This window comes from Lissotriton vulgaris, chromosome 11 (assembly GCF_964263255.1).
Source record: "Lissotriton vulgaris chromosome 11, aLisVul1.2, whole genome shotgun sequence".
NCBI lineage: Eukaryota > Metazoa > Chordata > Amphibia > Caudata > Salamandridae > Lissotriton > Lissotriton vulgaris.
This window is the reverse complement of record NC_141699.1, coordinates 460,067,711-460,139,799: the sequence shown is the minus strand read 5'-3', so window position 1 is coordinate 460,139,799 and position 72,089 is coordinate 460,067,711.

Sequence of the window (72,089 nt, the reverse complement as noted above, 5' to 3'; positions counted from 1 at the left end):
GTCGAGCTGGGTGTCTATTGTGGCATTAAAGTCCCCCCCAAGTATAACATCTCCCTCCTGAAGGGTCAGGAGAAATTCACCCAAGGTTGGAAGCTTCACCGAGTGAAGCGCCAGGGGGATGTACAACGAGACCACGTTGATGAGTCGTCCCTCCCATTGTCCCTGTAGAGCCACAAAACATCCCTGCTCATCAGTCTTAGTGCCTAATGATATGAATTGTGAGGACTTCTTGATTAAAATGCCAGTACCTCGAGAGCCAGAAGTGAACTCCGAATGTACTATCATTCTGTATCTTCTCCAGTCAAGAGCCTTGGATGCCCCTCCCGTTAAATGTGTCTCTTGTAGGAGTGCTAGGATGGCCTCTGTCTCTTCAGTGCGGAAAGTACCAGGCCGCGCTTTACCTTATCCCCCAGACCTCTCACATTCTATGTCAGCATTTGGAGAGGGGCGCCCTGTGATTCCGACTCGTCCCCTTCCGCACTACGTATCAGACAGTCTGCCATAGATAGTCATGTATTCGAGTGTGCGCCTGTCGTGCCTTGCGGCCCAGGCTCTTCGTTTCTTCCTGACATCTATGCAGTGTAAATGTATAACATTATATCTTGACCCTACATGTGGATTTCTAACAACTACTAAACAATCCCCCTTCTCCCCCCTCCCTGCCTCCCTGCTTAACGGACCTTCTACTGCCCGCCTCCCCAACTGAGCAGAGCGCTTAACCCATCCCAAAACCAGAGTACTTGCGTGTTGGGGGAGAGTATCTCCCCAGGCAGGCGGCATCCCTGCACTCTTCCGGGTGACAGAGACCAGCGTCCAATCGCGACCATTGAGCAATTAGTTCAAGTAGAAAAAGTCAGCGTCCATTGTTGCACCGGGTGCTCCGAGTTATTCTCCTCCGTCGGCCTCAGTTAGTTCTTGTGTCGGTGAACTGCCCACGCCTCCTCTGCCTGATGTCTGTGACTCGGTCCGGCTGTCGTCGCGGTGTCCGTGGTTTGTTCTGTGCATTCTGCGTGGAGGTCCCGCGGTGCGCAATCCCTCGAGCCAGTCCCTGGCTGCATCTGGGTTGTCGAAGAACCAGACCTTTTTGTCAGCGACCACCCGAAGTCGGGCTGGAAACAGCATTGAGTAGGGCAGCTCTTTTTCTCGCAGCGTCTTTTTAACTTCAAGAAATGTCCTCCTTCTCTGCGACACTTCCGCCGTGTAGTCCGGGAAAAAGGATATCCCGGAGTTCTGAATTTGGATGGCCGGTGCCACTCTGGCTGCCTGCAAGATGGCGTCCCGGTCGCGAAAGTTAAAGAGTCGCGCTAGTATTGGCCTCGGTGGGGCCCCCGGCTGCGGCTTCCCTCCTGGCACCCTATGGACCCTTTCCACAGAGAAGAAGTGTGAGAGTCCCTTGGGATTGAGCTGGTTTTTAATCAAATCCTCCACATAGAGGTCCATAGCTCCTGTAGCTTCCGACTCCGGAACTCCTAATATTGGTTGTCCAGCTTCTCCCTGAGTAATTTGTTATCATCTTGCATTTTCTCCATTTCCACTTGCAGCTCCGACACATCTTCTACTAAGGATTTAGGGCCAGATGTAGGTGAAATAGATTTACCGATTTTTTTTTTTTTTTTATTGATATTTGAGTTGCAAGTTTATACAGATTATAACATAATTCCTTCTTGAAATGATATTAAAAATGCGTGTTATACAGCATATACAAAAGAAGATAAAGCAAAACAATACAGAATATCAGAAAATAGAAAATACATGAATAACCAATATAGAAAGTTCATTATATCATTACTTCATCAGTCCATTTCTGAATTGGTGACCAAGTTTTTAACCCAAGTTGTTTCCTTTTTTCCCCTTGGTAGCATATATTGCTGATTCAAATTTATATCTAGCTAGGAGACGTCCCCTCCATATAGAGAAAGATGGTGATTCTGGACTAATCCAATCCTGAGATATGCATGCACGAAATTCAGCCATCATGATAAATAAAAAGTTGGTTTGTTCAATGTCTTTTGAATCTTTAGAAACACCAAATAATATAAGTTCAGGTGACAAAACAATATTTTTACAAAGAATGTATTCAATAAATTTCTGAACATCACAAATTAATCCATCAAGTTTTGCACATGAGTAAAACATATGTAAAGTGTCGGCCCCTCTTAAATTACACCGATTGCATTTGATTCCAGTAATACTCCCCCATTTCAGAACTTTTGCAGATTTACCGATTTTTAATTACAGAATTTTACCGATTCGGTAATTAAAAATCGGTAAATCTATGGGGTGGACATGTAGGTATTCCAGATGTGCTGGAATACCGAATCGGATGATTTTGGCATTTACCGATTCGGTAAATACCGAATCGGTAATGCCCATTCATTCATAAGGGCTTTGAAGCCCATAGGAATGAATAGGCATTACCGATTCGGTATTTACCGAATCGGTAAATACCGATTTTCACAAGGGTGCAGGGGGTGTCACTTTGAGGTCCGCACGTATAAGGGAAACTTCTGTCGCCGTTGCCCCCACCGTCGCCTGCACCTGTGCTAGGTCGCTCAGCACGTCGTCCAGCGTGGCTTTCTTTGCCACTTCGCTCTCTGCCGTTTTCCCCATGGACTTGCGTTGTTCCATCAGAGAGGGATTCTGCTTGTCATAGGCGAATTTATCAAGCTTGGCTTGTGTGGAGTTATGTTTAGATCCCCTGCCCGCCATGATTATGACCTAGGATTCTTCTCGCCACCGAGGGGTGTGTCGCTCGATTTGGAGGGGGGTTATTCACACACTCCTCTTGTTTGGGTTCTGTGCTGCTGTCCGATCCTTGTGTACCCACCCTTAAGTGTTGAGCGGCAGGTGCCAGACTGAGTACGCTCGCGTTTACCAGGTTGGTGCAGCCATTACTAATTTCTGTCCCATTTAGAGCCCTTCGAGTGGCTTCTCTCACCAGGTCAGATTCTTCCCTGTATTGTGTAGGTGTCGTGATGCACCAAGCCCACTGCTCTCCTGCGCGGTCCGTGTGGCTCTAGTTCCGTTGGCCAAAGGAGGATGTGGGGTTTCTCACTACCACCTTGTCCATTGATTTCCCCACTCAGACAGATGTGTGGGCCAGTCGCTGGAGTCTGCAGGCACGCTGCGTTTCGCTACTCCTTACGCCCGTCGTAGGCATTATCGGACCTGCCTCACCTACTGCTACGCGGCCGAGTGCTGCCTCAATGACACAGAAGGGGGGTCACATGTGCTCAGTTTGCGCATCAGTTATTTCAATGGTCACTGCGCCCGTGTTATCTTGTGTGGGCGATATGTTGAGGCGCTCAACTGGGGGTGTGTGCCACGTTCTCAGCCACCGTGCCTTATGTTCTTCCGCTCTGTGACACCCGCGGAGTCTTCAACGCGGGTGTCTAGCGTCCGCCTTCCAAAGGGTATTTTGCCCGGGATGCTGCAGTCTTGTGAAATGGTGGCGCCATCACTCGCGTTGCGGAGCCCGTTTCCCTTTTGTGCCGCCCCTTCCCGCAATGCTATGCCGCAGCGCGATCACACTCACAGATCGCAGGTGGTTCGTGAGGCTCCCCAGGCTTTTCACCGATGTTTCCCGATTTGACCTTCACTTCGACCACTTCTGGTAGTCGGTCCCCGCCCAGGCCTCACTTCCGCCCGGGCGCCGCTTCTGCTACTGCCCGCTGCTCGCCGGCTGGCAGTAGGCCCCTTCAGTCGCGTTGTCTCCCTGCTAGTTCCTGGTGCTCCGCTGCTTCAAAAAATTCTCCTCCGGTTGCCGCTCTGTCACCAGACCCGGGGCACCCCTTCCGAGCAAGGTATTAGACGGATTGGCATGCGGATTGTTGCGGGATGCCGCCTTATGCCGGGAGCCTCTCTAGTTTGCTGCCGCCATTGTCGGCAGCTAGCCACACCCCCAGAGATATGCTTTTTTTTTGTTACATACTTTAACAAAATCTGACGACCCAGTACTATTTTTCTGCCTTAAATAAATCAAGAGTGAATTTTATATTGTCTGTAGTGCTTATGCGCCACTGGTATCAAGCGGTAAAATCTTTTGATCGCAGTGTACATTTGAAAAAAAAACAGAACTCACTACAGTCAGTGAAGAATGTTTTTTGTGGCATCCTTTAAGAAAATATTCTTTTCCTTACATTAATCAAGGATATCTTGAATGCTGACCGTAGTGTAGATGGAAAGCTGAATTCAAGTTGTGAACCCTGTTGTACGCAGTGTAGATTTAAGTGAGTAGTCGACACAAAGAACGAAGCATGCTATTTTGTCACAGAATCTGAGGACACATTACAATTGCCTCTGCCTTAAATAAAGCAAGGCTGGATTCAATGCTGTCCGTAGTGTTCATGCAAAGCTGAATTCAATTGGTATCAAGTTGTCAACTCTACTGACCGCAGAATAGATTGAAGGCAGTTCTCAGCACAGATACTGATGACAAATTTAGATCCAAAGTTGAATTCAAGTTGTGAACCCTGCTGTCTGCAGTGTCAATGGAAACCACTAGTCGATACAGACATAAGTGTGCGGTGCTGTGGCGCTGAGTTCGCAATTGGCCTGTATCAAGGAAGCACGTGGTCATGGCGGCAGCCATGTGGCAGGGTGGGGACCTTAGCTGCGCTGCAGTTTCTTCTCTTTGCAGAAGTGAACCATGCCCAAAGGCATATCCTAATTATTTATAGTTGTACATTGATGTTGTTTGCGTTGGATTAGCCTACTCCGCTTCTGTTTCAAAGGGGGGGTGGTGAACACAGCTACATGACTGAAATATTACCCAGTGTCTGAGATAATATGGTTGCGTCCACTATTCAGTACACTACATGTATCAATGGTATATCTACACACTGAAAAGTTTTTGATTTCTATAGTGAATTGTGTATAGTATTTTACCAGTAGTCTTAGCCATATGCACATTATTGTTGATGTTCGAGTTCTTTCCCTTATACATACTTGGTTGCCGCATCTCTGTAGGATAAGCTAGTGTGCTGTTGAGGGGATATATTATTTTGAAAAGGTTTGTTGTCCTGTTTTGCGCTGCCTCTGAGGTAGTAGGAAGGAGAGGTCCGTGGTGTGGTTGTTGTGGTAGTAGAGCTGAGTATTTTGATTTTGTTGGGTGTCAGAAGTGTATAATTACAATCCCTAACACATATTGCTTTTTAAACATGGTTTTAAGTTTGATGTAATTCATGTAGTACATGTTCGATGTTCTTACAGTAGTTAAATGTTGATATTAATTTGTTAGTGGTAAGTGAAACTATTGCCTGATTTTTTACGTAGTATTACAGATTTGGTTTCTGGTTCAAAATATGGGAAAGTCATCAAAATAATAAGTAGAAATTGTCATTTAAAAAACCCTTGAAATTCACTGAAAAAACCATAGGTTTCAGGCAGGTTAAAGTTAGGAATTAGCATTTAAAAAACCTTAGAAAATGACAATTCTTCCTAAATTGACCTTTTTATTTAACTGCATCCCCTTATCATTTTCACTGAAAGACATTAACACTCTACAGTGCAAAATTGGATCCTTTATTTGGGCCTGCAAGTCAACAAGAATTGCATGGAAGAAATTGAGGAGGGGTTTAAAAATAGGAGGGCTTGCCCTCCCTGACATTCTGTCATACTGTCATGCATTTCATTTTAAAAATTTTAGGCTTCTTGCAAACAAGCTGGATGCATCATCACAGGGCCGCCTGTTTCAAGCTTTGTTAACTGATTTATCCTATGACCATGATTACTTTATTTTCAAGTTTGGAGACCAGAAATTTTTTTTAAAAATTCGCTTTAAAATTCTACAGACTGCATTAAAAAATTGGGGGTTCATGAGGAAGACATTTAATATTTCCTATTATCACACACACTCCCCAATATGGGATTCTCCTGGTACACCTCAATGCCTCCAGGATCAACTATCACAACCCCTGAAAACAGCTGGCTTCAAAAAATGGGGAGACCTCTGGGCAGACTCGGGCCTAATGAGTTGGAACACGTTGGCACAGCTTACGGAGGGACAGTTGACTAGGTTTAAATACTACCAGCTGTCCGCTTGGTGGTCCAGTCAAAGTATGCAAAGGGAGGAAGATACAGATATTCTTGAGGCAATTGGCAGAAGGGGGAAATGGGTAAAAGAGTTATCTTTTTGGTACAATTCAATGGTCAAAGAAGAGGAGAGTGAACTGTATCCGGAGATAATAAAGTTATGGGGAAACTGTATAGCAGAGCCCCCTGAAGAAGTCTGTAAGGCATGGTTAGACTCTTTTTCCCTTTCACAGAGGCTAATTAAACCCGCTAATTTAAGCCGCAATCACTTGTTTACGGCTCACAGAGTCTATTGGACTCCGGCCAAACTACATAAGATAACACGAAACAACTATTATTGCCCCCGTTGTAATCATAACGCCGCTGATGATATCCACATTTTTCTAGAATGTCCAGCCATTCAAAACTTCTGGAAAGCGATAATGGATTTTTTGGGAGACGCACTTTCAATAACTATTACATGTTCTCGCAGATTAGTCTTCTTTGGTTTTCTGAAAGAATATAATATCAAGAACCTGGATACTCAATTCATTTTTTACACAATAATTATCGCAAGGAGACAAATCTGTATGGAGTGGAAGTCAGCGGCTCCCCCTAGATTTGCAGTATGTTTGAAGTACCTAACGGAAGTGTGTAAAATGGATCAGGCTGGCCGCAGCGAGAGCTTGGAGAATGTCTGGTCTAAACTGATGGTCTGGATAAATAGGTGAGCAGTCCTGTGATTATGCCAGAGGTTGTGTCGGTCCTGTCCTCCACCAGGCCTAGGGTGCCTAAAATAGGTCTGGAGGAGTAGGATAAGGAAAACAGCCTACCTCTGGGAACCCCTGTTCGCTATGATACTGTTTTCCATGGTGGACCCGAAAGAAAAACAACAGTATAAGAGGCAACAGCGAGACCCATCTAGAGCATATATATTCTGGTGGCATATATGAGGACAAAAAAAAAAAAAAAAGAAATTCACTGAAAAAAACAATGGTTTCAGGAATGTATAGTTAGCTGCACATTTCACTCATACAAAACCATTGAAATTCCACTGATATAGTTAGTTGTACTAACTGTAACTCTCGCACCCGCAATCCACCGGTGATGATGTCACATATTACATCATTTATGATATGGTCAGTGACATCACTGATGACATCATTGATGACATCTCAAATGACATCACTGATTACACCACTGATGACATCATCCAAAGTGACAATCAGATACATCTCATCAAACACTACTATAATGTTTCATCACTCACTGTAAAATATAGAGTACCATATTTGAATCCATTGCAGACGACTTACAGCTGCTGTTCACCATCGACAACACCGAAGACTCCATACGGCACTTCCAGTTCACCATGAGCTTCATCAAAACTTGGATGGACCAGAACCAGCTTAAATTAAACCCGGGTAAAACGGAACTAGTCCTGACAGGTGAAAGCAGCAAGTACTGGGGCCCGCATTATTGGCCTTCTGAACTAGGTCAAGCTCCAATACCTTCCCTGTCAGCTAAAACACTTGGAGTCACTGTGGACCGTGACCTATCTCTTAAAACCCAAGTTGGTCAAGTGGTCTCCAAGTGTTTCTTCCAACTGAAGAAAATCCGGAAGGTACGCCGCCTGCTTACACCCGAGGCACTCACCCAGGTGGTGATTTCTACTGTACTGCCCCATCTGGACTACGCAAATACCATCTACCTAGGCCTTCCCAACTACCTAGTTAAGCGACTCCAGATGGCACAGAACCATGCCGCAAGGCTAATTCTGAACCAACCTAGGCGTCAGGCAGCCACCCCCCTCCTTAGGAAACTACACTGGCTCCCTGTGGCCCAGCGATGTGCCTTCAAAACTGGTTGCATAATCTTCAAGTCCCTTCACTGTAAAAGCCCATTATTCATCAACAACTTGATTTCCAAATACACCCCGTCCCGCAACCTACGCTCACTCCATCAGAACCTCCTGCAGTCGCCTTCCTTCAACTTAAAGCGTGCAGGAGGTCGTAGGTTTGCTACCCTTGCTTCCTGCTTGTGGAATTCTCTCCCGATGGAGACCCGGAATTGTCAAGATCTCCTCTCCTTCCGGAAAGCCTTGAAGACCTGGCTATTCAGACAAGCATTTTTATAACCCTCTTCCCTCTATGTTCATGTTATTGCTGATCACAGCGCCAAGCAACCAATCGGTGACAGTGCGCTCTAGAAATATTTTATAACATAACATAACATAACATAACATAACATTGACACACTAATACAAGTATCTAAAACCCCACTCAGTCATTCTTAGATCTACACAAATGTGTAATCAATTATCTATAGATTCTCTCATTCATGCTTTCAATGATCATTAGAACACTATGAAATACACGGATACACCTATATTGACATTACACACCAGCACACATCCTATTTACTTATGCAGTCATCCTGCTCACTTATGCAAACAATGGATCATACTTATATTTACTGAGCTACACACTTATACAAACACCACTTCATTTAATCATATAGATAGTAGCTCATACTTAGTGTGTTATAAAATTACTATTACAAGTATACAGTTATCCATACAGTCACTCATGCAATCACTGAGTGTTATGTGTACTTATTTATATACAACAAATGTCACATACACTGCCTTTTATTATTCTAGTTTGTTGGACATGTACCATTTAGAGATATATTTGCTTATCAGCACATCCATATACATATTCACTCACCCACACGAGTATTATAACAAGTATTCTTAACAATCATATACTTACTGAAGCAACTATTGACACATTTTTGGGCAGACACAAACCCCCCACCGAACCACACACAGATTCACTCTGCCATACAAATAATCCATTAACTAACCAATAACTAATATGGACTTTCACATAGCTAGTAACTAAATGGTGCAGCAGTTTACACAACAACTGAGAAAGTAATACAGATATTCACACAGTTTAGTCACTATCCAATATATTTGTGGGACACTATAAATTAGTTAAGTAAATAGTCAATCACACTGGTACTAAATCGTCCTTCTAGACACTAATACATCCACTCATTCTTCAATGCAGATTGCTATATATATAATACATATTTAAATATGGAAGAAACCACATTCACTAGATGATGTCATCAGTGATGTCATCAGTGATGTCATTTGAGATGTCATCAGTGATGTCATCAGAGATGTCAATGACCATGTCATGAATGATGTAATATGTGACATCATCACCAATGGATTGCAGGCGCGAGAGTTACAGTTAGTACAACTAACTATAACAGAGGAATTTCAATGGTTTTGTATGAGTGAAAAGTCCAGCTAACTATAACATTCCCAAAACCTATGGTTTTGTCAGTGAATATATATATCGATATTCACTGAAAAAACCATAGGTTTCAGGCACGTTATAGTTAAAAATTAGCATTTAATAAATCTTTGAAATTCACTGAAAAAATCATAGGTTTCAGCGGCGTTATAGTTAGTTGGACATTTCACTCGTACAAAACCATAGAAATTTCCCCGTTATAGTTAGTTCAGCTAACCATAACTCATCCATCCTCAATACAGTGCTGATTACATCATATATTACATCACTCATGACATGGTCAGTGACATCACTCATGACATCTCAAATGACATCACTGATGACATTCAGTAAATGTGTGTTTTTCTGAAAATTAATATATAGATATATCTCAAGGTTGATGGAAGAATAAATAGGTATATAAGTGTCTAAATGGATGATTTATTTTTTGTAAAATTGATTATACAACTGACTGATTAAGTGTATCTTAGTGAATACATGGGTTAGTGAATAATGTTTAAATATGCAAATATCTTTATCAGTCTCTCACTCTGTGTATAAGTGGCTGCATGGGTTGGTGAGTAGCTATGTATGATTCGGTGGTGGGTTTTAGTTAGTGCAAAGATGCATTAATGAGTGACTCACTGTTTGTAGGTGTTGAAGAAAGCATGTGTGCAGGACTGTATGGGTGGATGAGTGTCTGTATGGGTGTGTTAGTCAGTGAATTACTGTGTCAATAGTGTCTTTATGAGTAACTTCATATGTTTTAAACCAGTATATGTGAGTATTGGTGTACATAAGTGAATATATGTGAGAGTGAGAGATTGGAAGAGTTCCTGTATAAATTAGTATGTGTTTCTATGAGTGATTGTTTAAGAGAGTAAGTATGTATACGTTTCTGTAGAAGTAAGTGGGGTGGTGTGTATAACTGTATATGCAAGTAAATGGATGTTTGATATTTTGTTTGCATGTGTGACTATGTGTGTGAGTAACTCTATGGATGAGTGTTGGTGTGTAACAGGATATATAGGTGTATGAGTAGAAATGATGAGTGAGTACATGTATGAGTGACTGTATAGGACTGTTGGTGAATGAGTGGATGTGTGTATAGATCTTGGAATTACTGAACAGGTATGTTGTAAGTGGTATTGGTATGTCCATTGTTTTGGAAAGGGGAGACCACTCGGTCACCCCGAACGTATGGATGGGTGCCCCGATCCCCTGGGAAACCGTTGCGGGTGGGGGGCATGTCCCGGCCGGTATGCCCATAGCGGCGTGGTCGGCGCACGTCCTCGCCGCATAAGAGGGTTGTCCTAAACACCTGCCTGGAAGTCCGTGTACCTATGGGCGGGATGAGGGCGCGGCCCCGCCTTCCCGCTGCTGGATAAAAGGCGCGGGAATCCAGGAAAGCGTCCTCTTGTTCCTGCGCTCTGAAGGCTGCACCACTCGTCGCTCGTGGGCCCTCAAGGGAACAAACTGCAGTTTTTTGAACGTATAATCGTTGTTTTTTCTGTTTCAGTCATCAAGATGTAGCTGGAATCCAAGTCACTTCTGGAGGACAGGCTGAGCTAACGTTGAACGCGGACATGCCAGGTAAGAAGACTGGAAAGAGCTCCAAGATGGAACGTATGCTGCGCACATTGGTGTACCAAGTGTCGGCGATGGACAGGAAGTTCGGTAAAGTAGACCAGCTGGGTCACGCCTTAGCGGCCCTCAGGAAACAAGTTGAGGCCCAAGCGGGGCCCTCAGGGCGACCTAAGAGGATCGTAGGGCCTGCTTTGCCAAACATTACCCCAGGGGGATAAGGGGAAAAAGAAGGGGAAAGCGGGTCCTAGCGAGGCCCCAGTCCCGATGGAGGTCCCACCGGTCCCAGTAGCACCAGCGTCCAGCCCGGTACCCACACCGGATGGGGGATTCCCAATCCCTGTGGTTATCACACCGCTGGATGACAACCAAATGCCTCCCGAATTAGCGCTTCAGTTGGCGGCTGTGTTACCCTGGTTGAAGAAGGGAGCGGGGGGATCCGCGGCTGTAGAAGACCCGGCCGGGGAAGCTAGACTGATTATTGAGCGGTTAAGGCAGACAAGGGGTGCTGGGGCGGCGAACGTGCCTTCTATTTCTCCACAGGTGGAGAAGGTGGCCTCGGGCGAAAACCAGAATAAGTCAGCGGACACGGCTGGAGGTGCGGCGGAAGCCGGTAAGAGATCACTCCCAATGATGAGTAAGGGCGCGGTTCTCTCAAGGCGGGAAAGCTTGGCGCAACATATTCCCATGGTTACTAAGGAGATGGTGTGGGCCAATAAGTATATTAACATGTTTTCATTGTTAACTGATCATCGAAAGTTAGAATATGCCAAGACTCAGAAGGATTTATGGGACCCCAGTGTATGGCGGGCAAAAATGGCGGAATTCAGGGTAGAGGAGTCGATGATGAACTAGATGAGGGCCTTTTCTATTTTTGTCGCGATTATCACTGAACGTACACCAGAAGTGTAGAGGGACCTGGCTTGTTACTTGAGCAGGATTATGAGCTTCCATGAGAAGTATGGAGGAGAAGAATGGAAAGGGTATGACATGGCGTTTAGAAAAGCAAAAGAGTTTAATGAGACACTGACTTGGGATTGTTTAGATACGGTATCTTGGCATGCGCAGCTCTTGCCGGGATCAGCGGGTGGTTCAGGGTCGAGCACAAATGGCTCTAGGGCCTTTCCACAGAAACAGTCGTAGCCCTTTCAGCCAAGCTACGGGGGGGAGTCTCAGGCTAGATTGGGCGGGAACGGAAGTAAGCGAGGAGTGTGTTGCTGCCGATCCAGAGCCAATGGTACCGGAGGTAAAGGGGGTACCAAGCAGGATTTATACGGTGCCCCGGAAGTCCACACCTTCGACAATAGATATCCTGGCTTTGACCCCATGGCTGAACAGATACCCTGATCATGCGTCCGCTGGGATACTGCGAGATGGCTTCTCACATGGCTTCAGGATCCCTGCGGGTGATTTTCGGGGGGCCCCCTCATGTAAGAACCAACTGTCCGTTCAGCACAACCCGGCGGTTGCCGCCAAAAAGATCGCCAAGGAGGTTAGCTTGGGGCGGGTTGCAGGACCTTTTTTGTGACCCACCAACAGCTGATTTTGTATGTTCCCCATTAGGGGTGGTCCCTAAAAAGGACCCGGGGGAGTACAGGCTCATCCATAATTTGTTGGCACCGAAGGGGGCTTCCGTCAATGAGGCGATCGATCCTGACATTTGCAGTGTAAAGTATGCATCTTTCGATGACGCAGTGGTAATGTTGAATCGCTTAGGCCGCGGTGCATTGTTAGCAAAGTCGGATATTGAATCTGCATTCAGGTTGCTTCCGGTGCATCCCCAAGATCAGCGCTTGCTGGGTTTTACGTTTCAGGGGAAATACTACATGGATATGTGCATGCCAATGGGTTGTTGAATTTCGTGTGCCTATTTTGAAATGTTTAGCTCGTTTCTGGAGTGGGTGTTCTCAAAGGCCACAGGGCACCAACATGTGATGCATTATCTTGATGATTTCCTCTTTCTTGGCCCAGCGGGCACTCGGGACTATGCACGGGCATTGCAGGACTTCTGCATGCTCATGCGGGGTTTCGGGGTACCATTGGCGCCAGGTAAGACAGTGGGGCCGACTACCTCCCTGGAGTTTTTGGGCATAGAACTAGACTCCATGGAGGGTTGCTTCCGCTTGCCGACGGAGAAGATCGCCAAATTCAGGGCGTCCTTGTTGCAGTGTCTCCGGAACGAGAAAGTGACATTGCACCAATTACAGCAAACAGTGGGTCAGCTTAACTTTGCATTAAGGGTGATACCGATGGCTCGCCCTTTCTCACGATCCATTGCCCAGTCCATGGTAGGCCTCAAGGAAGGGCACCATCACACGAGACTGTCGGCAGAGGTTCGCCAGGACATGCTCATCTGGCTGGCATTCCTGGCGGACTTCAACGGCCGAGTGGTCTGGAGCAAACCCCCGGCCTCGTCGGCGGAACTAGGCTTATGGACCGACTCGGCGGGCAGCGTGGGGTTTGGCGCGATCCTCGGAAACCAGTGGTCGGCCCAGAGATGGCCAGCATGGTGGGAAACAAGCGGTTTGACGAATAACATTGGCTTTCTAGAGGTCTTCCCCATCTGGGTGGCTCTGTCGGCATGGCCGGAGGAATTCAGAGACCGCTCGGTTGTATTTTGGTCCGATAACATGACTGTGGTTGAGTGCATTAATCAGCAGGCAGCACGCTGCAAATGGATGTTGCGATTGTTGAAAGAAATTGTGTTGAAATGCTTGAGATTAAACGTACAATTCAGGGCAAAACATGTGCCGGGTGTACTGAATAATGCAGCTGATGCGCTCTCTCGTTTCAAAATGCAGGCTTTCAGGGATTGTTTACCCTCAGCGGAGCTAGTGGCAGCTCCCTTTCCCGAAGCACTATGGCAAATCGGCACCCCGGACTACAAAACCTCCTGGCAGCCAGTTTAGCTCCCAGGACAAGGAAAGCTTATGAAGGGGTGTTCCGCTCGTACTGTGCCTTTTTGGGCCCGGCAGGGGAGCATAGATGGGGTCAGGAGGAGTCCTTTGTCCAATTTTAATAGCACTTCATGAGGAAGGCCGGTCGGCGGCGACCGCAAGTCGGTATAAGGCCGCCATATTATTTATGGCTCAGCTCCATAGGATCAGGGACCCGACGGACTCCTTTCCTAGTCAGGAAGGCTCTGCGCGGCTGGCGGCGCTTAGAAGGGTGCAGAAAGGATAACAGGCACCCAATAGGGTTTGACAAATTGACCTCCTTGCTGGCTAAACTAGAGGAGACATGCTCCTCACCTAGCGAGGGTATACTATTCTGGGCAGCGTTCGCATTGGCGTTCTATGGGGCCCTGCGGGTGAGCGAGCTAGTGGCTGCCAACAAAAGAGATATGGAAGGAGGTCTGCGCAGGGATCACATCCAAGTAATGGGGGATTCTTTGCTGATCTCGATAGCCAGGTCAAAGACGGACCAGGAGGCCCAGGGGAATAGCGTTGTGTTGCAGCGCGCTCCAGGTAGTCCCGGTTGTCCAGTAAGGCATGTTGAGGCCTATCTTGCCGACCGCCGACAGGTGATCTGGGCTCTGCCGTTCTCGGCCGAAATGCCTTCGCTGGAGGTGGGGGTGCCTCAAGGTTCTATCTTGAGCCCCACCATTTTCAACATATATATGGCCCCTCTAGCGGAGGTAGCGGAGGCGTTTGGGGCCCGGGTCATCTCATACGCTGATGACACCCAGCTCTTGTTCACCTGCAGGAAGGGAGAGGTCTTCAACGGCGGCAGAATTAAGGACTGTCTGAGTGCAGTCTTTGCGTGGTTTCAGCGGCACAGCCTGAAATGCAACTCAGACAAGTCTGAGCTGCTCTTTTTCGGCTGTGCCCCTGACCCGGGCTGGAAGACATGGTGGCCCCAGGACATGTTCCCCCCAGAGAAACCATCTACTCAGGTAAAAAATCTCGGAGTGGTGTTTGACGATGATCTTTCCTTTCGTCCACACATTCTGGGATTAGCAGGGAAATGTTTCAGCATCCTCAAGATGCTTAGGAAATTTCTTCCTCTGCTTTCACTGCAGTACCGTAGGAATGTAGTCCAGGCGCTTGTGGGATCCCGCCTGGACTATGCAAATGCGCTCTTTGCAGGCCTACCTAAGTATCTGTTATCCAGACTGCAGATTGTTCAGAATTCGGCGGCCAGAGCCATCTACGGCCTGCCCAGGAGAGCCAGCGCCTCAGCGCTCCTGGCTAGGCTGCACTGGCTGCCAATCTCTGGGAGAATCAGATTTAAACTCCTCACTCTGGCGTTTAAAGCTCTCCATGCGATTGGTCCTAACTATCTAAGGAAGCGTACTGCTTTCTATGTGCCACGGAGGTCATTGCGGTCGGCGGACCTGGCCAAAATGGAGGTGCCTGTGGTCAAACGTGTCCGGATGGGAGGTCGCTCCTTCCAACACGTGACAGCCTGCTTGTGGAATGAGCTCCCACTTTCCCTTCGGAAAGCGAATAACCTCCTGGCTTTCAGGAAGGAGTTGAAGACTCTGCTCTTCACCAAGTAACCCGCGCTAACTGTAGTGTGTATGCCTTTGGTTTTCCTGTTTCTCTGGGCCTCTTTGCTAAAGCGCCGGGACACCCTTTCGGGGTAGCCGTGCGCTCAAAAAGTTCGGCTTACATTACATTACATTACCTAAAACAAAGGTTGACAACGTGTGGGGGGGCCTTGCTGCGACATACGGACGGCACCCCGTTGACAAGGTTTCAGTTTCAGAGGGTGCTGGCAATCACGATTGCAGCTGCGGGCTTGAACCCAAGGGATTTTGGGACCCATTCATTCAGGATAGGGGCCGCTACAGAAGCTACGGCTCAAGGTCTGCAGGCAGACAAGGTTAAGCAGTTAGGCCGCTGGTCTTCGAACTGTTTCAAGAGGTACGTGCGACTGCACATGTTGTAAGTTACTGATGAAGTGCACTCACGCTTGTTGTCTTTTGTTTGGATTACAGTTTCACGAGCCTGTGACACAGGGCGGAAATTGGGACTGGCCCAGCATCAGCTAACCACCACTTCAGGAATAAGGAATGGAAGACCTGTGGTCTGGGTCGTGGGCCACTCATACGTGAGGCGTGCCGGGGACATATTCAAGACAGGTGATGCGATCCACACATCTGAGGAATGTGGGTTCAGGGTGTCCTTCCACGGGAAGGGCGGCCTGTGTATTGACCGACTGCAAAGTTTTGTGGAAGAATTACTAGGGTGGCACAGGTCACCGCCATCTGTAGTCATAGTGCACATTGGGGGCAATGACTTGGTAAGACTGAGCAGACGAGCTTTAGTTGAGCAAATACTTTTTGCAGTTAGCTGGTTAGCAAAAAGGCTTCCGGGATGTACAATAGCCTGGTCTCACATGATTCCGAGGAGGGTATGGCGGGGTGGTTTGTCCACTACAGCGTTGAACCATTCGGTAAAGAGGGTCAACAATAAAATGGAGAAATTGTTTTGCTCTGCTCATCTTCAAAGCATATCTCATGGGTGCATCCGGGGTGATCAGTGTTATTCGGATGATGGAGTACACCTGTCCAGGGTGGGGAATGACTTGTTGATAGGAGACATGATAGCTTGGCTAGTGGGGTTGAGGAGACATGACCTATAGGAGGTGTGGGGGGACCAGATAGTCGGTCAACTATCTGGTCTGTGGGGGTAAGTTCATGATCGGTGAGTTCAAGTTCAAGTTCAAGTTCGGGCATTTGTATAGCGCACTACTCACCCAGAGGGTCTCAAAACGCTAGGGGAAGGGTTTCGTTATTTGTCGAATAGCCAGGTTTTAAGTTCTTTTCTGAAGGAGATGTGGTTCTGAGTAAGGCGGAGGTGGGTGGGGAGTGAGTTCCAGGTCTTGGCAGCCAGGAAGGAGAAGGATCTGCCACCCATGGTGGATTTCCGGGTGCGCGGGACTGCGGCGAGGGCTTGATTGGACGATCTTAGTTGGCGGGTGGGTTTGTAGAAGGACAGTCGAGTGTTGAGGCATTCGGGTCCTAGATTGTAGAGGGCCTTGTGTGCGTGGGTGAGAAGGCGGAAAGTAATTCTTTTGTTGACGGGAAGCCAGTGGAGGTCTTTTAGATGTCCGGTGATGTGATCTTGGCGCGGGATGTCTAATATGAGTCTCGCTGACGCGTTTTGGATGCGCTGGAGTTTTTCTGTAATTTTGCTGTGATTCCGGCGTATAGTGTGTTACCATAATCCAGTCGACTCGTGACCAGTGCGTGGGTGACAGTCTTTCTTGTCTCGAGGGGGATCCAGCGGAAGATCTTTTTGAGAATGCGAAGTACGTTGAAGCAGGAGGACGAGACGGCGTTGACTTGTCTGGACATCGAGAGAGAGGAGTCTAGGATGAAGCCAAGGTTACGTGCATGGTCTGTGGGTGTGGGTGCTGTGCCCAGAGCGGAAGGCCACCAAGAGTCGTCCCAAGCTGAGGGGGAAGATCCTAGGATGAGCACCTCCGTTTTGTCTGAGTTGAGTTTAAGGCGGCTATGTTTCATTCATTCGGCTACTTCTTTCATGCCTTCGTGAAGATTGGTTTTGGCGGTGTTGGGGTCCTTGGTGAGGGAAAGGATTAACTGGGTGTCGTCGGTGTAAGAGATGATGTTAAGGTTGTGTTGACGCGCGATGGGAACGAGTGGACTCATGTAGATGTTGAAGAGGGTGGGACTGAGTGAGGATCCTAGAGGTACGCCGCAGATGACTTCGGTGGTTTCTGAGTGGAATGGGGGAAGTCGGACTCTTTGAGTTCTCCCAGCGAGGAATGAGATGATCCAGTTCAAGGCTTTTCCTTGTATGCCGATGTTGCTGAGGCGATGTATAAGGGTGCTGTGGCAGACTGTGTCGAAAGCGGCGGATAGGTCGAGTAGGATGCGGGCCACTGTTTCTCCGTTGTCCAGGATTGCTCGGATGTCGTCGGTCGCTGCAATGAGGGCGGTTTCGGTGCTGTGTTTGGCTCGAAACCCGGATTGAGATGGATCAAGGGAGTTGTTGGATTCAAAGAAGGCGGCGAGTTGGCTGTTGACGGCTTTCTCGATGACTTTGGCCGGGAATGGGAGGAGGGATATGGGTCGGTAGTTTTTAAGTTCAGAGGGGTCTGCTGTGGGTTTCTTCAGAAGGGCGCTGAGTTCGGCGTGTTTCCAGCTTTCTGGAAAGGTGGCAGAGTTGAACGAGCAGTTGATGACATCACAGAGATGGGGTGCGATGATGGAGTCAGCTTTGTTGAAGATGTGGTGGGGGCAGGGGTCGGTAGGCAAGCCAGAGTGGATTGAGTTCATTAGGCGAATGGTGTCTTCAGTGGTGATTGGGTTCCAGGCGCTGTGGTTGTTAGTTGGCGGAGTAGGATCTGAGTGGGGTGGGGAGGGTTGATCGCTGGGAGTATTCTCGAAGCTGTAGTGGATGTCAGCAATTTTGTTGTAGAAGAAGGAGGATAACGCATCGCAGAGGTCTTGGGAGGGAGTGATGCCATAGGCCCCTCCCAGGGGGAGACAGCTATATGCCCCTCCCCAGAATTTCCCGGGGGCCGGATATCCGCTCCGGCGGAAGAGAGGGCGAGGAAAGGGGGGAGTCCACGCTGTCCTTCTTACGGATACCCCGCACGGGAACTCGGACGACCTTAAGATGGCGTCGAGTGAAAGGGGGCCCCCACGACAAGGGAAGATACAGTTGGCTACGAGGGTAAAGTCCTCTGCACATGCGCCACACACACGTGAGGGCGGGAATTTGGTGATAGGGATCTGACACCGGTTAAGACCTTGCCGTTGGCCCCTAACGTTAGGATGTACAAATTCGTATATAATGCATTTGTCATGATGTTAGACTCGGTTAGGAAATCTTTGTATTAGAGATTTGTTAAGGTTAGCCTGAATACCTGTCTTCATCAAATGTAATGGAAGTTGAATTTGTACATGATACATGAAACGTGTTTCATTTAAAGTTTTACATTTTGTTTCATATTTTAATAAATACAAACTGTGTCTGTCTCCCCCCATTGGGATTGGTGGTGGAAGGGATGGTGGGCATTCCGGCCCATATGGAAAGGGGAGACCACTCGGTCACCCCGAACGTATGGATGGGTGCCCGATCCCCTGGGAAACCGTTGCGGGCAGGGGGAGTTTCCCGGCCGGTATGCCCATAGCGGCGTGGTCAGAGCACGCCCCCGCCGCCTAAGAGGGTTGTCCTAAACACCCGCCCGGAAGTCCGTGTACCAATGGGCGGGATGGGGGCGCGGCCCCGCCTTCCCACTGCTGGATAAAAGTCACGGGAATGCGTCCTCTTGTTCCTGCGCTCTGAAGGCTGCACCACTCGCCGCTCATGAGCCCTCAAGGGAACAAGCTGCAGTTTTTTGACCCACCCACCAGCCCCTGTTGCAAAATATTTGGAGTGAACAAAGTCCTATGTTGCTATTTTGATTGTAATAAAACATGTTTTGTTGGAATCGTTCTTTCATCTTAAATTGATGACGAGAGTATGCATGTAACTGAATACTTGCTTGTAGGCCTTTTTTCCTTTGTAGAAATGTTAAGGAATGCATGCAATAAAGATTGTTTTGTGCTATAGGACCTTTCTTCGTTTGTAGCAATGTTAAAGTCAGTGGATATATCGAGCTGTACTAAAAGAGTAAGCACAGGTTTCGTTCCCATAGTAGGTAACTAATTGTCGTATTTATTTAGTCTTCGGTCGGGCGGTAAGGTCATGATCGGTGAGCAGTGATTTCAAGGTCCCTAGGGGGGGCGCCACCCATTATGGATGGGAGCGCCCGGGGGGAGGCGGCCATTGGCCCCTCCCACGGGGGGGGCACCCATTACGGATGGGTCGCCCAGGGGGAGAAGGCCATAGGCCCCTCCCAAGGGGAGACAGCTATATGCCTCTCCCCAGAATTTCCCGGGGGCGGATATCCGCTCCGGCGGAAGAGAGTGCGGGGAAAGGGGGGAAATCCACGATGTCCTTCTTACGGATACCCCGCACGGGAACTCGGACGGCATTAAGATGGCGTTGAGTGAAAGGGGGCCCCCAAGACAAGGAAAGTTACAGTTGGCTATCAGGGTAAAGTCCTCTGCGCATGCGCCACTCACACATGAGGGCGGGAATTTGGTAATAGGGATCTGACACCGGTTAAGACCTTGCCGTAGGCCCCTAACGTTAGAATGTACAAATTTGTATATAATGCATTTGTCATGATGTTAGACTCGGTTAGGAAATCTTTGTATTAGAGATTTGTTAAGGTTAGCCAGAATACCTGTCTTCATCAAATATAATGGAGGTTGAATTTGTACATGATACATGAAACGTTTTTAATGTAAAGGTTTAAATTTTGTTTCATATTTTAATAAATACGGCCGGGGGGGTCGTGAGGCCCCCCTGCCATTCAAAAGTTCAAACTGTGTCTGTCTCCTCGCATTGGGATTGGTGGTGGAAAGGGTGGCGGGCATCCCGACCCATATGAAAATGTTAGTTTCTATTTTTGAGTGTATCAAAGGTTATATTAGCGTAAGAGGAGGTCTTCCCCTCTATCATAAGGATGATGTCTTCAGTGATGTCATTTGAGATGTCATCAGTGATGTCAGGAGTGATGTCACTGACCATGTCATGAGTGATGTAATATGGGACGTCATCAGCAGTGCATTGCATGCGTGAGAGTTATATGTAGGTGAACTAAGTATAACGGTAGAATTTCGATGGTTTTGTACAATTGAAATGTCCAATTAACTATAACGTCCCTGAAACCTATGGTGTTTCAGTGACTTTCCAAGGTTTTTTAAATGCTAATTTCTAACTATAACGTGGCTGAAACCAATGGTTTTTTCAGTTAGTTTCAAAGGGTTTTTAAATGCTAATTTCTAACTATAACATGACTGAAACCTATGGTTTTTTAAGTGAATTTCAAAGTTTTTTTAAATGCTAGTTTCTACTTTGCCTACAGAGGTAAGACATGTGAAGAAAGAAGAAAAAACGCACAGAAAGAAAAAAAGAAATGCAACAGAAGTCCTCAAGAACAAACAGAGGAGCAGAATAAGGTTTTGTTGCAAAATCATCCTGTACCCTCAACTTTTTCAGATGGGGACTAGTGGTAACTGACTCTGACAAACCAGTCCTAGAGTCAGTGCTATGCTAAAAGACACTTAGAATACAGTGACCACACCTATATACACTAGGGAACACTATGCGTTGGGGTACCCCTGTAATTACCATGACCCCCGCTGTAAGACCATAGTACATAATTGGGCATGGAGATTAAAACTACCTCTTAAAACACGCCACGGGTTGCATTTGCACAGTGGTGACGGGAGGGGGGCCTGAGGTGACATGTGTGCAAACACACTCTGTGGCCGTATTAATTTGGCGGATAAAGTCCCCTTGAATTCTGAGTGTCCCGCGGGTCCAACTAGCCCACCAGGTATCTCCAGTTAGCGCCACAGAGCTGCGTTGCAGAGAGGTGAAAAAAGGGCACGGAATGGACTACCTCTCTGCAATGCAGCACAGTGGCGATTACTAGAAGCTCCTGGTGGGCTAGGTGGCCCCCAGGGGCCCTCAGGATTGAAGGTGAAGTATTTCCCCAACTTAATACACCCCACAGGGCGTGTTTGCACATGTCACCTCAGGCCTCATCCCCTCCCTTCACCCCTATGCAAACGGCCCCAGTGGCCCGTTTTAAGTTGGGGGATTAACTCCCCTTGAATCCTGAGGGTCCCTGGGGTGCAACTAGCCCACAAGGTACCTCCAGTAAGCACCACAGAGCTGCGTTGCAGAGCGGTGTAAAAAGGGGCATGGCCTCTGAACACCTCTCTGCAACGCAGCTCCGTGGCGCATACTGGAGGTACCTGAAGGGCTAGTTGGCCCTCAGGGACCCTCAGTATTGAAGGGGAATCAATTCTTCAACTTACAACTCGCCACAATGGTGAAGCTAGGGGGCGGGGCCTGAGGTGACATGTCTGTAAACACGCCCTGTGGCGCGTTTTAAGTTGTGAAATTAATTTCTCTTCAATACTGGGTGTCCCTGGGGGCCAACTAGCCCACCAGGTACCTCCAGTATGCGCCAGACAGTGTTCAGAGGCCAAGCCTCTTTTTACAACACTCTGCAACACAGCTCCGTGGCGCTTACTGGAGGTACCCGGTGGGCTAGTTGGCCCCCAGGGACCCTCAGGATTAAAGAGAAATTAATTCCCCAACTTAAAAAGCGCCACAGGGCATGTTTGCACACATGTCACCTCTGGCCCCACCCCCTCCCTTCACCCCTGTGCAAATTCGCCCCGTGGCCCGTTTTAAGTTGGGGGATTAACTCCCCTTGAATCCTGAGGGTCCCTGGGGTGCAACTAGCCCACAAGGTACCTCCAGTAAGCGCCACAGAGCTGCGTTGCAGAGCGGTGTAAAAAGGGGCATGGCCTCTGAACACCTCTCTGCAAAGCAGCTCCCTGGCGCATACTTGAGGTACCTGAAGGGCTATTTGGCCCTCGGGGACCCTCAGTATTGAAGGGGCATTAATTCCCCAACTTACAACTCGCCACAATGGTGAAGGAAGGGGGCAGGGCCTGAGGTGACATGTCTGCAAACACGCCCTGTGGTGCGTTTTAAGTTGTGAAATTAATTTCTCTTCAATAATGGGTGTCCCTGGGGGCCAACTAGCCCACCCGGTACCTCCAGTATGCGCCAGACAGTGTTCAGAGGCCACGCCCCTTTTTACAACACTCTGCAACACAGCTCCGTGCCGCTTACTGGAGGTACCTGGTGGGCTAGTTGGCCCCCAGGGATCCTCAGGATTAAAGAGAAATTATTTCCCCAACTTAAAACGCGCCACAGGGCATGTTTGCACACATGTCACCTCAGGCCCCGCCCCTCCCTTCACCCCTGTGCAAATGCACCCCGTGCCCGTTTTAAGTTGGGGGATTAACTCCCCTTGAATCCTGAGGGTCCCTGGGGTGCAACTAGCCCACAAGGTACCTCCTGTAAGCGCCACAGAGCTGCGTTGCAGAGCGGTGTAAAAAGGGGCATGGCCTCTAAACACCTCTCTGCAACGGAGCTCCCTGGCGCATACTGGAGGTACCTGAAGGGCTAGTTGGCCCTCAGGGACCCTCAGTATTGAATGGGAATTAATTCCCCAACTTACAACTCGTCACAATGGTGAAGGAAGGGGGTAGGGCCTGAGGTGACATGTCTGCAAACACGCCCTGTGGCGCTTTTTATGTTGTGAAATTAATTTCTCTTCAATGCTGGGTGTCCCTGGGGGCCAACTAGCCCACCAGGTACCTCCAGTATGCTCCAGACCATGTTCAGAGGTCACACCCCTTTTTACAACACTCTGCAACACAGCTCTGTGGCGCTTACTGGAGGTACCTGGTGGGCTAGCTGGCCCCCAGGGACCCTCAGGATTAAAGAGAAATTAATTCCCCTACTTAAAACGCGCCACAGGGCATGTTTGCACACATGTCACCTCAGGCCCCGCCCCCTCCCTTCACCCCTGTGCAAATGCATCCCGTGGCCCGTTTTAAGTTGGGGGATTAACTCCCCTTGCATCCTGAGGGACCTTGGGGTGCAGCTAACCCACCAAGTACCTCCATTAAGAGCCACAGAGCTGCATTGCAGAGAGGTGTAAAAAGGGCCGTGGCCTCAGAACACCTCTCTGCAACGCAGCTCCCTGGCGCATACTGGAGGTACCTGAAGGGCTAGTTGGCCCTCAGGGACCCTCAGTACTGAAGGGGAATTAATTCCACAACTTACAACTCGCCACAATTGTGAAGGAAGGGGGCAGGGCCTGAGGTGACATGTCTGCAAACACGCCCTGTGGCACGTTTTAAGTTGTGAAATTAATTTCTTTTCAATACGGGGTGTCCCTGGGGGCCAACTAGCCCACCAGGTACCTCCAGTATGCGCCAGACAGTGTTCAGAGGCCACGCCCCTTTTTAACACTCTGCATCACAGCTCTGAGAGGCTTACTGGAGGTACCGGGTGGGCTAGTTGGCCCCCAGGGACCCTCAGGATTAAAGAGAAATTAATTCCCCAACTTAAAACGCGCCACAGGGCATGTTTGCACACATGTCACCTCAGGCCCCGCCCCCACTCCCTTCACCCCGTTTTAAGTTGGGGGATTAACTCCCCTTGAATCCTGAGGGTCCCTGGGGTGCAACTAGCCCACAAGGTACCTCCAGTAAGCACCACAGAGCTGCGTTGCAGAGCGGTGTAAAAAGGGGCATGGCCTCTGAACACCTCTCTGCAACGCAGCTCCGTGGCGCATACTGGAGGTACCTGAAGGGCTAGTTGGCCCTCAGGGACCCTCAGTATTGAAGGGGAATCAATTCTTCAACTTACAACTCGCCACAATGGTGAAGCAAGGGGGCGGGGCCTGAGGTGACATGTCTGTAAACATGCCCTGTGGCGCGTTTTAAGTTGTGAAATTAATTTCTCTTCAATACTGGGTGTCCCTGGGGGCCAACTAGCCCACCAGGTACCTCCAGTATGCTCCAGACCATGTTCAGAGGCCACTGAGGTTACCGGGGCTGCAGGGGGCCATGCGCCCCCGCAAATATTTTAGAAAAGCCCCGGGGGGTGGCGGTCCCGGGGCTTGGGGGGGCCTTTGAGCCCCCCCATTTAATACACAAACCCCAGGGGTGGCGGTCCCTGGGGCTGTGGAGGGGGCGTTAGCCCCCGCAAATATTTTTGAAAAGCCCCGGGGTAGCGGTCCCTGGGGCTCGGGGGCTCCTTTGGGCACCCATTACATTATAAACATTGCCCCTGGTGGCCTAATTAAAAATGAAGCGTGGAAGCCGGCGCTTCGGTTTTTTTTTGCATCCCGCAATTGAAAAAAAGGCTGCCCAAGGAATTCTCTAACAGGTGGTCCAAGTCACCGCAGATTTCTGCATTTGGGGCTTGTCCGAGCCATTGATGATTGCAGGCTGGAGACGGGAAAAAATTGACTCTTTGATTGTTTTTATTCAGTGCATCAATCCTACATTATTTCACCTAATGGTGGGTAATGATTGTTTTGCAGGGACTGCTGTGACTAGGATGCATTGCATGATTACTTAATCTTCTGCAACATATAAAGTGAAGTCACCTGTGTGATGCACAGTAACCGTTAACCGTTGATTCTGCCATGCCCTGTGAACAAGACTTATTGCTGAAACGGTTTGGAAGGCAAAGAATGTTTCTTGCTGCTGAAATTATTAAAGGAGATGTTTTCCAGTTATATATATATATATATAAAAAAAGTTTTCTAAAATCTTTTTAACTTTTTTATCATGGGTATCTATTTTTGTCTATTTAACATATGGATTTAAACCTGCTAATGAACTTTTGGAACTGTTGCCATTTCAAAACTGTTTGGAAAACAGACTAGGCTATTTTTTACTAGTAGTTTGTCCTCGCTGTCTATTATCACGAGGTGTATGTTGAAAAAAAGAGAGAAAAAAATGCACTTTTTTCACTGCTCAGCGGTTACTATTTAAAACGCATGCATTTCCAACTCTGACGGTCTGTGAGCAAGGGCGGATGCCCGAAACGCGTCAGATTGCTTGGTTCAGCTTTTGAATAAAAACCTGTGCTTTATAATTACTGGATCCGCGTGATTTCCTGGGTCGCTGTGGTCGGAGCTTGGGAGATTGCAGTTGTTCGATGTTAAATTCGGAAGGTGATTGCTTCCGAGGTGGATCCACTCTCCTGAAGTTGGCTGTCGTGTTCAATCATCACAAAAGCCTTTCCTGCCAGGAAAATTCGTCAACGACAGCCCCTGTGCCAGCAGAGATATCAGCTGTATGTTGGAAAATATCGGCGGCGTTTTTTTGAAATTTTGAAAAGACGCGTTGGCGCCAAAAACGCCTGACCAGCCCGAATCCAACGGAAAACGCTCCAACATTTCTGGCGGCACGGTGGAGAGGAATACTAAGCACTTGCACGTTACCCTGGGAGCAGGATTATCGAGCTCGGGTATTTCGGTGCATACTACATTTTGAAGCAATTTGAACCAGGCGCCATGTCAGAGGAGATCCTCCGTGGCAGGGAAGCGGCGGCGGCCGCTCTATACTCCAACTTACCCAAGGTAACAACGGGTGGGGGAGGTGACAGCAACAAAACCGATCAAACTGGCGGCTCCAATACAATAGAGACTCAAATACGTGCTGCGTTAAAAAGACTTGAGAAATGCATGTATTCGGAAATGTCCAAATGGTGGGAGCATAAATCTTTAACCATGTATTTGGAAGAAAATAGAGTTCCCAGAGGTTTGCGTATCTTATTGGCACCGAGTTACGACAGACCCAACCCTAATATGCTTAAAGAATGGGGCCAAACCAATTTGGAATCATCTGCAAAATTGTTGCAAATTTTGGTTAAATACGCAGTAATAGATCGTGAACAGCTCATGAAAGAGATCTCAGATATCAATGAGGAGCTAGGTAAATTTGAACCACATGACCTAATAACCAAATCGAGAAAAGAAATCGATGAGCGCATTGCCAAGCAAGAGGAAAAAATCAAAGCCCGCAAGATTTATAAGTTTGCGCGTGATAAGGAAGACTACGCGCAGGGAAGAATATTTACATTTGCGCGCAAATTTGATAATGTGAAGCGCTCCAAATTTGCACAACAAACACAGCAGGCTAAACAGGGGAAACCGGATGGACAAACATCTACCTCTGGACAAGCTCAGGGTCCAACAACAGCCGGAACAAGCCAAATACATAGCGACAACGAGTCACTGACAAGTGCCCCCACCTCGGATGACGATGCCAGTGGCACTTGGGAGGCAAGCTCGGTCATCCTAGATTTAGGTGAGGAAGTGGATTTTTTATCCAACGAAAGACTACAGTCACTAAGGCCCCGGAACAAACAGCAGACAAAGGGGCAGCAGCAGCAGCAAAGCGTGCCAGGAACAACAGAAGACGGGGCCAGCGCCGGAAAAAACACAAAAGTGCCCAAAAAACCAAAGCGGCAATATTGGCGCAAAAACAAGTGAGTGACAATACTGTAGTAAATCTTTACTCTGTTGACCTTACCAAGGCTGAGCAACAACTTTTAAGCCTTGGTCTCTCATATTGCCCAGCTACTGATTTTAACTATGCTAAGACCCGCATAGATGTCTACATGTATATAAGAAAATAGAAGCTCAAGAAATTCTTTGAGATCAAGGAAGGTCTGAATAACAAAACAACACAAGGAATTGGAGCAACCATTAATGTTCTTCCAAGTATGCCCATGCTTCCGGCCAGTGACACTCGAACAGCACTTACAGTATTGAATCTCTTGGGCAATGATGCTCTCACCAACGAATTTGCATCCACACAGGATGAATTGAGGGCAGCCGACATTCCACAAATTGGAGCCAACACCAGTCCTTTCAAACAAACGTCTAAATTCAATCCCACCATGCCCAGAGACTCCATTGATGTTTTTCAGGACGTGGTAGTAGAAGATCTGAACCGATTACATCACCAGATTAAGCATAAAAAGCGATATAGAAGCAAACAAGAAACTGACTATCATGCTTTGGTTAAAAAATTAAGCAGTGATCATAACATCATAGTGACCATGGCCGACAAGGGGGGCAATGTGGTTATTTGGCCCCAGGAGGAATACATCAAGGAAGCAAAGCGACAGCTTGGTGATGATACTTGCTACTCGATCACCAACATGAGACACTTTGAAACTTCCAGGGAATCACTCAAGAAATTACTTTTCAAATATAAAAGGGAAGGTATGATTTCCTCACAAGAATTCGAATTCCTCCATGTCGAGTTTCCTGTATTGCCCAAACTTTATTTGCTCCCTAAGATACACAAACTATCAAGACCAGTGCCAGGCCGACCCATCATTTCGGCTATTGCAGGAGTGGCTGAACATGTCACTGAATACATCGATTACTTCCTGCAAAACCTGGTCCAAGAACTACCTACGTATGTTAGAGACACAGGCGATTTCCTGGCCAAAATCCAAAACATCAGGTGGACTGAACAAATGCTCATGATCACTTTGGACATAGAATCGCTCTATACGAGCATAGAGCACGTGTGTGGTATCAAAGCTCTTGAGTATTTTCTTGGTAAAAGGCCCATAAATTGTTACCAGCACAACAAAGTATTGATCGAGCTTACATCATGGTGTCTCAACAACAATTTCTTTCTTTTTGGGAGTGATCTATATCTGCAGAGGCATGGGGTCGCGATGGGGGCATGTTTCTCTCCCAGCTACGCGTGCTTGCACGTGGGCTGGTGGGAGGAACATGTCCTCAGACGGCAACATGCTCAAGTCTTTTCTGATCATGTTTTACTTTGGCTTCGTTATATTGATGACGTTTTTTTGTTATGGCAGGGTGACAAACACAGTGCAGAACTGTTCATTGATTCCATCAATGTTAATAATGAAAATCTGAAATTCACTAGTTCTATCAGTGATTGTGAGGCAGAATTTTTGGATGTTAAAATCCAGATCCGCAATGGCCAATTTACCACCAAATTACATCGAAAAAGCACTGCGGGCAATAGTATTTTGCACGCTAGCAGTGCACATCCGCGCCATGTGGTTGACAACATTCCCCTAGGTGAACTTTTAAGAATCAAGAGAATCTGCAGTACAGATTCTGATTTGGTATCTTGCACTAATGAAGCTTTGACTAGGTTTCGTGCTAGGGGGTACCGTGAATCAGTCCTTAAAACAGCTATGGCCAAAGCCAAGACTAGATCCCGTGCTTCCTTACTTGAAATCAACAGAAGTGCTAATACATCTTGCACTTCAGATGAGGATACCTTGAACCCCAGGTTCCTTACGCCATATAGCAGACAGGCCAGACAAATAAAATCTATTTTGTCTAAAAGATGGCCAGTCCTTGCCACAGATCCTGTACTTAAACCTCAATTAGCAGAAGTCCCTATTGTCACCTTTAGGAAGGGTCCCTCACTCAGATCCCACGTCTGCCATGAATTTCCTGAATTAAGAAAAAAGCAGGAATGGTTGAAAACAAGATCAGGCTTCATACGCTGCACCTCCTGCAGGGCTTGTAAATTTGGCAAAAGTACTAGGCAATACAACACGCCATTCAGTCCAGATCCTATTCAAATCAAGGGCCAATACAACTGTAAGACTGAATTTGCCATTTACGTTTTAACTTGCACATGTGGACTCAGGTATGTCGGTAGTACACGACAACCAGTACACGTTAGGATCCTCCAGCATCTACGTGCCATTGTCAATAATGACCCAGCCTACCCTGTAGCCAGGCACTTCAAGGCAATACATAATAACAATCTGGAGTGCCTTTCTTACTTTGTCATCTCCGCAATAGACAAACCCAGAAGAGGCGGAGATAGGGTTAAGATGCTGAGAAGAATGGAATCTTATTTCATTCTTGAATTAGACAGTAGATCCCCAATGGTCTTAATAACACGGAAGACCTACATGTGTTTTTATAAATCAAGCCCTGTTTTGCCCACCTCGTTTTGCATTACTTTGGGTGGTGGGGTTTAGTTGGCTGCTGCCCCCCCCCACGTGTTCAATAATTGGTCTCCTTATTGGGTTGTTGCACGTATCATTTATTTATATTATTTCACAGTGATTTATTATTTAAGTACTTGCATTTGTCTTTTGGGTACACTCATTCGAGGACATAGACATAAGTTTTTCTCTGTGATTCATGTGGAAACATGTTTTTGCAACAGTTCGTTTTTCTGACTATGATATCCCCATGATTATCATGCCAAATAGCCCATGCCTTACAATTATGCTGCTACAGTCATATGTTTACTTATTATGCTGTTTTGCACTTTGATAGATACATATGTAACATTATACTGTTTACACTTAAGCGTATTTTGCACATAACCAACAGAACTATTGCTGTTTTTTTATTGCATCTGTTAGAACAACAATCATTAATTTTAATAATGCACCTTGCACTTTAATATGCTATTTTGCACTATCAATATTAAATATAGGCGAGGGCTAATTCTATGTATATATATTTCTTATATACAATTCTTTGGTATTTGCATTCTATGCTGTTTAAAAAAGTTTTCTAAAATCTTTTTAAATTTTTTTATCATGGGTATCTATTTTTGTCTATTTAACATATGGATTTAAACCTGCTAATGAACTTTTGGAACTGTTGCCATTTCAAAACTGTTTGGAAAACAGACTAGGCTATTTTTTACTAGTAGTTTGTCCTCGCTGTCTATTATCACGAGGTGTATGTTGAAAAAAAGAGAGAAAAAAATGCACTTTTTTCACTGCTCAGCGGTTACTATTTAAAACGCATGCATTTCCAACTCTGACTGTCTGTGAGCAAGGGCGGATGCCCGAAACGCGTCAGATTGCTTGGTTCAGCTTTTGAATAAAAACCTGTGCTTTATAATTACTGGATCCGCGTGATTTCCTGGGTCTCTGTGGTCGGAGCTTGGGAGATTGCAGTTGTTCGATATATATATATATATATATATATATATATATTTTTTTTTTTCACTGTTTTCCCACAGAGGGAGGTGGAGCTGCACGCGACAACCAGGTTTGTCAGTTTCTTTATTTTCTATTGCATTCTTTAGCGCAGCATTGTTGCAAGACGCGTTTCGTTCTTCCTAGAACTTCCTCAATTGCAGAACACCGCTTTTCCGGGAACGCCAGCTTGTTGCTATAAGTACCTCATGATTTCATTATTTTAAAGCCTCCAATGGCAACATTTGGCAGGTCACTTCCTGTTGTAAGCCTTATGGTACCTGTAGTGCAAGCGTCTCCCCGGATCTTTTTTAATGTTTTTCTACCCTCCAGTGGGCACGGTGTTGCTTCAATGCCGACAATGTTTTTTCTTTCTTGGACTTCTGTCCGACAACAGGTTTCCCCAAATCAGCTCCTTTAAAAGCTTGTTTGAGTCCAATACCGGGTATCAGTACCCGGGAGCACCACAACCTCCTAAGCCGTTTTACCGGATCAACAAAGGAGGTTCAATTGGAGGGTGTATGGCGCTCTAGATGGCAGCGCAGTCTCCTTCGGCGGAACCAAGCCGATAATTTATTTTCACTGTTTTCCCACAGAGGGAGGTGGAGCTGCACGCGACAACCAGGTTTGTCAGTTTCTTTATTTTCTATTGCATTCTTTAGCGCAGCATTGTTGCAAGACGCGTTTCGTTCTTCCTAGAACTTCCTCAATTGCAGAACACCGCTTTTCCGGGAATGCCAGCTTGTTGCTATAAGTACCTTGTGATTTCATTATTTTAAAGCCTCCAATGGCAACATTTGGCAGGTCACTTCCTGTTGTAAGCCTTATGGTACCTGTAGTGCAAGCGGCTCCCCGGGTATTTTTTAATGTTTTTCTACCCTCCAGTGGGCACGGTGTTGCTTCAATGCCGACACTGTTTTTTCTTTCTTGGACTTCTGTCCGACAACAGGTTTCCCCAAATCAGCTCCTTTAAAAGCTTGTTTGAGTCCAATACCGGGTATCAGTACCCGGGAGCACCACAACCTCCTAAGCCGTTTTACCGGATCAACAAAGAAGGTTCAATTGGAGGGTGTATGGCGCTCTAGATGGCAGCGCAGTCTCCTTCGGCGGAACCAAGCCGATAATTTATTTTCACTGTTTTCCCACAGAGGGAGGTGGAGCTGCACGCGACAACCAGGTTTGTCAGTTTCTTTATTTTTTATTGCATTCTTTAGCGCAGCATTGTTGCAAGACGCGTTTCGTTCTTCCTAGAACTTCCTCAATTGCAGAACACCGCTTTTCCGGGAACGCCAGCTTGTTGCTATAAGTAAATCGTGATTTCATTATTTTAAAGCCTCCAATGGCAACATTTGGCAGGTCACTTCCTGTTGTAAGCCTTATGGTACCTGTAGTGCAAGCGGCTCCCCGGGTCTTTTTTAATGTTTTTCTACCCTCCAGTGGGCACGGTGTTGCTTCAATGCCGACAATGTTTTTTCTTTCTTGGACTTCTGTCCGACAACAGGTTTCCCCAAATCAGCTCCTTTAAAAGCTTGTTTGAGTCCAATACTGGGTATCAGTACCCGGGAGCACCACAACCTCCTAAGCCGTTTTACCGGATCAACAAAGAAGGTTCAATTGGAGGGTGTATGGCGCTCTAGATGGCAGCGCAGTCTCCTTCGGCGGAACCAAGCCGATAATTTATTTTCACTGTTTTCCCACAGAGGGAGGTGGAGCTCCACGCGACAACCAGGTTTGTCAGTTTCTTTATTTTCTATTGCATTCTTTAGCGCAGCATTGTTGCAAGATGCGTTTCGTTCTTCCTAGAACTTCCTCAATTGCAGAACACCGCTTTTCCGGGAACGCCAGCTTGTTGCTATAAGTACCTCGTGATTTCATTATTTTAAAGCCTCCAATGGCAACATTTGGCAGGTCACTTCCTGTTGTAAGCCTTATGGTCTCTGTAGTGCAAGCGGCTCCCCGGGTCTTTTTTAATGTTTTTCTACCCTCCAGTGGGCACGGTGTTGCTTCAATGCCGACAATGTTTTTTCTTTCTTGGACTTCTGTCCGACAACAAGTTTCCCCAAATCAGCTCCTTTAAAAGCTTGTTTGAGTCCAATACCGGGTATCAGTACCCGGGAGCACCACAACCTCCTAAGCCGTTTTACCGGATCAACAAAGAAGGTTCAATTGGAGGGTGTATGGCGCTCTAGATGGCAGCGCAGTCTCCTTCGGCGGAACCAAGCCGATAATTTATTTTCACTGTTTTCCCACAGAGGGAGGTGGAGCTGCACGCGACAACCAGGTTTGTCAGTTTCTTTATTTTCTATTGCATTCTTTAGCGCAGCATTGTTGCAAGACGCGTTTCGTTCTTCCTAGAACTTCCTCAATTGCAGAACACCGCTTTTCCGGGAACGCCAGCTTGTTGCTATAAGTACCTCGTGATTTCATTATTTTAAAGCTTCCAATGGCAACATTTGGCAGGTCACTTCCTGTTGTAAGCCTTATGGTACCTGTAGTGCAAGCGGCTCCCCGGGTCTTTTTTAATGCTTTTCTACCCTCCAGTGGGCACGGTGTTGCTTCAATGCCGACAATGTTTTTTCTTTCTTGGACTTCTGTCCAACAACAGGTTTCCCCAAATCAGCTCCTTTAAAAGCTTGTTTGAGTCCAAAACCGGGTATCAGTACCCGGGAGCACCACAACCTCCTAAGCCGTTTTACCGGATCAACAAAGAAGGTTCAATTGGAGGGTGTATGGCGCTCTAGATGGCAGCGCAGTCTCCTTCGGCGGAACCAAGCCGATAATTTATTTTCACTGTTTTCCCACAGAGGGAGGTGGAGCTGCACGCGACAACCAGGTTTGTCAGTTTCTTTATTTTTTATTGCATTCTTTAGCGCAGCATTGTTGCAAGACGCGTTTCGTTCTTCCTAGAACTTCCTCAATTGCAGAACACCGCTTTTCCGGGAACGCCAGCTTGTTGCTATAAGTACCTTGTGATTTCATTATTTTAAAGCCTCCAATGGCAACATTTGGCAGGTCACTTCCTGTTGTAAGCCTTATGGTACCTGTAGTGCAAGCGGCTCCCCGGGTCTTTTTTAATGTTTTTCTACCCTCCAGTGGGCACGGTGTTGCTTCAATGCCGACAATGTTTTTTCTTTCTTGGACTTCTGTCCGACAACAGGTTTCCCCAAATCAGCTCCTTTAAAAGCTTGTTTGAGTCCAATACCGGGTATCAGTACCCGGGAGCACCACAACCTCCTAAGCCGTTTTACCGGATCAACAAAGAAGGTTCAATTGGAGGGTGTATGGCGCTCTAGATGGCAGCGCAGTCTCCTTCGGCGGAACCAAGCCGATAATTTATTTTCACTGTTTTCCCACAGAGGGAGGTGGAGCTGCACGCGACAACCAGGTTTGTCAGTTTCTTTATTTTTTATTGCATTCTTTAGCGCAGCATTGTTGCAAGACGCGTTTCGTTCTTCCTAGAACTTCCTCAATTGCAGAACACCGCTTTTCCGGGAACGCCAGCTTGTTGCTATAAGTAAATCGTGATTTCATTATTTTAAAGCCTCCAATGGCAACATTTGGCAGGTCACTTCCTGTTGTAAGCCTTATGGTACCTGTAGTGCAAGCGGCTCCCCGGGTCTTTTTTAATGTTTTTCTACCCTCCAGTGGGCACGGTGTTGCTTCAATGCCGACAATGTTTTTTCTTTCTTGGACTTCTGTCCGACAACAGGTTTCCCCAAATCAGCTCCTTTAAAAGCTTGTTTGAGTCCAATACTGGGTATCAGTACCCAGGAGCACCACAACCTCCTAAGCCGTTTTACCGGATCAACAAAGAAGGTTCAATTGGAGGGTGTATGGCGCTCTAGATGGCAGCGCAGTCTCCTTCGGCGGAACCAAGCCGATAATTTATTTTCACTGTTTTCCCACAGAGGGAGGTGGAGCTCCACGCGACAACCAGGTTTGTCAGTTTCTTTATTTTCTATTGCATTCTTTAGCGCAGCATTGTTGCAAGATGCGTTTCGTTCTTCCTAGAACTTCCTCAATTGCAGAACACCGCTTTTCCGGGAACGCCAGCTTGTTGCTATAAGTACCTCGTGATTTCATTATTTTAAAGCCTCCAATGGCAACATTTGGCAGGTCACTTCCTGTTGTAAGCCTTATGGTCTCTGTAGTGCAAGCGGCTCCCCGGGTCTTTTTTAATGTTTTTCTACCCTCCAGTGGGCACGGTGTTGCTTCAATGCCGACAATGTTTTTTCTTTCTTGGACTTCTGTCCGACAACAGGTTTCCCCAAATCAGCTCCTTTAAAAGCTTGTTTGAGTCCAATACCGGGTATCAGTACCCGGGAGCACCACAACCTCCTAAGCCGTTTTACCGGATCAACAAAGAAGGTTCAATTGGAGGGTGTATGGCGCTCTAGATGGCAGCGCAGTCTCCTTCGGCGGAACCAAGCCGATAATTTATTTTCACTGTTTTCCCACAGAGGGAGGTGGAGCTGCACGCGACAACCAGGTTTGTCAGTTTCTTTATTTTCTATTGCATTCTTTAGCGCAGCATTGTTGCAAGACGCGTTTCGTTCTTCCTAGAACTTCCTCAATTGCAGAACACCGCTTTTCCGGGAACGCCAGCTTGTTGCTATAAGTACCTCGTGATTTCATTATTTTAAAGCTTCCAATGGCAACATTTGGCAGGTCACTTCCTGTTGCAAGCCTTATGGTACCTGTAGTGCAAGCGGCTCCCCGGGTCTTTTTTAATGCTTTTCTACCCTCCAGTGGGCACGGTGTTGCTTCAATGCCGACAATGTTTTTTCTTTCTTGGACTTCTGTCCAACAACAGGTTTCCCCAAATCAGCTCCTTTAAAAGCTTGTTTGAGTCCAATACCGGGTATCAGTACCCGGGAGCACCACAACCTCCTAAGCCGTTTTACCGGATCAACAAAGAAGGTTCAATTGGAGGGTGTATGGCGCTCTAGATGGCAGCGCAGTCTCCTTCGGCGGAACCAAGCCGATAATTTATTTTCACTGTTTTCCCACAGAGGGAGGTGGAGCTCCACGCGACAACCAGGTTTGTCAGTTTCTTTATTTTCTATTGCATTCTTTAGCGCAGCATTGTTGCAAGATGCGTTTCGTTCTTCCTAGAACTTCCTCAATTGCAGAACACCGCTTTTCCGGGAACGCCAGCTTGTTGCTATAAGTACCTCGTGATTTCATTATTTTAAAGCCTCCAATGGCAACATTTGGCAGGTCACTTCCTGTTGTAAGCCTTATGGTACCTGTAGTGCAAGCGGCTCCCCGGGTCTTTTTTAATGTTTTTCTACCCTCCAGTGGGCACGGTGTTGCTTCAATGCCGACAATGTTTTTTCTTTCTTGGACTTCTGTCCGACAACAGGTTTCCCCAAATCAGCTCCTTTAAAAGCTTGTTTGAGTCCAATACCGGGTATCAGTACCCGGGAGCACCACAACCTCCTAAGCCGTTTTACCGGATCAACAAAGAAGGTTCAATTGGAGAGTGTATGGCGCTCTAGATGGCAGCGCAGTCTCCTTCGGCGGAACCAAGCCGATAATTTATTTTCACTGTTTTCCCACAGAGGGAGGTGGAGCTGCACGCGACAACCAGGTTTGTCAGTTTCTTTATTTTCTATTGCATTCTTTAGCGCAGCATTGTTGCAAGACGCGTTTCGTTCTTCCTAGAACTTCCTCAATTGCAGAACACCGCTTTTCCGGGAACGCCAGCTTGTTGCTATAAGTACCTTGTGATTTCATTATTTTAAAGCCTCCAATGGCAACATTTGGCAGGTCACTTCCTGTTGTAAGCCTTATGGTACCTGTAGTGCAAGCGGCTCCCCGGGTCTTTTTTAATGTTTTTCTACCCTCCAGTGGGCACGGTGTTGCTTCAATGCCGACAATGTTTTTTCTTTCTTGGACTTCTGTCCGACAACAGGTTTCCCCAAATCAGCTCCTTTAAAAGCTTGTTTGAGTCCAATACCGGGTATCAGTACCCGGGAGCACCACAACCTCCTAAGCCGTTTTACCGGATCAACAAAGAAGGTTCAATTGGAGGGTGTATGGCGCTCTAGATGGCAGCGCAGTCTCCTTCGGCGGAACCAAGCCGATAATTTATTTTCACTGTTTTCCCACAGAGGGAGGTGGAGCTGCACGCGACAACCAGGTTTGTCAGTTTCTTTATTTTTTATTGCATTCTTTAGCGCAGCATTGTTGCAAGACGCGTTTCGTTCTTCCTAGAACTTCCTCAATTGCAGAACACCGCTTTTCCGGGAACGCCAGCTTGTTGCTATAAGTAAATCGTGATTTCATTATTTTAAAGCCTCCAATGGCAACATTTGGCAGGTCACTTCCTGTTGTAAGCCTTATGGTACCTGTAGTGCAAGCGGCTCCCCGGGTCTTTTTTAATGTTTTTCTACCCTCCAGTGGGCACGGTGTTGCTTCAATGCCGACAATGTTTTTTCTTTCTTGGACTTCTGTCCGACAACAGGTTTCCCCAAATCAGCTCCTTTAAAAGCTTGTTTGAGTCCAATACTGGGTATCAGTACCCGGGAGCACCACAACCTCCTAAGCCGTTTTACCGGATCAACAAAGAAGGTTCAATTGGAGGGTGTATGGCGCTCTAGATGGCAGCGCAGTCTCCTTCGGCGGAACCAAGCCGATAATTTATTTTCACTGTTTTCCCACAGAGGGAGGTGGAGCTCCACGCGACAACCAGGTTTGTCAGTTTCTTTATTTTCTATTGCATTCTTTAGCGCAGCATTGTTGCAAGATGCGTTTCGTTCTTCCTAGAACTTCCTCAATTGCAGAACACCGCTTTTCCGGGAACGCCAGCTTGTTGCTATAAGTACCTCGTGATTTCATTATTTTAAAGCCTCCAATGGCAACATTTGGCAGGTCACTTCCTGTTGTAAGCCTTATGGTCTCTGTAGTGCAAGCGGCTCCCCGGGTCTTTTTTAATGTTTTTCTACCCTCCAGTGGGCACGGTGTTGCTTCAATGCCGACAATGTTTTTTCTTTCTTGGACTTCTGTCCGACAACAGGTTTCCCCAAATCAGCTCCTTTAAAAGCTTGTTTGAGTCCAATACCGGGTATCAGTACCCGGGAGCACCACAACCTCCTAAGCCGTTTTACCGGATCAACAAAGAAGGTTCAATTGGAGGGTGTATGGCGCTCTAGATGGCAGCGCAGTCTCCTTCGGCGGAACCAAGCCGATAATTTATTTTCACTGTTTTCCCACAGAGGGAGGTGGAGCTGCACGCGACAACCAGGTTTGTCAGTTTCTTTATTTTCTATTGCATTCTTTAGCGCAGCATTGTTGCAAGACGCGTTTCGTTCTTCCTAGAACTTCCTCAATTGCAGAACACCGCTTTTCCGGGAACGCCAGCTTGTTGCTATAAGTACCTCGTGATTTCATTATTTTAAAGCTTCCAATGGCAACATTTGGCAGGTCACTTCCTGTTGTAAGCCTTATGGTACCTGTAGTGCAAGCGGCTCCCCGGGTCTTTTTTAATGCTTTTCTACCCTCCAGTGGGCACGGTGTTGCTTCAATGCCGACAATGTTTTTTCTTTCTTGGACTTCTGTCCAACAACAGGTTTCCCCAAATCAGCTCCTTTAAAAGCTTGTTTGAGTCCAATACCGGGTATCAGTACCCGGGAGCACCACAACCTCCTAAGCCGTTTTACCGGATCAACAAAGAAGGTTCAATTGGAGGGTGTATGGCGCTCTAGATGGCAGCGCAGTCTCCTTCGGCGGAACCAAGCCGATAATTTATTTTCACTGTTTTCCCACAGAGGGAGGTGGAGCTGCACGCGACAACCAGGTTTGTCAGTTTCTTTATTTTTTATTGCATTCTTTAGCGCAGCATTGTTGCAAGACGCGTTTCGTTCTTCCTAGAACTTCCTCAACTGCAGAACACCGCTTTTCCGGGAACGCCAGCTTGTTGCTATAAGTACCTTGTGATTTCATTATTTTAAAGCCTCCAATGGCAACATTTGGCAGGTCACTTCCTGTTGTAAGCCTTATGGTACCTGTAGTGCAAGCGGCTCCCCGGGTCTTTTTTAATGTTTTTCTACCCCCCAGTGGGCACGGTGTTGCTTCAATGCCGACAATGTTTTTTCTTTCTTGGACTTCTGTCCGACAACAGGTTTCCCCAAATCAGCTCCTTTAAAAGCTTGTTTGAGTCCAATACCGGGTATCAGTACCCGGGAGCACCACAACCTCCTAAGCCGTTTTACCGGATCAACAAAGAAGGTTCAATTGGAGGGTGTATGGCGCTCTAGATGGCAGCGCAGTCTCCTTCGGCGGAACCAAGCCGATAATTTATTTTCACTGTTTTCCCACAGAGGGAGGTGGAGCTGCACGCGACAACCAGGTTTGTCAGTTTCTTTATTTTTTATTGCATTCTTTAGCGCAGCATTGTTGCAAGACGCGTTTCGTTCTTCCTAGAACTTCCTCAATTGCAGAACACCGCTTTTCCGGGAACGCCAGCTTGTTGCTATAAGTAAATCGTGATTTCATTATTTTAAAGCCTCCAATGGCAACATTTGGCAGGTCACTTCCTGTTGTAAGCCTTATGGTACCTGTAGTGCAAGCGGCTCCCCGGGTCTTTTTTAATGTTTTTCTACCCTCCAGTGGGCACGGTGTTGCTTCAATGCCGACAATGTTTTTTCTTTCTTGGACTTCTGTCCGACAACAGGTTTCCCCAAATCAGCTCCTTTAAAAGCTTGTTTGAGTCCAATACTGGGTATCAGTACCCGGGAGCACCACAACCTCCTAAGCCGTTTTACCGGATCAACAAAGAAGGTTCAATTGGAGGGTGTATGGCGCTCTAGATGGCAGCGCAGTCTCCTTCGGCGGAACCAAGCCGATAATTTATTTTCACTGTTTTCCCACAGAGGGAGGTGGAGCTCCACGCGACAACCAGGTTTGTCAGTTTCTTTATTTTCTATTGCATTCTTTAGCGCAGCATTGTTGCAAGATGCGTTTCGTTCTTCCTAGAACTTCCTCAATTGCAGAACACCGCTTTTCCGGGAACGCCAGCTTGTTGCTATAAGTACCTCGTGATTTCATTATTTTAAAGCCTCCAATGGCAACATTTGGCAGGTCACTTCCTGTTGTAAGCCTTATGGTCTCTGTAGTGCAAGCGGCTCCCCGGGTCTTTTTTAATGTTTTTCTACCCTCCAGTGGGCACGGTGTTGCTTCAATGCCGACAATGTTTTTTCTTTCTTGGACTTCTGTCCGACAACAGGTTTCCCCAAATCAGCTCCTTTAAAAGCTTGTTTGAGTCCAATACCGGGTATCAGTACCCGGGAGCACCACAACCTCCTAAGCCGTTTTACCGGATCAACAAAGAAGGTTCAATTGGAGGGTGTATGGCGCTCTAGATGGCAGCGCAGTCTCCTTCGGCGGAACCAAGCCGATAATTTATTTTCACTGTTTTCCCACAGAGGGAGGTGGAGCTGCACGCGACAACCAGGTTTGTCAGTTTCTTTATTTTCTATTGCATTCTTTAGCGCAGCATTGTTGCAAGACGCGTTTCGTTCTTCCTAGAACTTCCTCAATTGCAGAACACCGCTTTTCCGGGAACGCCAGCTTGTTGCTATAAGTACCTCGTGATTTCATTATTTTAAAGCTTCCAATGGCAACATTTGGCAGGTCACTTCCTGTTGTAAGCCTTATGGTACCTGTAGTGCAAGCGGCTCCCCGGGTCTTTTTTAATGCTTTTCTACCCTCCAGTGGGCACGGTGTTGCTTCAATGCCGACAATGTTTTTTCTTTCTTGGACTTCTGTCCAACAACAGGTTTCCCCAAATCAGCTCCTTTAAAAGCTTGTTTGAGTCCAATACCGGGTATCAATACCCGGGAGCACCACAACCTCCTAAGCCGTTTTACCGGATCAACAAAGAAGGTTCAATTGGAGGGTGTATGGCGCTCTAGATGGCAGCGCAGTCTCCTTCGGCGGAACCAAGCCGATAATTTATTTTCACTGTTTTCCCACAGAGGGAGGTGGAGCTGCACGCGACAACCAGGTTTGTCAGTTTCTTTATTTTCTATTGCATTCTTTAGCGCAGCATTGTTGCAAGACGCGTTTCGTTCTTCCTAGAACTTCCTCAATTGCAGAACACCGCTTTTCCGGGAACGCCAGCTTGTTGCTATAAGTACCTCGTGATTTCATTATTTTAAAGCCTCCAGTGGCAACATTTGGCAGGTCACTTCCTGTTGTAAGACTTATGGTACCTGTAGTGCAAGCGGCTCCCCGGGTCTTTTTTAATGCTTTTCTACCCTCCAGTGGGCACGGTGTTGCTTCAATGCCGACAATGTTTTTTCTTTCTTGGACTTCTGTCCAACAACAGGTTTCCCCAAATCAGCTCCTTTAAAAGCTTGTTTGAGTCCAATACCGGGTATCAGTACCCGGGAGCACCACAACCTCCTAAGCCGTTTTACCGGATCAACAAAGAAGGTTCAATTGGAGGGTGTATGGCGCTCTAGATGGCAGCGCAGTCTCCTTCGGCGGAACCAAGCCGATAATTTATTTTCACTGTTTTCCCACAGAGGAAGGTGGAGCTGCACGCGACAACCAGGTTTGTCAGTTTCTTTATTTTCTATTGCATTCTTTAGCGCAGCATTGTTGCAAGACGCGTTTCGTTCTTCCTAGAACTTCCTCAATTGCAGAACACCGCTTTTCCGGGAACGCCAGCTTGTTGCTATAAGTACCTCGTGATTTCATTATTTTAAAGCCTCCAATGGCAACATTTGGCAGGTCACTTCCTGTTGTAAGCCTTATGGTACCTGTAGTGCAAGCGGCTCCCCGGGTCTTTTTTAATGTTTTTTTACCCTCCAGTGGGCACGGTGTTGCTTCAATGCCGACAATGTTTTTTCTTTCTTGGACTTCTGTCCGACAACAGGTTTCCCCAAATCAGCTCCTTTAAAAGCTTGTTTGAGTCCAATACCGGGTATCAGTACCCGGGAGCACCACAACCTCCTAAGCCGTTTTACCGGATCAACAAAGAAGGTTCAATTGGAGGGTGTATGGCGCTCTAGATGGCAGCGCAGTCTCCTTCGGCGGAACCAAGCCGATCATTTATTTTCACTGTTTTCCCACAGAGGGAGGTGGAGCTGCACGCGACAACCAGGTTTCTCAGTTTCTTTATTTTCTATTGCATTCTTTAGCGCAGCATTGTTGCAAGACGCGTTTCGTTCTTCCTAGAACTTCCTCAATTGCAGAACACCGCTTTATATATATATTCACTGAAAAAAACATATGTTTCACGGACGTTATAGTTAGTTGGACATTTCACTCATACAAAACAAGAAAACCCAGTGATGTTTGGCCGTTACAGTTAGTTCAGCTAACTATACCTCGCGGCACCTCAATGCATTGCTGATGAGGTCATATGCTGCATCATTCATGTCATGGTCAGTGACATCACTAATGACATCATAGAAGACATTTCAAATTATATCACTGATGACATCACCGATGACATCATCCAGTGCCTGGGTTTCTTTAAAGTTTAAACATGTATTATATATATGTCAAGGTGTATTGAAGAATGAGTGGGTGTGTAAGTGTCTGGATGGAGGATTTAGTAGGTGCGTGACTGACTGTTTAAGTGAGTGATTACATGTGTCTTACTGACAGTCTGCTGTTGTTCTATAAGTTGCTGCATGGGTTGGTCAGTAGCTACATAAGTGTCCATATGGGTTATTGATTGGTTGCCTGAGTTTGTGTGTAGGTGGGTGGAAGGTATGTGACTGTGCAAAGACGTTTGAGTGATTGATTCACTCGGTGTCTGGGTTCAAGAGTGCATGTGGAGACAGCTGTTTGGGTGGGTGAGTGCGTATATGGATGTGTTGGTGAGTGAATCGATGTCACAGTGGTACATGTCCAAGTAACTATATATATATAAAATGCAATGTATGTGAGAGTTGGAGTATATAAATGACTGTACGCGAGAGTCAGTGACTGTGAGAGTGGGTGCATGAACGAGTGTGTACTTGTATCAGTGATTGTATAAGAGAGTAAGTATGCTTTTATTTAAGTTTGAATAAGTGATGTGGTAAGTATATAACGGTATAGGTCAGTAAATGGAAGTGTGATTGATTCTTTGCATGACTGACTAGTTGTGTGAGTAACTCTAGATGAGTGGTGGTGTATGAGTGTCTGTATAGGTGTATGAGTGAATATGATAGTGTTGTATTGATGAGTGACTGCATGTATGAGTGATTGTATGGGTGAATGAGTGGATGTGTGAGTAGACCTAGGAATCAGTGAGTGTATATGTAGTAACTGGTATTGGTGTGTCGATGGTTTCGAAAATGGTAGTCCGTATTTTACATTGGGTGTATCAAAGGTTATATTAGAGTGTGAGGAGGTGCATCAGATTTTCATGTGGATGATGTCATCAGTGATGTCCTTTGAGATGTCATCAGTGATGTCATCAGTGATGTCACTGACCATGTCGTGAATGATGAAATATGTGACGTCACCAGCAGTGCCTTGCGGGAGTGCAAGTTATCGTTAGCTGAACCAACTATAACGACCAAATTCCACTGGTTTTGTATGAGTGAAATGTCCAACTAACTATAACGTCCCTGAAACTTATGTTTTTTTTCAGTGAATTTCAAATGTTTTTAAAAAGCTAATTTGTAAGTATAATGTTTACAATAAATATATGTTTCTCTGAAGTTTTTTTTATGATACATTGTAACTGTAATATGCTGTAATAATTTTCTCTTATTTTTTCCTTTTATTTCAAATATCTAATGTCCTTTGTCTTTAAAAATATAAATATTTTTTTGCATAAATTGTGGAGTTGCTTACACATCGTCTACCTACCAGGGTGGGTGCACGCATGCAAGCCGCCAAATTGCTAAAGTGGAGAAGGATGTGCGTTTGGTATGCAACGGGTGCGCGATGCCTGGCCCGACGTAATGTGGTATACATACGGGATTGCATCATATGCACATTTGGTATGCCACGGGTGCCCGGTGCCTGGCCCCGCGTAATGTGACATACGTATGGTATCGCGTCATGTGCCCGTTTGGTATGCGACAAGTGCGCGGTGCCGGGACCCGTGTGACGTCATATACGTGCTGGGTCGCGTCGAGTGGGCGACTCCCATAAAAAAATTATGTTTAAAAACTATATGTTTATAACTTCAATGTATATATGAGAGCAAGAGATTATCTAAACTATTTATAAAAATAATGTATTTGTACTTAATAATAAACGTATATTATTGTTAAATCTATTTTTGCGAAGTCGCACCGGGTGCATGCTGGTTGCGTGCCGGGTGCACGACTCCCATGTGACTTTAAAAGAAAGCATTTGATTGGTTCTTAAGGTTTACCATTCTAAGAGTTGAAGGACCTCACCCATTGTAGTCATTGTCTCTGAAGCATCACGGGATAGACACCTTTTGTGTTTTTGGTAGCTAAATTGACAATTTTTTGGTGTTTGCTGGAAAACTTTCACAATGTCTTCCTCAAATCCACAAATAGACCATCCTTCTGATGATGAAGACTTGAATTCACCTTCCAAGAAAAGACCGGAGTCAATTGTATTGAAGTTTTTCACCATCCCAGATGGTGAAAAAAAGGTAAATGCTCGAAAGGTGAGCTGCACACTTTGTCCCAGGATTCTTTCGAGAGGCAGTGACAAGAAGCATTTGTGCGGGACTTCAAGCATGTATAAACATTTACAAACTATACATCCAAGACATCTTGCACGGGAACAGCTGTGACGTGCTCAAGAAGTCACTCAGCAAAGTGACCAGGGAGCTGGTCCCAGCACTTCTGGAGCCTCAAACTCCACATCTCGTGATCCAGATATTCGTGTAGAGTTTGCAACCCTAGAACAGCATTGCATGAAATGCAAGGCAATTTTTTGTTGTGGGGAGTAGTCAGTTTACGCTGTTTGTTTTGCACAAAGAAATCATTGCTGCAATTTTTTTTTTTCTGTTGGAATGACTATATAATTCCAAAAGTTAAAAGTTGTGTATGTTGTTTTTTTCCTTTTTTTAAAACACCAAAGAATTTGACAAAACAGTTTTAAAAAAACAAAAAAGAAGAAGAAAAAGAGTTATTTTCAGAACTAACTTATTTGGTTAAAAAAGAGAAATAACTTCATGCTAATGTGTGGGTGATTGTTTGAGTACAAGTGCAGAGCATTATTGATTGAAAGAGAGCATGGGTACTGACAGAGAGATGGCTGGACTGCATCGGTAATGCAGTTGATTGTGGCAGTGCATGTGTTAGTGCCTGGGTCATTGCATGAGTACTTGGGTAGTGACTGGTTGATTAGAGTACTGCAAGGAGAGCGTATGGAGAATTTTTAGTGATTCTTGACCCTGCTCCAGGCAGGCCGCCCCTCACTTGGCACAGTTCCAACTGTCTGAGCCTGTACTTACGCTCCCGCTACTGCCACGACTTCGTGCCTCCTGTGCTTGCTCTCTTCGTTTCTGTTAATTGCCTGCTCTATGTAATTGCCCATATCTACCGGTCTGCTGTCCTTTTTCTTATGCTGTGTGCCTTTCTCTTGTCTGCTGCCTGCTGTCCTTTTCATACCCTTTGTGCCTTTTCTGCCATTTCTTTTCTCCCTTCTACCACTTCCTGCTGCTGTGTTCCCTGTGGCCCTGCCCCCTTTGTTCGCCCATTCACCCCGCACCACCTCCCAGCTGATCCTCGCTTCCACATCCCCTGGCCAATGGAGGCAAGCCCGTCTGTGCCCGGCCACAGCTGGACCATGCCCAGTGCCCCTGGCCATCGCGAGAGCCACAACACCTGACACTACTTTGACTTCAACCTCCTCCACTCACTCAACTCTGGCTGTTCATCTACCTGCTTCCAGGCCACCCTGAGACGCACCCACGGACCCTTCACCTGCCGGAACTGCAGCTACATCAGCCAGCGAACACCAGTATGACCCACCCCTCCAACTCGGGCAGGCCACAGCCATCTCAGATGAATACTACTCAACACCCGCTTTGTCAAAAAGCACGCCGTCGAACTCTGGGATGAACCTCTCATTGGCACCCGACATTGCCATATCCATCCCAGACAGCTATAAGATCACCCATAGACCAGGAGGAGGAATCGACATCGTACACAGGAATACCCTCTGAATCTCGACCAACACTGAAGACATCCTCAGCACCGTTGAACACCTGCACTTCCAGATTCACATCGATCGAACACCACCCATAGAGGAATCTTCATCTACAGACCCCCCAGACCCTGGCCATAGTTCAGCGACTCCATCACAGACATCGTCAGCTGGCACGCCGTGGCCTCCACAGACTAAATCCTCCTTGGAGACCTGAACTTCCACCACAAGAATGCCAACAATAACAACTCCACCACCCTGCTTGACAACCTCGCCAACCTCAGACGTAAACAACTCGTCATAACACTCACCCACTCCGCCGGACACACGCTTGACCCCATCTTGTCCGCCAGCAACCACGTCACCATCAGCCACACCACCAAACTCCACTGGACCGACAACCACTGCATTCAATTCTCCTTCAAGACAAACACCACACACAACTGATAGAGCGCGCAGTTCACCCGAGTCACCGAGGTTACCAATCTCTTACACGCACTGGGCCCTGGCGTGCATTCAATACAATAATGACATTTGGGTGAACCGGGTGAATGATTTCTTTTTCTCCTCCTGCACGCTTCTATGAGCAATTAAAGTTTGGCTTCACACCTCTGCTTACCATGTACCCGACTTACCACAGGCACATTACTTATGACAGATCTGGAGCTATCAGGGAATAGTAGACAGGAGACCTAGGAAAAAATACCCTTTATAAATCAGAACATACTTATCCACAATTTCTGTAAAATGACCACAGACACCTGATGATGTTAAAGGTTTTATATAGAAGTTCAAAGAAAATATGCCAAGGCAATAAGCGATATGCAGAGTAACACGTCAATCATTAAGATCAAAACCACTATGTAGCTATGAACTAGAGCTAGGACCATTTGAGTATATGGGAAGACTAAAGGTAGGAATGTTAGAACAAACTAGTCACTGCAACTTTATACTAGGACATAGGATATGAATGGGACCTGAACATGTACTTAACCTAAGTTCTTTAGACTATTCTTGCTAAGTTCACCGCAATCGTACTAAAGGAAAGGGAAAAATAGGAACATACTAATAAATTCGACAGTTTAGTGCTGTACTAAAGGTAGGGAGGGATGTGGAACAAATCTAATAAGCAAAACATATATGATTTGGCATTTCAGAAACAAATATCAAAGTCAAGAATATTCCCTTAAGAAAGAGAAAAAGATATGAGTCTAAGTGAGAGAAACTATGAGAAAACGCAAACCCACTGTTATATTTACCTAAATAGGAGTGAGGACTAACCCTGGCCACGGGTTAGTTTGGAAAGACGGGGACAAGGACCCTCAAGGATTTGGAATACCAGAATGCGAGCAGGTACAGCCCAAAGACAGTTCAGGACAGGATACCCCTCAGGTTTGGGTCAAGACTGGGCCTCCCAGGGTACGACCAACACCTACAGCTTCGGACAGCAACGCCTGCGTTACCCCTCTCCTGCAAGTAATCCGCCAGCAACCCCGATTGGGTTTTCGAATTTCCCCAGCAAAGTGCTTCGCCAGCACTTAGGATTATTTCCACCCCTTAGGAGTTTGTGGAAAGTATGGACAGAGTGCTCCGCAGCACTCTCAGATTGAGCACCTATAGAGTTCGTAGGGTCAGTGACAGGTCTGCTACTCGGACAAGTCGGACAATTTTCCTAAGCTAAACTAGGGCAGTTATACTGTTTTGGGGTCCCTCAGACCACCCACTAATGTTGCAAGTGACAGTTTCCCACATTATGATTGGTCAGGAGAGGTGGTGCGGTCATTACCACCTCCTAGAATTCGACTTTCTCACCCTCAATATTATAATTTTCCTACCCGCCCCTTGGGCTCACGTTCCCATGCATAAGAATACAGCAGTACAGTAAAGTTCACAATAGGTAGCAACAGAATTGCTTCTTCCAAGGTGAGATTTGGTCTTCCCAGAGAGTTTCTCAGGCGCATTGTGCTTCAGGAGCCAGCTGGCTTGTTTCAGCTTCTGCGCAGTAGAGTTTCTCCCTGGTCACATGTCGGAGCCCAGCAGAGCCTCAAGTATGGCTCCGCTCCCGAATTTCCCAGCCCCAGAGACGCGGTACATGAAAAGTAAGCGAGAACAAATTAAAATCACATATAAAATGATCACACTGTATACCATGATAAAATTCTAAACATCCCTTACTTTATAATAACTATAGCATTACAGTTTTAGTGCGAAAAGACAGATAGGCTGAAGCAGCTGTAGCAAGCACGGAGCGTGGTAAAAGACAAGCGGCCATGTTTGCAACAGTGCGCATGTGCAATAGATTCCCTCCAGAATGCGAGTTCGTCACATCACATGGGTATGACCGACGCATGCGCAGACTGAATTTCAGCGAAGCAGCCGTTTCTTTAGTGCAAGCTTCGTTAGTATGGAAAAGACATACAAGCAAGCATCCTGGGGACACCCGCGTGTTTGGGAAACCGCTTAATAAATGACGAACAACTGGATTAATATGATTATACATTAGGCGAGGTTCTTGTATGTGAGCAAGGCACTTTGCGTGCGAATCCTTGCTCCATCAAACCCCTCTTTGATGATATTTACTATCATCACCACATAAAGGAAACAGATGCCAACTTTTCATTCATCCACATCACTCATTTGTATTTCAACAAACTTATTGTTGATTTTTCTTTCATCTTCTCTATGAGAGTGGTGATTTTTCACCTTTTTGTAGACTTCATTCCTTAATTCTTCTAATTCTAGTTCATCAATATTTCTCTTCACCCCCCTCTTATTTACTTGGTACTTCTTTTTGCATTTCTGGCATTTGCAGCAGATGAAGATGATCAATACAACCACACCTATCACAACTATTGGCATCAGTATTTTCCACAAAACATTTCTACCTAGGTTAGAAAGCCAACTACTTATAGAGGAGAGACCTCCAGTCAGTCTCGTCCAGGCACTGTCAACCTCCAATGGTTTGAGTTCTTTTTCCAAATTAGTTATGTTCTTCACATATTGCTTTAATTCGATACTTTTATCAGGAATGTAAGTGCAACAATGTTGCGCTTTCAGCATTCTACAGACTCCGCCCTCTTTTGCTAATAGGGTGTCAAGAGCAAGGCGGTTTTGCAAAACCATTGATCTGATCGCAACCATTTCAGTATTGACCATCAGGAATCCAGCAGCAGTGTCCGTTGATAACCGGTCCACTACTGTAGACAATTTGCAGATTCTATGAGTGTTCAGAACTACCCCCATTCCAGGTATCAGTGCACTAAAAATATCACCTATAATTTCACCTACACTCTCACGTTTACTACGCGCTAAGCCATTAGTCTCTTCATCGCTTCCAGCTGCATTATTCACATGGTATATTTTCGGGAAAACAATGCCAAAGTAGCAGCTTCCATACCAGTGGGAACAAGTGGGTAGTTCATTCAGAACTACCCCCATTCCAGGTATCAGTGCACTAAAAATATCACCTATAATTTCACCTACACTCTCACGTTTACTACGCGCTAAGCCATTAGTCTCTTCATCGCTTCCAGCTGCATTATTCACATGGTATATTTTCGGGAAAACAATGCCAAAGTAGCAGCTTCCATACCAGTGGTCCGGTAATTTGAAATAAGCCTTGTTCCCACATATATAATATATTCCGGGAAACACAGGTTCTGACCCATTTTTGAAACCCCAACCTCCAATTACCTTGTAATTATGTTCACACTCGCTGGAACCGATGAATACATTTTTATAGTACTCTGTCTTTTCCCTATGGATACAAAGTTTCCCTTTTCGTTCAAAATCCAATAACAAGGCAGGATTAGCTTCGCCTTGCGAGGTGTTATCCATGTGCTCAGCCCACCTAGGGACTCTATCCTTTTCGTCATTTGCCTTCTTCTGAAACTTTTCTCTCCTTCTGTCTGCCATCTTTATGAACATCTTTTCCTGCTCTTGCAGTGAACAGGTCAGATTAGCTTGTCTTGCTTCGTCTAAATCTATGTTGCCTATAGTCAGAAAATATTCTCCCATATAACGGGTCACCTCACTCCTAACATGTACAAGGTTCAGGTGTCCTCTAATGGGAAGTTCAGAAAATACTACGTCAGCATTTGAATAATAGTACTGCAAAGTGCTCCTATAAAACAAGCTAGCTAATATACTACAGGAAATTCCATAGGTTAAAGGTAGATGGTGATATGTCACGCCTTCAGCCACTGAGGTTGGTAGCTTCATGCAGACATAACAGTCCTCTATTTCCATAGCTTCTACGTAATGCACTAAAAAGTTAGCAAAAACATTTAAATGCGTCCTGTTTCTCATTTTGTGAAAGTGTAGTCCATCCTCATCTGATGCTTCTAAATTAGGTCGTGTGTGTGTCAGACTCACTTGTTTTTCACGTCTTTCTAAGCTTCGTGGTGTCTCTGCAGTCTGTACGGCCCCTACATCAACTGCTTCTGGTTCAGTAGGGGACAAGTTAGGATTTTTACTTATCATAAAAGGTAAGAAAACTGTTAGTCCTATCCACATTACTATCAGCATAGCTATACTACATAAGCATATATTACAACAGGTTTTGCAACACCCAAATCTGGACCTTCCAGAGACATTCGAATCAGACATTTTAGCTTACAGGTGGCTTTTGCTATCCTTCTTCGTTTCTTTGTACCAGGGGCTCACTTCGAGGCTCTCTCAAGGAGGGTCTTCGTCAGAACTCCGATCAGTGATGGACTCTTCGTCACTTTTGCCACTGTGGTGGGGCTCATCAATTTCCTCCAACACAAAGTAAGTCCATTCAGGGCTCCGATACAGTCGGTTCTGTTTCTTTACTCTGTCGCTCTTTCTTAGCGACTTGCCTTGGGCTGCCTTTCTTTCACTTTCAGACCTTTTTCGGTCTGTCAGTTTTTCTTCGACTGTCTTTAGTCTGAGCCTCAGTCTTTTGACGTATCGGGGTGCACTTCTGCCCCCGTGCCTCCCAGTAGTTGAGGAAACTTGGCCTTCCTCGTGCACTCTTTTTACTTTTTGTTGTGGCACTTCTGTTTCCCTACCTGTCTGACTAGTTCCAGGTCTTTCATCTATTTCTTCTGCCTGGTCCCTAATCTGATCCTGTTCAGGTTCAAATCGTACTTGCTTTTTATTTCCGGTTGATTTTATTTCGGTTGCCTGAACACGTTGGTCTATTTCTATCTGTTCCTGTTCATGCTCTTTGATTTCTTCGTTTTCTTCTGCATGAACGTCAGCTCTAATTATTATCTGTCCCTCTCCAGACTCCGGAGCTTCAGGAGGAGTCTCAATGTTTTGATCTGACCCTACTTGGCCTATTTCCTGATCAGGTGTGATGTGATTCTCGTTGACCTGACCTTCTCCTTCTTCTATTTCTAGCTCACCTGGGCTATCCCACTCACTGTCTAAGTAGGAATATTTCCTGGTTCGTATTGGATCATGAACCTGGTCGTCGGCGGGGAACCACTCAACGTCTCGACTTGGGCTCGGCAGTTCGATGTCAGCTAGCTCTGGACTCTCCTCCTCGGAAGCCTCCTCAGCTGTGCTGCTTTCAGCTCCAGTCACGTTTTCTCCAGTTACCCGCTTCGTGTGGCTGGCGTGGATCCACTTCGGTACACCAGCACACTTTACAGCAGTTGTAGTGACGAGGATCACTTGTCTTGGCTTTCCCCACCTCGGTTTCAGGCAACTGCTCCGGGTGTGTTTCTTTAACGCCACCCAATCTCCTGGTTGCAGTTTATGTGCTGGAGGCTTTGGCCATTCGTCAGCTGTCTCTCCAATCTGCTGAGAGAGAGAACGCACTTGGTCACCCAGCTGCTTGCAGTATTCTAATACCATATCATCAGAAATGCTTAGCAGTTTGTGTCCGGGTACCCATGCCTGCCGCATCACTCTTCCCATTAACACTTCATGGGGGCTCAGGCCAGTTTTTCGGTTCGGGATACTTCTCAAACTCATCAGCACAAGGGGTAAAGCCTCTATCCAGTTCATCTTTGTGGAATCACACATTTTGGCCAATCTGGATTTCAGGGTGCCATTTATTTGCTCCACTACCCCAGAAGCCTCTGGACGGTAGGCACAATGCAGTCTTTGCTTCATTTTGAATGCTTTACAGAGTTCCACTAGGACATCGTTGGCAAAATGCCCACCTTGGTCCGTTTCGATTGTCTCAGGAATTCCGTACCTAGGTATCAACTCCCTGAGCAATAATTTGGCTGTAGTTAGGGCATCATTTTTCTTTGCGGGATAGGCCTCCACCCACCGGGAGAATAGGCAAACTATGACTAAGATGTATCTGTACCCTTGACACCTAGGCATTGTTATAAAGTCTGCCTGCATTCTGACAAAGGGACCTACTGCCTTTCCAATAGTACTCTGTTCTACTACAGTCCTTTTTCCTGCATTGAATTGCTGACACACTAGGCACCTCTGGCAAAGCCTTTCCGCCTGGTTCCTGAATTTTGAATTATAGAACACCTTGTCAAACACCCGACACATTGCGTCCCTTCCCATATGTGTTGGTTCATGTATCATTCTGATCATGCGGTCTATCAAGCTATCAGGCAGTACAGGCACCCCAGTCGAGTTTACCACCACACCATCATCTCTCAATTTGCATCCATCTGCTGCCCACCTGCCTTTTTCTTGCCTGTCTGTTGCCTGTTGCAAATCCTTTAATTCTTCCCACGTTGACACATTCTCAAACAACATAAGTTGGCAGCTGGTTCCACCCCACAACGCAATTTGGAGGGACATTTGGTATCGGGCGCAAAATTGGGCAATTTGGTCAGCGTACCTATTACCAGCGGTCACATCATCATTTCCAGATTTGTGAGCCGCGCACTTGACCACAGCCAATTCTTTGGGCAATTGGATAGCTTCCAGTAAGTTATGCACCACTTTTCCATTTCTGATAGGGGTGCCTGAGGAAGTCATGAATTCTCTTTGCAACCACAATTGGCCGAAGTCATGAACAACCCCGTAACAGTACTGGCTGTCGGTGTAAACAGTTATTCTTTTGTTCTTACCCCTCTTACATGCTCTTGTTAGCGCAATGAGCTCTGCCACTTGTGCAGATTTCACTTCGCATAGGTAAGATGCTTCTATGGTTTCCGTCAATGTGACCACAGCATATGCAGCACACAGTCTTCCACTTTCATGTCTTAAACACGAGCCATCTACAAAGACGGTAAGATCTCCATCAAGTAAAGCTATCTCACGGATGTCAGGACGGGGCTTGGTACTGAACTCAGTTAAATCGATGCAATTATGTTCCCCTCCCTCTTCATTTTCTACATCCAGAGGAACAGGTAACAGGGTCGCAGGGTTTAGGACATTGCACCGGGAAATGGTTACATTTTCAGCACCAATCAAAATTCTCTCATACTTAGTCAGCCGACTAGGTGTGAGGTACTGGGTCTTAGTTCTAGTCAGTAGGATTACAACAGAATGAGGAACATATACAGTGACGTGATGTTCCATGACAATGTTCTCACTCTGTTCCAGACTGACGCAAGTAGCAGCCACTGCTTTCAGGCAACCAGGTAATCCAGCAGCCACCGGATCCAGGGTGGCTGAGAAATAGGCCACCGGCCGTCTAACTAATCCGTGCTCCTGGGTCAGGACTGAAAGAGCACAATTCTCTCTCGTGTCACAGAATAGCTCAAAGGACTTAGTGTAATCAGGCATACCCAATGCAGGAGCGGTACATAGACAGTTTCTCAAAGTTACCCAAGCGTTCATGCTTTCACTGTCCCAACTGACGGGGTCTTCTACTCCTTTCTTGGTCATTTTTATCAGGGGTTTTGCTAGAGCTGCAAATCCTACAATCCATTGTCTGCAGTAACCCACAACTCCTAGGAACATTCTCACCTCTTTCTGAGTTCTGGGCAGTTCCATTGCTTTAATTATTTTGATTCTTTCTGTAGTAACTTTCCTGATTCCTTTTTCTATCTGGTGCCCCAGATACTTCACTGAGTTCTTACAAAATTGTAACTTGTCAGGCGACACTTTATGTCCTCCTTTTCCTAGGTGATTCAGCAAGGCAATTGTGTCGGTGACACAGTCCGTCTGGGTTTTAGATGCCACTAATAGGTCATCTATGTACTGCACCAAAACACTCTCTCTCGGCAGCACTAGGGTTTCAAGGCACTTCTTTAGTATCTGGTTGAAAATCGATGGACTTTCGGTGTACCCCTGGGGGACACGATTCCAGACATAGATATGACTGTCAAATTCAAAACTAAAAAGGAACTTGCTTTCTGGATGCAATGGGATGGAAAAGAATGCATGGCACAGGTCGATGACAGTGAACCATTCTGCATTCCAGGGAATCTGATATAGTATCACTGCAGGGTTGGGCACAACAGGACAGCAAGGCACAACAATTTGGTTTACCTTGCGCAAATCTTGCACCACCCGGTATTTTCCACTAGGCTTTTTTGATCCCAATGATAGGTGAATTACAGGGACTGCTCATCACTTCCTCTATTATTTCTGCTTCGAGCAGCCTGGTAATCTCAGTCGCGACTCCTGCTTTCACTTCTGCACTCATTTTGTACTGTCTGGTTTTGGGGTATACAGCATTCGTTTTTATTGTTATTTTAACTGGGTCCACATTTGCCATTAAGCCTACATCCTTTCCTGTGAAATCCCACACTTCTGGTACTACTTTTAACTGGAGCTCTTCAGGTAAATCCTCAACTGTTAAAGGTTTAATATCAGAATCTTGACTGACCAACATCAGTTTGTACAGACCATCTTCATCGGGGGTCTGAATTTCGACGCCTTTTGGTGTGCAATAGATGGTACAATTCATCTTGCACAACAAATCACGTCCTAGCAGGTTCACAGGACTGGAATCACAGACCACAAATCTGTGCATTTCTTTAAAATTTCCTATAGAAATTTCCATTGGTTCAGTTACTGGAGTACTTATTATTTGATTGGAGACACCCACTACTTGAATCGCTTCTCCCGAGAGGGGTAGGTTAGGAACATCCACTGTTCTTACAGTAGATCTGGTAGCACCAGTGTCCAACAGAAAGGTGACGTCTTTTCCTTCAACCTTTCCTTCAATGTATGGTCCAGTCTGGTCTACCGGTAAGGAGGCGCCAAGCACGCACTCCTCGTCCTCCCCTCTCAGGCCCGTCAATCTTGATCTTCACAGAGGAAGGTATCATTCAACAAATACTGTGGAATGACTGCATCTCTTTCATTCTCGACTTCCCATACTTCCGCCCTCTCATTCTGCTGACCCTGATTCTTAAAATTTTGTCTAGGAGCGCGAGGTACTGGAGGTAATTTTACCTGTTGCTGGTTCTTTCTTGTCCCCTCTTTCTGCACCTGTGGATTTAAACCATTTACAGGGGCATTACCGGCCTGCAGGTGTGGACACTCGTCTCTCCAATGCCCTATCTGGCCGCACCCATGGCAAGGAAACTTCTTCATAGCCTCTTCCCGACTCATTTTAGCTCGGGGCTTCCCTCCTCCCCCAGCAGTGGCATTCTGAGCATTAATATTGGAATTTAATTTACTTAACTGTTTTTCCTGCTGTTCAGCCAATTTCACCTGTGCCCACATTACCTTTTCCTTGAGAGCCTTCTTTTTATTTTCAATTTCATCTTCGCAATATTTTGCGTATTTCAAGACATCATCTATAGGTTTTCCCTGCCAACTGATTTTATTATCTCGAATCCATTGTGATATTTCAGGCCTTAATCCTAGCACAAATCTGTAACTGAAATGGGTCATGTCTTTCATGTCTACATTATCGATACCACTGTAAGTTTTGAATACTTGCAGTAACCTTTCATAAAAGGAATGGACAGTTTCATCACGTTCTTGGGTGGTTCTATCTATTTTGGTCCAATCTGTTTCCTTTGCGGGCACCTTTTTCTTGAGGTAGTGTATGACTTGTTCATACTTCCTCATTACTTCAGGCGAGGGAGCTCCTGTTTTGTCGTCTCTTGCATATTCCTCCCTGGGCCAATCAATTTCAATTTTGCAGTCGGTCCACAAATCTACAGGAACCACAATGTCAAAAAACCCATCCAGGTCTTTCAACAGACATTTCTGAACTTTTACGAATCGCTCGACCTGTCTGTACCAGTAGACTGGTTTCTCCCGTAATTTCGGGAAGTCATTAGTAAATGACACAATATCCTGTCGGGACCAAGGGACATGGACATATTTTCCCCCCGGGACCTCTCTCATGGGACACAATTTTTCTGCGGGCGTTACTTCTTTCAGTACATATTCTGAAGCTTGTGATTTCACTCTACTGTCTTCCTTTTTCTTTGCCCACCGGGTTCTCCACTTTCCTACATCCCCCCATTTCTGTAAGAGTTTCAGTAATTCTTTTATTTGGATCTGTTTTCCCATTACATTTAAGCTTTCCAAGTCTTTGTCAGAAAAATCTACTCTGTAGGGTTTCTGAAGAATTTTGGAGCGGCTGATATCTATCCCCATTTCTGTGGCAGTGTCCAATAACCTTTCATGGAGCAACCTAGCGTTTCGGGTAAGGTTTTTACTGATGAACAGTAACTCTTCTTCACTGAAAGAGTTCAGGCGTTCCACTCCCACATTTCCAGCCATCATCTCTTCTATTTCTATTCTCAATTTGTATATTTCTAAAGCTTTAGGTTGGGGAGTGGTCTCTTTCTCCAGCTCTTTGGTCCATCTGTCTAATTCTTCTGGGGATACTACTGTGGCACTCCTAACCCCGACGTACTCCCAATCAGAACCTCTTTTGCCTTATTCTGACTTCTGGATCCTAACATGCTAGTTCTGTTTTCCCTGATGGGCATATCCATCAGAACCACTGATTCACATTCACTTTCTTGATCATCATCTATGAGCATTTCTTTTCTCGGGAGTGGAATGCTAGGAGTTGGCATTATTGGGGTGATAACAGGAGGACGAGGACTAGCCAGGTCATCCCTATACAGTGGAATAGCAGGACCAATAGTTACTGGAATAGTCAGGGAATCAGGATGGGGATGTATCTGGGCAATGGTTCGAACTAAATCATCTCGCTGTCTAGTCAGGGCTTCTTTTTCCTTTTCTTGTAAAGCCTTTTCTGCGGAATTGTCATGCAATACCTGAGGTACCAAGGGAGGATAAATACTTGGAGCAGTCGGAGTGACCAATCGAGGTGGACCTTCTCCGAACGGCTGATAATTTGGGACCGTAGATTTAGGTCTGCAAAACCCATCCCCATTACTGGTTTTACTGTCTGTACCCGTTCCATCTGTATCACTATCCCTCCGACATCTGGGATATTTCGAAAATGGGTTTGGAGAATGCACAGGTTCTGATTCTGCAACATAGGGAGGTGGATTTTTCATTAACAAATCTTCTAGGTGCTCATCCTCTGAGTCCCCCACGGGCATTAAATGATGGGTCTTTTCTTTACTTTTTCCTTTCCCCTCTTCTGCAACCCCCATCATTGGAAACAATCCTTCTGTCATCATGTTTTGCCTCCACTGTTTCATTTTCTGCTCTTTGGTTTGCGCTTGAACCCTCGGATACCATTTACTTACTCCCTTGTCCATCCGGGGTCTATCTCTTTCTAGAGCCTCAATCTCCCATTCTTCCAGGGCTTCGTACTGGGTCAACCTAGGTCTAGGATGTAATTCATTCATGCGGGTCCTTAAGTTAAACAGGATCCGACCATTAAATGTACCTTCAACAGGGAATGCTAGGACTCCGTCATCTGCAGTATACTTTGCCCAGTTTTCTAACCATACACAGGTATAGTACCCTTTATCAAACATCATGAAAGAGGCAGGAGTATTTGGCGGGGGAATGAGCACGCCTTCCCTCGTTCTAATGGGCTTGTCAGTTTTGAAAAAATTCTTTATTTTATCAGTAAATGACATTTTCCTTTTTATTCCATACATCATGTGCGGTCTACCTCGTACAATCTGCTCCTTATGAAATCCTAGATACTTTGGATTCGGTATAAATCTGGATTCCACATACAACTTTCCAGACTCGCTTCTAACTCGGCCTGATTAATTTTGTTTACCTTTGTGCTTCCAATGCTAGCGCGACTTTTATTTCGTAGTACCCAATCAACTCAGAGAATACAAAAATCCTTAACCAATGGGTGCGCGGCCTTTTCGCAAGACAGAGTCTCACGCTTCGGCACTCACACCTCCTTCACAAATTCGGCTTCACTACACACCCGCTGTCTTGACCAATACCAGCGCGGCACGGAGTGACGTCAGAGCAGTCTTCCAACCGACTCCCTCCTTCACAAGGTAACGGAAACTTTTTACTCTCCCTAAAGTGCGAATGCAAATCTTAGTCAACAACACGCAACGTTTGCCACTATGTCTGAGTGTTCTAAAGAGATAAAATAATTTTCTTTCGCTGCTAGTAAACCACTTCTGTCTACTTTTCATTCACTCGAGGTAGACTTCTTTGCCTAACCTTTCACATACGTAAAATAGAACCTGTTATTCCCCTGACTTATCCACTTCTTTCTGGGATATATACTAAGTCAGGCTTTCACCAGCGGACTAATTTACTTACCATTCAAGCCTCGGAGACCCTACTACTCCTTCCGTATGCGACCCTTACTAGGTGATATCGCAATGAAAGTTTTATAAAGGACTCGTAGCTATCATTTACTCAGATGCAAGCAAAGGTCCTAATTAGTGCTTCCAGTTATTCCTAACCCTGCACTAATGACTCAAACCAGTGACTTCAACAGCTAACCGGATTCTGCTCACCGTTAGCTAAATACTTCCTCGGGGATTCGGACTACACTGAACACTTACAAACAATTCTTTTGTTAATATAGCATACACTCTAATAGCAGCAATGCAACATTCATATACATAGACATATATATCCTTAAAACTTTTCAAAATCTTTAAATCAATGTAATAAAAAAAATCAGCAGCATAGAAATTTCAGCAGCACATTTTATTTTCACGGTTTATTTATCAGCTATCCTGTCTACCTAATCTAACTAGTCCAAACCATCCTCTGCTACCAGAAAATTACTGATAGAGCGCGCAGTTCACCCGAGTCACCGAGGTTACCAATCTCTTACACGCACTGGGCCCTGGCGTGCATTCAATACAATAATGACATTTGGGTGAACCGGGTGAATGATTTCTTTTTCTCCTCCTGCGCGCTTCTATGAGCAATTAAAGTTTGGCTTCACACCTCTGCTTACCATGTACCCGACTTACCACAGGCACATTACTTATGACAGATCTGGAGCTATCAGGGAATAGTAGACAGGAGACCTAGGAAAAAATACCCTTTATAAATCAGAACATACTTATCCACAATTTCTGTAAAATGACCACAGACACCTGATGATGTTAAAGGTTTTATATAGAAGTTCAAAGAAAATATGCCAAGGCAATAAGCGATATGCAGAGTAACACGTCAATCATTAAGATCAAAACCACTATGTAGCTATGAACTAGAGCTAGGGCCATTTGAGTATATGGGAAGACTAAAGGTAGGAATTTTAGAACAAACTAGTCACTGCAACTTTATACTAGGACATAGGATATGAATGGGACCTGAACATGTACTTAACCTAAGTTCTTTAGACTATTCTTGCTAAGTTCACCGCAATCGTACTAAAGGAAAGGGAAAAATAGGAACATACTAATAAATTCGACAGTTTAGTGCTGTACTAAAGGTAGGGAGAGATGTGGAACAAATCTAATAAGCAAAACATATATGATTTGGCATTTCAGAAACAAATATCAAAGTCAAGAATATTCCCTTAAGAAAGAGAAAAAGATATGAGTCTAAGTGAGAGAAAACTATGAGAAAACGCAAACCCACTGTTATATTTACCTAAATAGGAGTGAGGACTAACCCTGGCCACGGGTCAGTTTGGAAAGACGGGGACAAGGACCCTCAAGGATTTGGAATACCAGAATGCGAGCAGGTACAGCCCAAGGACAGTTCAGGACAGGATACCCCTCAGGTTTGGGTCAAGACTGGGCCTCCCAGGGTACGACCAACACCTACAGCTTCGGACAGCAACGCCTGCATTACCCCTCTCCTGCAAGTAATCCGCCAGCAACCCCGATTGGGTTTTCAAATTTCCCCAGCAAAGTGCTTCGCCAGCACTTAGGATTATTTACACCCCTTAGGAGTTTGTGGAAAGTATGGACAGAGTGCTCCGCAGCACTCTCAGATTGAGCACCTATAGAGTTCGTAGGGTCAGTGACAGGTCTGCTACTCGGACAAGTCGGACAATTTTCCTAAGCTAAACTAGGGCAGTTATACTGTTTTGGGGTCCCTCAGACCACCCACTAATGTTGCAAGTGACAGTTTCCCACATTATGATTGGTCAGGAGAGGTGGTGCGGTCATTACCACCTCCTAGAATTCGACTTTCTCACCCTCAATATTATAATTTTCCTACCCGCCCCTTGGGTTCACATTCCCATGCATAAGAATACAGCAGTACAGTAAAGTTCACAATAGGTAGCAACAGAATTGCTTCTTCCAAGGTGAGATTTGGTCTTCCCAGAGAGTTTCTCAGGCGCATTGTGCTTCAGGAGCCAGCTGGCTTGTTTCAGCTTCTGCGCAGTAGAGTTTCTCCCTGGTCACATGTCGGAGCCCAGCAGAGCCTCAAGTATGGCTCCGCTCCCGAATTTCCCAGCCCCAGAGACGCGGTACATGAAAAGTAAGCGAGAACAAATTGAAATCACATATAAAATGATCACACTGTATACCATGATAAAATTCTAAACATCCCTTACTTTATAATAACTATAGCATTACAGTTTTAGTGCGAAAAGACAGATAGGCTGAAGCAGCTGTAGCAAGCACGGAGCGTGGTAAAAGACAAGCGGCCATGTTTGCAACAGTGCGCATGTGCAATAGATTCCCTCCAGAATGCGAGTGCGTCACATCACATGGGTATGACCGACGCATGCGCAGACTGAATTTCAGCAAAGCAGCCGTTTCTTTAGTGCAAGCTTCGTTAGTATGCAAAAGACATACAAGCAAGCATCCTGGGGACACCCGCGTGTTTGGGAAAACGCTTAATAAATGACGAACAACTGGATTAATATGATTATACATTAGGTGAGGTTCTTGTATGTGAGCAAGGCACTTTGCGTGCGAATCCTTGCTCCATCACAACCACCTGCAACGAATCCCCCACTGTAGCTGGAACAAGATCAGCGAAGACCAGCTAATCACCACCCTCGCCTGAGACCCACCAACTGACCACACCGACACAGCCACCCGCAACCGCAGGCAATGGATCGATGACTTCGCCAACACTCTCGCCCAAATAAAAAACCCTCAAACAGAGGCACCAACAGAAGGGCCATCTGGTTCACCACCCACCTTCATGCATTCAAGCAGAACTGCTGAAGACTCAAGAAGAAATGGCACCACGAACAGCCACCGGACAACCACGCAGCCCTCAAGAGCAACAAGCGCAGGTACCACCAACTCATTTGAACCGCCAAAAGGACCTCATTCAAGGAACGCATCAACAACAACGCACACAACAGCAAAGAGCACTTCATTATCATGAAGGAACTCACCAACGCCAGCTCCTGCTCCAATGACATCCCGCGGTCACAAAACCTCTGTGACTCTCTAGCCACCTTCTTCCACTGCAAGATCATGGACATCCATGACAGCTTCAACACTCAGACACCCCAACAGCCTCCAACACCTTAGATCACGTCAACGATGAAGACACCATCAAAACCATGAACACCATTCACTCTGGATCACCGTCAAACCCCTGCCCTCACCACATCTTCTACAAAGCGAGCTCCATCATCGCACCCCAACTCTGAAAGATTTTCAACAACTCCTTCAAGACCCCACCTACCCGGAAAGCTAGAAACACACAGAGATCAACGCCCTACTTAAGAAACCCAAGGCAGACCCAAAGGACCTCAGGAACTTCCAGTCAAGCCATTGAGAAGATCATCAAACGACAACTGACCTGCTTCCTTGAAGAGAACAACACCTTGCACTCATCCCATTCTGGATTCTCCAGCAACCACAGCACCGAAAACCGCCCTCATTGCAGCCACCAACGACATCAGGACCCTGTTGGACTAGGGCGAAACAGTGGCCCTCATGCTCCTAGACCGCTCAGCCACCTTCGACTCCGTCTGCCAACACACCCTACGCACACGCCTCCACAACGCAGGGATCCGCGACAAAGCACTGGACTGGATCACCTCCTTCCTCACCAATAGAACCCAGAGATTCTGCCTCCCTTCTTTCTGATCCGAACCCACCAAGATCTCCTGCGGCGTACACCAAGGATCATCCCTCAGCCTGACCCTTTTCAACGTCTACATGACGCCACTCGCCAACATAGTCTGATCGCACAACCTTAACATCATCTCATACACCAATGACACCCAGCTGATCCTCTCCCTCACCAAAGTGCTCGCCATCGCCAAAACCAACTTCTACGAAGGAATGAAGGCCGTCGCCGAATGTGTAGGATCTGCTTACTATGGTTTCCCCAACTTTTTGCTGATGTTTCACTGTTTTTCAACTTTAGTCTGGCTGGGGCCCAGCTATCCAGGAACCCAGCCTAGCTGCTTCCTCTCTAAATTGATTGCATGTACTATAGGTACACTCCAGTTTGGTGACTTGGATACACTTGTGAGTCCCTATTATATGGTATACTAGGTAACTGCTAATTTTGGAATGGCTGCATGGAAACATGTTGTGTTTGGTGTCAAACACTTTGCAATCCTACCCCCTGCCAGTCCTGGTGGTGGGGGTATAATTCCACTCTTCTAGAGGGTGAGACATGTACACACTGGTCTACCCGGTAATAGTTTAAACAAGCCCTGGCCTGAACAATAGGTTTCCTGTCACAGGGAGGTGTAACCACCTCCCAGACAGGCTTTAGTGTATTGGGGCTGGGTGGGTGCACTCTGAGAGTGCCAGAAAGTCTTCACTGGGGGCACATTTGGTGTCCCGGTGCATAGCCCAGTTCAAACTGGTTGAAGGGGCTACCAGTCCCTGCTCTGGCACAAAACTGGACAAAGGAAATAGGTGTAGCCACCCCTCTTTCCAGACCCTCCCATAGGTGGGTCCCCAGAGTTAGTTCAACCCCTTCCGTGGGTATAAGAAAGGAACCCCTGACTACAGGACTTTAGATTATACCTGGACAAAACTCTGCTACAGATACCCTGGAACTTCGACGATCTACACAACTAGATGACTGAAGAATCTCCCTTGGAGTAAGGGAGTTACTCTCCTGCTTGGCAGGCACCAAAGACGCATCTGACCGGTCTGCATCTCCGAAGCTCCCGATGGACTCCGAGGTAATTGCAGAACAGGAGGTGAATTTCCAGACTTCTCCAAGGCCGACCTGCATCCCCAGCAATGCTGAGACCTACAGCCCACAGGAGTACCTTGAAATCAGAACCCCTGGACTAAGCATGGGCGGAAAATCCGTTACGCTCGCGGATTTTGCGGATTTTCGGGAAATTCGCAATCCGCGAGATTTGCGAATTTCCCGCAAAATCCGCAAATTCGCACGCTGCGGATTTTTTTTGCGGCGCGCGGCGTTGGTGATACAATTTTTGCGGCGCGCGGCGTTTATCATCGTTTGCCGGGTTGTTTTTCTCGATAGTTTGCGAGTGCTGCACCATTTTGGATCTTGCTGTGTGATCCCGCGGGAATTGGTGAGCGCGATTACGTCATCGCGGCTTGCCAACTTGCACAGCGAGGGTTTGTCAACGCGAGTACGGCGAGATCACGTCTCGCGGTACTTCGCAATTGCGAGATTTGAGATGCGGCGAGCAGCAAGAATCTCGCACAAGCGAAAATATAAAATTTGCAATTCTGCACAAGAAATCCACCAGCAAGCAGCATAAACCTTCTTGAAATGATGATTTTTATCTGAATAACTCCTTAGGTTGACATTTGCCTGCACTTTTTTAGCGAGGAGTCCATTTTGGGGAGGGGGGGAGGGGAGTGGGAGGAAGGAAGTGCCCCACAGTCTTCAACTTCCTGTTCCTGTTTAGCAGGCTCCTCCCAGTGCTTTGTCCATCTCCTGGCCACTTTTCATTTGGATCTGGAGCTGGAAGGATTACTTTTTGTGGATGCTGCTGGATATTTGGATTTGAGGCCTTTTTGACTTTCTTTGGATCACTGTTGGATTATAAATTTTACAAGTAAGTTTGTTTGGGGCATTACAGTTGCTGCAACAAAAATTTTGGAATTTTCGATTTTTGGGCTGTTTTGGGGCCTTTTGCCCAGGGGTACTCAGTGGTGGGTGGACTGAGTCTTTCTGTGGGTTGTCTTGAACTTAAACATCATGGAGGGCATGGATGGATTGGGATTGTGCTGATTTTTCAGTGATTTTCGTTTTTTGGGGCTGTACTTGTGGCCTTTTCACCAGGGGTATTTGAGTCTAGCATGGGCCTAGTCTTTCTGTGGGGTGTCTTGCACTTAAACATCATGGAGGGCATCATTGGAATGGGATTGTGCTGATTTTTCAGTGATTTTCGTTTTTTGGGGCTGTACTTGTGGCCTTTTCACCAGGGGTATTTGAGTCTAGCATGGGCCTAGTCTTTCTGTGGGGTGTCTTGAACTTAAACATCATGGAGGGCATGGATGGAATGGGATTGTGCTGATTTTGCAGTGTTTTTCGATTTTTGGGGGTGTTCATGGGGAGGTACAGGCCATGTGGCTGGGGGCCATTTTGAGTGCTGCTACAGGCCCTGGCCATGTGCTGGGAGGCAAGTGGCCATTTTGAATGCAGGCTTTGTTGTTAGGCCTGCAACCATTTTGCCTACTTTTCAACCTTTATGCCCAGGGGTAGTGAGTCTTGCATGGGCCTAGTCTTTCTGTGGGTTGTCTTGAATTTAAACATCATGGAGGGCATGGATGGATTGGGATTGTGCTGATTTTTCAGGGATTTTCGTTTTTTGGGGCTGTACTTGTGGCCTTTTCACCAGGGGTATTTGAGTCTAGCATGGGCCTAGTCTTTCTGTGGGTTGTCTTGAATTTAAACATCATGGAGGGCATGGATGGATTGGGATTGTGCTGATTTTTCAGTGATTTTCGTTTTTTGGGGCTGTACTTGTGGCCTTCTCACCAGGGGTATTTGAGTCTAGCGTGGGCCTAGTCTTTCTGTGGGGTGTCTTGAACTTAAACATCATGGAGGGCATGGATGGAATGGGATTGTGCTGATTTTGCAGTGTTTTTCGATTTTTGGGGGTGTTCATGGGGAGGGACAGGCCATGTGGCCGGGGGCCATTTTGAGTGCTGCTACAGGCCCTGGCCATGTGCTGGGAGGCAAGTGGCCATTTTGAATGCAGGCTTTGTTGTTAGGCCTGCAACCATTTTGCCTACTTTTCAACCTTTATGCCCAGGGGTAGTGAGTCTTGCATGGGCCTAGTCTTTCTGTGGGTTGTCTTGAATTTAAACATCATGGAGGGCATGGATGGAATGGGATTGTGCTGATTTTTCAGTGATTTTCGTTTTTTGGGGCTGTACTTGTGGCCTTTTCACCAGGGGTATTCGAGTCTAGCATGGGCCTAGTCTTTCTGTGGGTTGTCTTGAATTTAAACATCATGGAGGGCATGGATGGATTGGGATTGTGCTGATTTTTCAGTGATTTTCGTTTTTTGGGGCTGTACTTGTGGCCTTCTCACCAGGGGTATTTGAGTCTAGCATGGGCCTAGTCTTTCTGTGGGGTGTCTTGAATTTAAACATTGGAGGGCATGGATGGAATGGGATTGTGCTGATTTTGCAGTGTTTTTCGATTTTTGGGGGTGTTCATGGGGAGGGACAGGCCATGTGGCTGGGGGCCATTTTGAGTGCTGCTACAGGCCCTGGCCATGTGCTGGGAGGCAAGTGGCCATTTTGAATGCAGGCTTTGTTGTTAGGCCTGCAACCATTTTGCCTACTTTTCAACCTTTATGCCCAGGGGTAGTGAGTCTTGCATGGGCCTAGTCTTTCTGTGGGCTGTCTTGAATTTAAACATCATGGAGGGCATGGATGGAATGGGATTGTGCTGATTTTTCAGTGATTTTCGTTTTTTGGGGCTGTACTTGTGGCCTTTTCACCAGGGGTATTTGAGTCTAGCATGGGCCTAGTCTTTCTGTGGGCTGTCTTGAACTTAAACATCATGGAGGTCATGGATGGAATGGGATTGTGCTGATTTTTCTGGGTTTTTTTCGATTTTTTTGTGGTGTATAACTGAACTGATGTTCCTCTGTCTTCCATTGTTTTTAGGTGCACAAGACTCAAGAGAACCACCAGTGCCAGGAAGAAGTCCTGCAGCGGTGTGTGTGTGCAGCATAACGTCACGCGACGTCACGTCTGGCCTCAGACAACTCTACAATTCGTGCAACTGCGGCCTGCTGTGTGACCTGCTCTGAAGAAGATGGCCCCAAAAAAAGTTCTCCGTAGCTCCTCTAGCAAGAAAGTTGCTAGTAAGGAGCAGAAGAAGCAAGGTACCAAGGAGGCTGGTGTGCCAACCGCCACGTTTTTTGGGAGCAAAAAAAAAAGTACGCCTGCAGCAGCAGCAGGATCTGCTGGGGACCAAGCTGGGAGCAGCACCCCTGCTCTATTGGGTTCAGTGCCTCCACCACCACGCCAACTTAAGTCAAAGCCCTTGAGTGCTTCAGAGGCAGTCAGTGTACTTCTCCAATCACCATCGACCAGTGATGTTGGCTCATCGCAAGAAAGTAGCAGCAATGTCCCTGAATCAACACGGGTTGTTGTAACTCATCTGACAAGTGTTGAACAACCACAGCCGCAACAACAACACCATGTGCAAGTACAAGCCCAAGTACATGTGGAAGGAGAGGCAGCAAAAAGAGATGCGCAAGCAGAGGTGCATGGAGGGTCACAAGTGCCCACAATAGTTGTTCCTCCCGAAGTAGGGGCACATCAGGAAATCGACAATGAAGCCGAGGTATCATTGGAAGCCACTCCTCCTGATGATCATTCATTGTCTTCCACATCCCTAGCAAGGAAAAGATCAAGGGGGGTGTCTACATCTTCTTCAAGCCCACCTCCTTCTGATGATACAGATCAAACTTGGGAACCACCACTGCGGTCTGAGAGTGAGGCACACCATGATCTGACCAAGGTACCTAAGCATAAAAGGAAGGTCGTCGAAAAACTCATAGCTATGGAGTGTGATGAGGCTCAACAAGAAGTGACAGATACTGCTGGTGATGAAGCCTCTCACGATGACGACGAGCCAGTCATCACAAAGGTCACTGCAGCCCCAGGGGGCATTCAGCAAAGAGACATTTTGACCCTATCCCGAGAAGCTGCTGAGCGTGATGATGATGTCGACGAGGAGGCAATGGAAATACAACAATCATTGGATTTGGAGTTAACTAGTACACCAACACCTACCGCTTCCATATTTCTTCCTCGCAAGAAGGGACCTCGATCCACCTCGGCCTCAATTTGTGGTGGTGAAAGTGCAAAACGTACTGAAGTTCGGCAATCCGCATCCTCCACTTCATCTGGCATTAGCAGCAGGACCACCACCACCAGTATCGCCGCCTCCTCCGGCCCCCAAAGACATTTCAAGTCTCCAGTTTGGGACTTCTTTAGTGTTTGCCCAAAAATGGAAAACGTAGCCATTTGTAGCATTTGTAAGCTTCGAGTTAGTCGTGGTAAGTTTGGTACCAACTATGGTACCGGAGGCCAGAGAGGTCATCTTAGGAGAGCGCACCCTGTCCAATGGTTTCCGCACCTAGAGGCGTTCAAAGAAGCCAGAATTGCACGTAATGAAAACGTTGATTTTTCATCTGATGATGACGAGGAGGAAGAAGACGATTCAAACACTTCACTTACACCCAGTACCCCTGTCAGCAGCACACCCCATGTGAGGCACACTAAGAGTGTGGGAGAGAGTGAGACATCAATGCGGAAAAGTTCATCAGCGAGCGTAACTGGGTCGAAGATATCATCATCATCCCGTAAATCCTTGGTCCAGGGCAACATTAAAAAGATGTTGTTTACAGAAGCGCAATATGAACGCAACCACCCACTGACGCATCTGTATAACACTAAGCTGGCTAAAATGCTAGCTCTGGACCTTCTCCCTTTTTCTTTTGTAGAAGGGGTTGGTTTTCTAGAATTAGTGGCAGAGCTCTGCCCTAAATGGAAGGTTCCTAGCCGGTTCTATTTTGCCCGAGTTGCGGTTCCAGCACTACATGAAGATGTTCTGAAGGTGATTGGGGCAGCTTTGCAGAAGAGTGCTGTTCACACTATACATCTGACAACAGACATGTGGACCAGTGGCGCAGGCGCTGATTACATGTGCATCACTGCACACTGGGTCTCTTTTTCAGGGGCTAAAGCAAAGCTAAACACAGGTGTTGACACGGACATTGTTTTTAAAGCTGCTCGGAAACATGCAACACTAGCCATGTTTGGTTTGGAGAAACGTCACACAGCAGAAAACATTTTGGATGTCTTTAACACAAAGGTCCTTAACTGGCTGTCCCCACTAAAACGCCAGGTTGGTTATGTTTCCACGGACAATGGCGCCAATATAGTTAAGGCCATGAGGGATGGTAACTATTTCAGAGTGCCGTGTTTGGCGCACTGTATAAACCTGGTTGTCCAAAAATTCTTGGGTAATAAAGGCAGTGCAGCGTACAGAGTATTGGACACCTGCTGAAAAATGTGCAACCATTTCAGCCATTCTTTTAAGGCCCGGAAGCAGCTGAGGAACCTGCTATATCAACGTAAAATGCCAGTGAAAGCACTCATCCAGGAGGTGGTAACACATTGGAACTCAACCTTCTACATGCTTGAGCGTCTGTATGAGCAGTATACGGTACTCGATCAATATTTCCTTACAGAGGGTACAGAGGACCTGAGGATGGGTGCGGCGCAATGGAACATAGTTCAAAGCCTGACACGCTTGCTTCGTCCTTTTGAGTTCTTCACGCATGTAGTCAGCAAGGAGGACTGTAATTTGGGAAAAGCTATCCCATTGTTGTACATGCTGGAGGACCAACTGAAGGAGGTGTTTTCTGTGTTTGAAAAAGATGTAAAAAACCAAGACTCTTTTCTTCTGGCTGAGACATTATTAGAGCTCCTACAAGGTGATGAACGTCTTAAAAAGATCCACTCAGAAGAGCATTACATTTGTGCTACTATTCTGGATCCACGCTACAAAAAGGCGCTGGCAGGCCAAGCATTCTTTCCTTTTGATGATGAACATGTTCCAAAGTACAAACATTGGCTAGCCTTGTCAGCCAAGAGGTTTGAAAGAGAACGGCTGAAAATTGAAGGAAATGGCAGTACATCAGCAGGCCATCCCCAGTCAAAACAATCCACTTCTGCACCTGTGGCTGTGGCACAAGTGACCTCTCAGCCGTTAAAGACACCGGCAACCGGATCATCTGCACCAGACACAACAGAAACATTGGAGGCTGAAGAGGATTGGCTAGCTCTGCGTGGGTTTGGTTCTCAAAAGGTCAGAGGCACAGCAAGAGCTAAGCAAAGTGGAGGAACCTTGGATGAGGACCTTGAGTCGATGGTGAAGGACTATCTGAATGACTCAACAGAGGTCTATGTTAATTCTGACCCATTGGCGTATTGGCATGGGAAAAAAGAATTGTGGCCACAGCTCACCAACCTGGCTTTAAACTACTTGTCTTGCCCACTCGCAAGCGTGTCTTCTGAACGGGTTTTCAGTGCTGCTGGTGGCATTGTAACTCCCAAACGGAGCCGCCTCTCGCCCAAAAATGTGGAGAGGTTAACAATGATCAAGATGAATCAGCACCTCATACCACCAGATTTCAGAGTACGAGAAATCGCGCCGGGTGAAGACGAGGTGGCCAGCAACATAGATGAGGGAATTTCTACTCTGTAAGGTGACACTGAGCTCACCCTGCCTGAATTCGCAGAGTATGATGACGAAGCCTTATTCTCATTCCTGGACCGTGATAATGAGCCCTGAAAATGAGACAACGAATCAATAACTTTCTTTTTCGTCCTTATTCACTTTTATTCCTGTGTGTCTGTCTTTCTTTGTTGTGCACAGTTAATATATTTCAAACTTTAATCAGATAATCACAAAAACAAGCCCATCAGCAGAACTGTCTTCACTGGTTTGCTAATTGATTTGAAGTTGCCGCAGTCTGCATTCCTCAGGTTCACAAGTTCAGAAGAACATGCTCCTCTATCCTCCTCCTCCAGACTCCTATTTCCATCAAACCAGAGGGCTGGTTTACGCCCAATGAAGAAAGACTCAGCACTTGTGGAGGTGTTGTTCTACCTCTTTGCAGGTGAGTTGACGGCTCTGGGACCATTGTTGGGAAGCTCTAATACCGGATAAAAGTGTTTAGAACCAAATCCGAGGCGCACATTTTTTAGTGTTTTTGCTGACTTGCTTGCCTTTGAGGTGATCTTAGGGGGGCTTCCTGGTGTTTGTGGGTGAGTTTCGGGGTCTGGGAGCACTGCTGGGACACTCTAATCTTGATTGCATTTGCTTTTCAGGAAATCCGTGGTGGCAACCCCGACTTATGGCCTAGCTACGCAGCGCGTTTGGACCGAAGGCCGAGAAATATTGCAAGTATGAGATTTTGCTTTTGGCCTGTTTGGGGGTGTTATGCTTCTTGGCGGGTGGGTTGGCGGGTCTTGGGGCATTCCTGGGAAGGTCTAATACCGGGTAGAAGTGGTTGGGACAAAATCTAGGCCGAATTTTTTTTGGCTATTTCTGACATTTTGCTCAATGTAGCGTTTTCGGGGGCCTGTTTGGGGGGCTTCCTGGTGTTTGTGGGTGAGTTTCGGGGTCTGGGCGCACTGCTGGCTATATATACTTTACTTTGCAAGAGATTTGAAGCAAATCAATGGTGGCAGAGGGGAGTTAGGGCCTAGCTGCAGAGCGCGCGCTGAGTGATTTGGGAAATTTGGGAAAAACTGACAAAGTCCCCATTTTTGTACTTTTGCTCTTTGGCTGTTTGGGGGTCTTCTACTCGTTTTCTCCTGGGTTGACGGCGATGGGGCCATTGCTGGGAAGCTCTAATACCGGATAAAAGTGGTTTGGACCAAATCCCAGGCGGAATTTTTTTTGTGTTTTTGATGACTTGCTTGCCTTTGAGGTGCTTTTAGGGGGGCTTCCTGGTGTTTGTGGGTGAGTTTCGGGGTCTGGGAGCACTGCTGGGACACTCTAATCTTGATTGCATTTGCTTTTCAGGAAATCCGTGGTGGCAACCCCGACTTATGGCCTAGCTACGCAGCGCGTTTGGACCGAAGGCCGAGAAATATTGCAAGTATGAGATTTTGCTTTTGGCCTGTTTGGGGGTGTTATGCTTCTTGGCGGGTGGGTTGGCGGGTCTTGGGGCATTCCTGGGAAGGTCTAATACCGGGTAGAAGTGGTTGGGACAAAATCCAGGCCGAAATTTTTTTGGCTATTTCTGACATTTTGCTCAATGTAGCGTTTTCGGGGGCCTGTTTGGGGGGCTTCCTGGTGTTTGTGGGTTAGATTCGGGGTCTGGGCGCACTGCTGGCTATATATACTTTACTTTGCAAGAGATTTGAAGCAAATCCATGGTGGCAGAGGGGAGTTAGGGCCTAGCTGCAGAGCGCGCGCGATGTGATTTGGGAAATTTGGGAAAAACTGACAAAGTCCCCATTTTTGTACTTTTGCTCTTTGGCTGTTTGGGGGTCTTCTACTCGTTTTCTCCTGGGTTGACGGCGATGGGGCCATTGCTGGGAAGCTCTAATACCGGATAAAAGTGGTTTGGACCAAATCCCAGGCGGAATTTTTTTTGTGTTTTTGATGACTTGCTTGCATTTGAGGTGCTTTTAGGGGGGCTTCCTGGTGTTTGTCGGTGAGTTTCGGGGTCTGGGAGCACTGCTGGGACACTCTAATCTTGATTGCATTTGCTTTTCAGGAAATCCGTGGTGGCAACCCCGACTTATGGCCTAGCTACGCAGCGCGTTTGGACCGAAGGCCGAGAAATATTGCAAGTATGAGATTTTGCTTTTGGCCTGTTTGGGGGTGTTATGCTTCTTGGCGGGTGGGTTGGCGGGTCTTGGGGCATTCCTGGGAAGGTCTAATACCGGGTAGAAGTGGTTGGGACAAAATCCAGGCCGAATTTTTTTTGGCTATTTCTGACATTTTGCTCAATGTAGCGTTTTCGGGGGCCTGTTTGGGGGGCTTCCTGGTGTTTGTGGGTTAGTTTCGGGGTCTGGGCGCACTGCTGGCTATATATACTTTACTTTGCAAGAGATTTGAAGCAAATCCATGGTGGCAGAGGGGAGTTAGGGCCTAGCTGCAGAGCGCGCGCGGAGTGATTTGGGAAATTTGGGAAAAACTGACAAAGTCCCCATTTTTGTACTTTTGCTCTTTGGCTGTTTGGGGGTCTTCTACTCGTTTTCTCCTGGGTTGACGGCGATGGGGCCATTGCTGGGAAGCTCTAATACCGGATAAAAGTGGTTTGGACCAAATCCCAGGCGGAATTTTTTTTGTGTTTTTGATGACTTGCTTGCCTTTGAGGTGCTTTTAGGGGGGCTTCCTGGTGTTTGTGGGTGAGTTTCGGGGTCTGGGAGCACTGCTGGGACACTCTAATCTTGATTGCATTTGCTTTTCAGGAAATCCGTGGTGGCAACCCCGACTTATGGCCTAGCTACGCAGCGCGTTTGGACCGAAGGCCGAGAAATATTGCAAGTATGAGATTTTGCTTTTGGCCTGTTTGGGGGTGTTATGCTTCTTGGCGGGTGGGTTGGCGGGTCTTGGGGCATTC